The sequence below is a fragment of the Schistocerca serialis genome, chromosome 5, assembly GCF_023864345.2.
Source record: "Schistocerca serialis cubense isolate TAMUIC-IGC-003099 chromosome 5, iqSchSeri2.2, whole genome shotgun sequence".
Classification (NCBI taxonomy): Eukaryota; Metazoa; Arthropoda; class Insecta; order Orthoptera; family Acrididae; genus Schistocerca; species Schistocerca serialis.
In genome coordinates, this window is record NC_064642.1 from 605,343,135 (window position 1) to 605,415,223 (window position 72,089).

Sequence of the window (72,089 nt, forward strand, 5' to 3'; positions counted from 1 at the left end):
CAAAATACATCATTAAAAACATAATAATACAGATAACATTTGTAGTACAGGCTTTACAAAAGAATAGAAATAAACATATACATCAGTGGAATTATGACATGAGTACATACATAAAGGATCACAATAACTTTTGAAACATCAACTTCACACATGAGCATTGAAACAGAACAGAATTGTAAACAACTTTACAAAGAAAATAACATATTATTAATGCAACTTATATTTGAGGATAACAGTATTCCTCCTCATAGTGAATATAGCTTAGTATTAGAAGAGAAAAAAATTCTATGAAACAGTACACAGAGACAGGAAGAAAACAAATACACAAGGGTACACAAACATATAGTGGGATAACACAAAAGGAAAGGACAGGGTTTGTTTCATTGCAGTATTTTGCAATCAAAACTTTCTTTGCTTCTTGGAGATCTCCCTTCATTCATCATTATTCCCAAAAGTCCTATCTAAGCCTGCCTTCTGTATTTCGTTCACATCCTCTGTCAAAAATAGTTTTTCTCTCTGCTTTCTGTATTCTGTTCACATCCTCTGTCAATAATAGTTTTTCTCCACTGTACAGTATCCTTTTTATTTTGCCAGACCATTTTCTGATAGCTTCTCAATGCATTTCTTATAAATTTATCGCAACTCATTCTCTTAGAGGCTACCCCCTCTTAAGCTAACTTAAATCTACTGAGCTCAGATGCTAAACTAAGGGACGAGGCCATGCAGCAGCACAAAACAATTAACACAAGCAGCAATGACAAAAAATACAGATTGGCAAAGCTAGCAGCAGCAAATATAAAAAAATATAAAACTTATCTCTATACATGACAAAGCTCAAGCAGAAAAGATATTACAGTAAAAACAACAATGCAGATAAGGGAAATGTATAATCACATCTTAATGTCTAAGTAATTAAAGTGGTGCACCACAAGAAGTTATTCTACCAAAAAGTTTCCAATTACTTGAAAAGAAAATTATGAATGCAGTTACTAGTTCCTTCTTATTGTTCTTTCCTTTCCAAGTGCTCCTTTTTTAAAGAATGTGGATCATAAAATAATTATTTAATAGATCTGTTGACAGAAAGTGTTCACATTAGCAAATGCATTTTATTTTATAAAAGCAATGCTGCAACACAGCTGGAAAACAGATGTCAAATGAAATAAGCAACTATGAAAAGCAAAGCATAAAAATATCATTCAGTAGTCATGTGACATTTCATAAGTTAGTAGCTCTCAACTCTCGTAGAAAGACGCTTGTCGTAATCAGGTGTGCAGATGTAAAAATATTTCCGAGGATAATGGCCTCCCCTTTTTTTTTTATTCTACCTGTGCCGCTGACAAGGGCTCGCAATAATGGCTTTTTCTCCAGGCGTCTGACACAGCTGGGTGCCCGCGACGCATTACGTGCAGGTGGTCACTTAACTTTCGTACGGAAATATTTACGACAGCAGTTTCTGCTACCGTGGCAGTCATATAAAAATATTTCACAGGTCAAGAATTAGCGTTGCAAATCTGTAGAAACAAAATCCTATAAATATAAGTGTCCAAATAAAATATTCGTCAGCATTGTGATACAGTCACGCATTTACGCACATTTCATAACTCTTAAAGTACGATTCTTGGTTTCCAACACCCTGTTTCACAAGTCAAGAGTCCCTACCCACTATTCATTACTCCTTACCTTATTACACATATACGTATCCATCGACACTCGTCAATATTTCGTCATTATAAATATGAAGCATAATCAAATAACTCATATAGCCTCAGCCTATTAATCATAAACATACCTCAGCAGCATAATACACATCGTCGTCGTAAAAATAACATCATAACACCTCAGTCAAATCTCAAAATCGTCGTAGCTTCCTCCAATAATTAAAAAAATTCTCTGCTCATGTCAAAAGTGTCAGCTGCCTCAAACGTACTTTAAAAATCATGAATCCATACCAAATACATCATTCAAAGCTCTCATAGTATCACAATGGTTCCAAAAAAATATGAACAGTTTACAAAGTACAGACAAAATACAGTTTCATAAGTGTGAAGTTATCCAACTGTATAATTGCGTAAACATGTGTCACTGATGTAGTAAAATAAATGTTTGTCTCTCTCAGTTAAATAATCAGATAGCTGTGTAATTTGTGTGTTAGAGAAATATGGTACCGATGTGTAAAGTTGTATAAGCAAATACCATATTAGCTAGGGTTCCTTGTGGTTGCCACACACATGGTACACAAAGTAGGCGTGTACCCCCCTGAGGATTAATGTAATTATACCCTCAGGTGTTACAGATTACACCAATGGAATGAAATGTATCACGGAAAACTTTCTTTGTAATTCAAAAATCTTTAAAAATAAATGTTTTAAGTATAAAATTAATCACTGAAATGCGTGTCCTGTAGCGCTAAATGTGCATATTGTTGTAGGACAATCTCTGTGAAAGTGTCGTAGTTATTTTCCTCCAAAAGCTAAGTTCTGCAGAAGCCAATGTACTTACCTCATGATAAACAAAAGTGAAATGCTTTGCGTAGAGATATCTTAGTTATTACGCTTATTGCCGTGATGAGGAAAGTACTGTGCTGTAACGTATTGTTGTGCTACGGAAAAGGCAGTCTCATTGTAGCTATACCACAAAAGTTACTACTAAAACCTGTTTTACTTTCCAGAATAATTCAGAAAAACTGTGCAGATATAAAACAGAAACACCGCAAAAGCAACATTGTAAATTGTCACTCATTAGTAGCGTCGTGATAAAAATCGTGTAGCTGTCACATAAACTAACCTCTGTGTCATCTGGTATCTCTCAGAAAGCACTTTAAATTCAGAATGTATTTTCAAATAAACCAAAATGTTGCATTAAAATCTCATTAGCAGTACTGGTAAATGTTCTAAGTATGTGAGCCTTATAGTCGTTACGTAATCGTGCAACAAACAAGCAAGAATGTACAAATACAACACTGTGTCGTCTGTTCACTATAACAATGCATTCGTAATTTCTGTTTAAATAAGTTCTCTAGGTTCTAGACTGGATATTTAACTTCAAACATTGTTACATGTTAACAGATTCTAAATCTGACAAAGCATACTAGTAACGTGAAGTCAAACGTTTTATGGCAAAGACAAAGTTAAAAAGCAGATTATCTGTCAATAAATGGTTTTACATGTGAAATGTGGTGTAAACCTTTACTCTTCATAGTACTCAGAGTTTGAACTTGAATGCAATTGTCAGGCGGTATACGTCGGTAAAGAATACTGGAATTTTTCTCAAGGTTAGCGTCTATGTTATTTTTCCCTGAGCCAGCGGCCGCACGCGGCTGCCTGCGGTGCGAGTCATTGTCTGTCCCTTTGTTGGCGCGCATCGTTATTGGGATTAGGAGACCTAACTTCCACAAATTCGCCTTGCCGAGAGGGCCCAGCTCTGTTTAAAGCTCGCCAGTTCTGATGGAATTCAGGTCTGTCGTTATGTCGGTAGTTTACATCGTTTCTTGTTTGTCGGTCATGTGGTGGAGAATTTCTCCCTGAATCGTAACTCTGCGCCGAACTGTTGCTTCTGAAGTTATTCTGCCTCCCTTGATAATAATTGTTTTTGTTCCCATATTGTCTGTTTCTATGGTAATCTCTGTCATATTCATTACTACGGAAATGCGATCTTTCTCTGAAACTATTACTACTCTGCCAACGCTTGTCATACGGGTGGTGTCTGTTTTGGTCACGATATGCGTTGTGAGAATAGCCTTGTCGTGTCCAGTTATTACTTCTTTCATCGCGGAATTGCGACGGATGTGACCTGTAATTGTTGTGTTCCTGTTTCCGCATTCCGCGATTGTCAGTGTCAATTTCCAATTCTTGTAACAGTCCCTGAAAAGCTTCAATGTCGTCTTTGCAACGTCCTGCCAAAATAATATGTCGTAAATGTTCAGGTAATTTGATTAAGCAAATGCGGATGAGTTCTGAGGGGCTGTATGGGTTTGACAGGTACTGATTCTTGTGCAACATGTCTTCAAAATATTTCACAAGACTGGAGAATTCAGATTGTTCGAAATGTTTCATCATTATGATACCATGTTTTACCCGGTCTTGTGTGGCTTGAGACCAATATGCTGAGAGGAAGGCATGGTAAAACTCTCCTTCACTGTGGCAATCGTGAATGACCGATCGCATTCTTACACCTGGTTCATTCTCTAAGTAGCCACACATAAATTCTAACCTGTGCTCCAATGACCAGTTGGGAGGGAAACAATGAGAGAATTGATGGAGCCATGCTTGTGGATGAATGTCGTTGCCAGAATTCTTAAATGTTTTGAATTTACGTGTAGTAATGAACAGCTTATAGTCAAAATCATCATGTCGGCGAGTCGCATGTCGGTCATTGTTACTTCGTTTCGGCGGTTCCATCTCAAAATTCGGTGTACCTTGCCAATTTCTTTCATAATTACCGAAATGCCCTGTGTTATTATTTTGTGGCTTTTGCGTATTTCTAAGTTCCTCTTCCCGTGTTGGAGCGCGAGTGTCTTCTGAAATACGTAATTCTTGTATTACCTGTGTCAGTTGATCTTGTACTTCCCGGATTTCTCTTTGGTGTTGCGTATCAATTTGATTCAGATTTTGTTTCAGTTTCCTAATTTGTTCGCTCTGTTCTGTGTCATTAAAGGCTACCGGTTTTGCGTCATTCAGATTATCATCTACCTTCGTAGATAAATTATTTAGCTGATCCGAAAGTTCAACTACTTTCTCTGATAATGAACACATTTCCTCAGTGTGTTTTTCTGAACCAAGTTTCAGAGTATCTACTGTGTCCTTTAAGTTTTCCTGAGTTTTTGCAAGTTGCGTAACCGAATCGGTAGATGCAACTGAGTCAATTTTAGCCCACAAGGTCTCATGATTTTCATGAACAATGGCTTGCAGTTCTTTTATGGCTGCTTCGTGATTCTGTAATGCATTTTCATGCCGCGAAAAAATAGGTTGAAAATGCTCACAAATTTGTGTTTTTACGTCACTACAGACTTTTTGACATTTCGATTCAATGTTATGTAACTCAGTGGTTAAATCTTCACGTGTTTGTTCAAGTGTAGTGTCTAACTTTTGAAGATTTTGTTCCATTGTGTCTAACTTTTTGAGATTTTGTTCCACTGTGTCTAACTTTTGAAGCTTTTGCTGTGTCTGTCCCATTTGTTGTATTAATTGTAATAACAATGCATTGGTGTCTGAAACATGTTCCTCAGTGCTTTTCGGCAGTGAATTTACACCGGAAACATTCACATTTTGACAAGCAGAAAATGTGTCTTGACTTATTCGAGAAAACGGTGAGGATCCAAAACCTGAATCTACAGTATTTGCGAGATCGTGTCGTGTCATTTCGGCTTCCTGAGGCGAGCTATTGCCGACAGGTCGATCGATAATGCTTCCCTCTTCACTAATTGTTTCACTGTCTACGCCATTGTTTGACGCCCGCTCCATTTCCCTGTGCACAGTTACCAAATTACTACTTTGAACATTAGTAAATTCATTACTCGGCGGCGCTGATAAGCTACGCTCGTCATCACTATTATTTCTCAGTTTAGTTTGGAGCCTAGTGTTACGTTTTTCACACGCCATTATTGTCACAGTATTTCACACGACAACACAGAAAAACACAATTTGAAGATCAAAAATAAGAGAACACATTAACATAACACTGAAAATAATATCTAGTTAATTGCAAGCGCAGCTGCGAAATACTTGGTGCAAATCTACATGCATGCCACAACTGTTTTACTATACAACAATTAAAGGCTACAACTACAAAGGAGATTCTCTCTACAATTACGCGCTAGCAGTAAACAACATCTACACTAATTACACAAACTACAAGAAAAATCAGAAGATTCCAGTGAGGTATCCTAGGCTAAGGGTCGACATATGAAACATCCCCTTTGAACAACTATACAGGACTGTACTTAACCTAACACACAATATTTTGTTAGCGCAACGCAATCTGACTTTCAAAATTCCCTACAAAAGAATGGCCCTGACTAGCATTAAACTATACCTTTCACAAATCACTTACCTCACAAAATCTTCGCTGCTCAAGCTACTGCAATACAGCGAGCGCCACTACTGCCAGCTAAATAAAAGATTCAAACTACTGAAGGCACTAACTACTGATAGGGATAGTTAGCAAATGAAAGATATTAATAGAGAACAAACAATGTATTTACCTTGATATCATCATATATAAATATACCAGTTCATGAAAAATTACAAAACTCCGCCATCTCTCTCCCCACATCCACCACTGCTGGCGGCTCACCTCCAACTGCGCAACGCTACGCGCTGTTCACATCCAGCTGCCGCTGCCCAACACTACAATGGCAGACAACAATGCAAACTAGCCACAGACTGCACACAGCACAGCCAGTGATTGTCATACAGAGGTGGCGTTACCAATAAAAAACCTAAACAGCCCACTTACATAGAGAAAACATAAACAGCCTACTTACATAGAGAAAACATAAACAGCCTACTTACAAATCTAGTGGAAATCTACAGCCTGATTTAAGTTTATCCGTGCACAACTTTCCACCGTTAAAACCGAAGACTGATTCTACGCTATCTGCTCCCCACGCCAAAGCCTCAGGTGCTGCAACGTAAGCGACATTGTACGCAAGATAAGATGTTCCCAATTTGACCTCCCCCGTGTTACCCTCTACTGCGTCAGATATCTCTCTTGATGACACGTATTACGTATTGGCTTCCCGTCCTTCTTTGGAGTCTATGGGGATGGTGGATTGGGTCGTTAGTTCTGCGTCTGGCATGGATCTCATGGAGCCGCGTCAGGAATGGGTGTGTCTGATCCGTCCCCTTCGCCACCCTCCCCCCTCCCCTCGCCGCATCCATCCAGGTATTGCAGTCTGACGAAGAGCGACTGCTTTTTGTCTCCTTGTGTACCGCCATCGACGGCATTCCGGTTACGCAACCTTCTGAATCTTGTACTGCAGGAGTCGCCCCTGATTGTTTCATTACTGTCGCCTGCTGCGCCTGTTGTTCCGTCACTGTCATGCTGGATGATCCCACTGCGGAGCGGGTTACTGTTCTTAGTCCAGCACGGACAGATGCTGTGCTTGATCCCCCTACTCCTCTGGCTGCTGATGCGATTTTCACTCACGCCCGGCGTACACAGCGTGTCCTACCGGATCGCGCTCTCTCTTGCAAGGAATCATGGCGTGAAGGCTCTGCACGACGTGGGATTAGTCGCTCTCCGTCGGACTCGGCAATGGATTGATGGTCGGCATGTGGCATTGATACACTTTTCTCCCACTTTGGTAGACACTACCTTGATACTTTTAGTGGCAATCATATTGGATTTGAGTTCAGTCTCGTTGCTCTCCGTCAGTTTTTTTATGGTTCTAGAGCAGATATTATACTATTACAATAAGTACAGGGTTATTACAAATGATTGAAGCGATTTCACAGCTCTACAATAACTTTATTATTTGAGATATTTTCACAATGCTTTGTACACACACATACAAAACCTCAAAAAGTTTTTTTAGGCATTCACAAATGTTCGATATGTGTCCCTTTAGTGATTCGGCAGACATCAAGCCGATAATCAAGTTCCTCCCACACTCGGCGCAGCATGTCCCCATCAATGAGTTCGAAAGCATCGTTGATGCGAGCTCGCAGTTCTGGCACGTTTCTTGGTAGAGGAGGTTTAAACACTGAATCTTTCACATAAGCCCACAGAAAGAAATCGCATGGGGTTAAGTCGGGAGAGCGTGGAGGCCATGACATGAATTGCTAATCATGATCTCCACCACGACCGATCCATCGGTTTTCCATCGGGTGTCAGGGCTTGTAGCAATTGTAAACGGTAAGGCTTCTGCTTTAGCCTTTTCCGTAAGATTTTCCAAACCGTCGGCTGTGGTACGTTTAGCTCTCTGCTTGCTTTGTTCGCCTACTTCCGCGGGCTACGCGTGAAACTTGCCCGCACGCGTTCAACCGTTTCTTCGCTCACTGCAGGCCGACCCGTTGATTTCCCCTTACAGAGGCATCCAGAAGCTTTAAACTGCGCATACCATCGACGAATGGCGTTAGCAGTTGGTGGATCTTTGTTGAACTTCATCCTGAAGTGTCGTTGCATTGTTATGACTGACTGATGTGAGTGCATTTCAAGCACGACATACGTTTTCTCGGCTCCTGTCGCCATTTTGTTTCACTGCGCTCTCGAGCGCTCTGGCGGCAGAAACCTGAAGTGCGGCTTCAGCCGAACAAAACTTTATGAGTTTTTCTACGTATCTGTAGTGTGTCGTGACCATATGTCAATGAATGGAGCTACAGTGAATTTATGAAATCGCTTCAATCATTTGTAATAGCCCTGTATTGTGTACCACCTTTTCTCTCCCCTGGTTTCAGACCTTTTTTAATGTAGCACATGAAGATTCGATGGGTACTAATCTATTTTATCATGACGGTATTCCCATCACTGACATTGAAGTTGTCGATTCTGACTGCGGAATTAACAGCCATATTTTTCACCTTAGCCTGTTTCTGCTTTATGCACAATATAGCACGGATAAAACGGTGCTTAAATGGTTAAAATGGCTCTAAGCACTAGGGGACATAAAATCTGAGGTCATCAGTCCCGTAGACTTATAATTACTTAAACCTAACTGACCTAAGGACATCAAACACAACCATGCCCGAGGCAGGATTCGAACCTGCAACCGTAGCAGCAGCGCGGTTCCGGACTGAAGCGCCTAGAACAGTTCGGCCACAGCGGCCGGAAAAACGGTGCTGCTCTCGAAATTTTACAGAGAAGAACTCCACTATCTTTCGAGTGACAGTCCTCGGAACCTTCCTATGTGCTGCGACTTCAACTGCGATTGCACCCCCTTGATCAGTCGTTTTTAATTTTAGCCGTTATCTCCATCAATTGGTTCGTATGAGGCATTTGAGGGATGATTTGGAACTTAAATTTACAACGTTGGTGAAATTCACGTTTTTTACTTAGATTCCTGGTAGTAGATTTGACAGATTTTATTTTCCCCATATTTTGTGTCATCAGATTCTTGCAGTCAACGTAATTCCTGCGCCATTCACTGATCACTGTGCTGTTGCAGCGACTATGAACCTTGTCCGACAACCCGTCAAATACTGTGACGCTTGGTGCTTGCTCAATGTTTCCTATCTTGCTGATGAGTCCGTTGATGCTGTGACTGGTACTGAGTGGGAGTTTTGCCTCCGTTCGGTAGAGGGTCTCGATCCTTATTAGGATGATGGTCTGAGTATGCAACGCAGTGAACCCTCAAAGCTCTGATATGTTCTTGTGCTGCTAGGGCGAGAGACTTTCGGAGCACGCATAGTTTTATTATACTGTTCTTCGTGAATTACACTACTGGCCATTAAAATTGCTACACCACGAAGATGACGTGGTACAGACTCTAAATTTAACCGACAGGAAGAAGATGCTGTGATATGCAAATGATTAGCTTTTCAGAGCATTCACACAAGGTTGGCGCCGGTGGCGACACCTACAGTGCGCTGACATGAGGAAAGTTTCCAACCGATTTCTCATACACAAGCAGCAGTTGACCGGCGTTGCCTGGTGAAACGTTGTTGTGATGCCTCGTGTAAGGAGAAGAAATGCGTGCTATCACGTTTCCGACTTTGATAAACGTCGGACTGTAGCCTATCGCGATTGCGGTTTATTGTATCGCGACATTGCTGCTCGCGTTGGTCGAGATCCAATGACTGTTAGCAGAATATGGAATCGGTGCGTTCAGGAGGGTAATACGGAAGGCCGTGCTGGATCCCAATGGCCTCGTATCACTAGCGGTCGAGATGACAGGCATCTTATCCGCATGGCTGTAACGGATCGTGCAGTCACGCCTCGATCCTTGAGTCAACAGATGGGGACGTTTGCAAGACAACAACCATCTGCACGAACAGTTCGACGACGTTTGCAGCAGCATGGACTATCAGCTCGGAGACCATGGCTGCAGTTACCCTTGATGCTGTCTGTACCTCAGACAGGAGCGCCTTGGATGGTGTACTCAACGACGAACCTGGGTGCACGAATGGAAAACGTCTTCTTTTCGGATGAATCTAGGTTCTGTTTACAGCGTCATGATGGTCGCATCCGTGTTTGGCGACATCACGGTGAACGCACATTGGAAGCGTGTATTCGTCATCGCTATACTGGCGTATCACCCGGTGTGATGGTATGGGGTGCCATTGGTTACACGTCTCGGTCACCTCTTGTTCGCATTGACGGCACTTTGAACAGTGGACGTTACATTTCAGTTGTGTTACGACCCATGTCTCTACCCTTCATTCGACCCCTGCGAAACCCTACATTTCAGCTGGATAATGCACGACTGCATGTTGCAGGTCCTGTACGGGCCTTTCTGGATACTGAAAATGTTCGACTGCTGCCCTGGCCAGCACGTTCTCCATATCTCTCACCAATTGTAAACGTCTGGTCAATGGCGGCCGAGCAACTGGCTCGTCACAATACGCCAGTCACTACTCTTGATGAACTGTGGTATCGTGTTGAAGCTGCATGGGCAACTGTACCTGTACACGCCATCCAAGCTCTGTTTGACTCAATGCCCAGGCGTATCAAGGCCTTTATTATGGCCAGAGGTGGTTGTTCTGGGTGCTGATTTCTCAGGATCTATGCACCCAAACTGCGTGAAAATCTATGCACCCAAACTGCGTTAAAATGTAATCACATGTCAGTTCTAGTATAATATATTTGTCCAATGAAAACCCGTTTATCATCTGCATTTCTTCTTGGTGTAGCAATTTTAATGGCCAGTAGTGTATATGCACGAGCACATGATGCCCTTCTGAGGTTCGGCGGATCAAGGCCAAGTCGCTGCTGATTATGAAGCAATAGGTGAAGTGTACACCACGTTGTCTCGTTAACAAGGAACTGACATGCTTGTATTACCCGCTTCACCACCACTCTCGTCGTTGTCGCTCCCTCATTGCGTCTCTCACTGCACGTGATGGCCGTCAATTGACTTCTCAAGGTGAAGTGACTTAAGCCTTACGGGAATACTAAGCGCAGTTATATGTAGCGGCAGACACCGTGGGCTCCCTTCCGAAGCCAATTTTGCGACCCTCTTGTATCCTAGCAAGTTATTCATTTGTATCATAGGTGCAGTAAAGTAGGGAGCCTTGAGTGCCTCCGGTTCAGTTGCTGCGGCAGATTCATTCGTTCTTTTCTCTTTTTGTTCCTTAGTTAGAACGTAGCTGTTGTATCTACATCAGGTATAGGACTGTTGACATTTTTAAAAATAACTGGAATCCGATATATGGAAATTTAAAAGAATTTCGTTATCGGCCTTCGATATATCGAAAAAAGCGTCAGTATATGAAAGTACTAGCTTTACATTGTAAATACAATGCCGGTTTTAGAACTGCATATTTACGTATGGATTTATTATTAGACATTGTGTACGAGCTAGCAGCCTCCTTAGAGCAAGAATTGAAAGGAAAACGATGCAGGTTCGTGCCTGAGGATAACCAATTAGTTAAAAATGGTAACTGCATGTAAGTGGCCCAATGAAAGATGTCCGATCGGCCGCTTGTTCAGTTTCGTCACATGTCGGATTAGTTCAGAACAGTTGATGTAGGCTTCCCTGTCTTTTCATTACTGCAAACGTTAGCGACCCAACAGTAGCAGTGTCAAAATTGTGTGGTGAAGTTAAACGTTGCAGCTTTTGTCAGCAGTTCCTTACGCCGATTACGTTAGCATTTCCTCTGACACGTCCACCCCCCCCCCCCCCCCCTCCCTCCCATCCAAGGACCAGTGTAGTCATTTAGATTTTTGTTCACCATTTTCAGCAACAGTTTTGAAGACTGGAAATATGAAGAAATAGCACGCTATTTGCGTTAAAAATTGTTTTTAACGCAACTCGTGTAGTCTACTACTTCGTCACATAGGAAATTTCGTTATTCCATTCACGCCGCCAGCCCTCCGGCACCCTCCCCAGTGCAATCGGACCTTTTCTTTGTGCCACTACTTGCTCCACACAAAGAGAAAGACTCGATGTGGACGTGATGAAAGCTTAAAAAGTAGTAAGCCTCCTTTATACAGTGAAAGTAAAATTGTGCTCTACTACAATTTCAAAAGAACAACTGCAAGTATTAGATTGCAGGTTACTCTCACTTCTGATACGGTGTCATGCTCCTTGATGTTCTTAGGGAAGATGATCTTTATTACTTGGTTACGATATGACTTCATTCATATGATGAAATGGTTGGCAGTAGTTAACGCTCTTGCTTGTGTGCTCCAGTGATGGAATATCGTTAAGCTTTACCTGCGCTCAAAGGAAGAGGGTGCTGATTTAAACGACTGCAGTAAAAGAGTACTGCGGCAGAGGATAGCATTTTTTCTGCAGAACCTGGGCGAACTGGCTCTGGCTGCGGAATCAACTTGTTTTCCGTACCAGGACTTCTTTACCAAGTCGAAAACTAATTCAGTGATGTGATTAATCGCTCATTTTGTACATTTTGTTTTAGGCTGGGGGAAGGGAGATGAGGTTTCGACGTTTCAGCAGTACCTGCTTGCTGCATATTGGGACACCTCGCAATTGCCCCGATATCAGAACAATTTTGCTAACATGCTAAACCTAACGGTTACCAAACAGCGTGATGGTTAAGATGGTCAGCGGGTGTGACCCTTAAGTGATCGATGTCTCCAGGCACCCTGTCGGGGTAAGTGATCCTTATCATTTATCGTTTCTGTCTTTGGAAAACTCCTTCTTTGACTGCGTTCTTTTATAAATAGAAAGAAAATTTTGTTAGCGTTGAGGCTCTGTGGTCGGTGGATCGCTGGATAGCGTTCCGCTCTTTCTTTTATTCTCTTTCTCTCTCTCTCTCTCTCTCTCTCTTTCTCTCTCTCTCTCTCTCTCTCTTTCTCTCTCTCTAATTCATCTGCCCTACCTATTGGTTTTATGCAACACACAACACCCTAGAAAACCAAGTAAGAGGTTCTCATATTAAAACTGCCTGGCAGCTGAAAACTGTGTCCCGAGTTCGAGTCTCGGTCCGGCACACACTTTTAATCTGCCAGCAAGTTTCATATCAGGGAACACTCCGCTGCAGAGTGAAAATCTCATTCCAGGTTCTCATATTGTCTCACTCACTATGCGCAAACTATTAGTCCTATGTAATAAATGAACATGGCCTTTTTTTTTACGAAGTTTAACGCGCAGAAATTTTATATTCGGATACGTTTTCGCCTGTGATCGTAGTTTTCCAATTACTAAAGGAAAACGTCCAAAATTGGCCTTCAAACGCCTTTTTCTCGACTAACACAGAAACTGTGCCCTCCAATGAAAACGTATCCCAGTATAGATAGGGCAGCTGAATCACGCTGCATATACGTTTCTTTTTCTTTTCTGAACATCCGTATGTATGGCAGATCCGTGCGGCTCAGCTGTCCTCGAATTCCCTGGGTCTGTCTGTCCTTCGTTTGGTTCTGAGGTGTTCTTGTTCTGGTGGAGGCGCTCAGCTGGCTGCGGCAGCTCGATTTCAGTGATGGTAGCTGCGAGTGGTCGCTGTGGGCAGTACGGCGGGCGGAGTGATAGATGCAGAGCAGTGGTGTGGAGTGGCTCTGGCCGGACGGAAGTGACAGCGTGAGTTTGGACGCGACCGCCAGAGATGACAGGAGATGGCCCCATCGTTCTTCAGAATGAGAGGGTCACAGGTGTTTGCGTTCGGTTCAACTGAATCACCGTCCGTCCCGGACGCTTTTCCACTTTTCAGTGACCTCCTTTAACTTCTGTTATAGTTACGAATTATGACTGATGGCTTAGTTTCTTATCTGAATTCCTGAAAGAATGAGATTGAACTGTGAGGCCTTCCTTGTATTTGGTTTATATTCATTCATTTAATATTAAGGCCCACTCGGTGTTCTACTCTAGATACTTGCTAACGTATTTGGGGAAATGCGTGTGTATCACTAATCACACTCGTGAATTGTGCAAGTTGACCTAACTTGGGCGGCTGTTGGCTCTCATTTTTGCCCCTTCGAAAATCTCTTGAGTTTTTCTGGGTCTCTGTAACATCTATCTTACGATTTGGTTTGATACAGCAGCGTGGAGTTGCAGGCTTTGGTTTCCGCCCGTTGCCTTTTGAGCTCCTAATAGCTCGGTACTTCCATATTGCCTGTTGTGTCACAAAGGCACTGTGCTCTACCGCACCGGAATAACGTTTTCCTCCCGCTTGTGTTTACTGAACACTTCTCCGCTAGTGGTATGAAACTGACCGTGAACACGCGCCTTAGTGTGAGGGCGACGCCTTGTGGAAGACGGTACCGGTCTGACGGAATGGAAGGACGCCAGAACCTGCGTCAGCCGAGGGCCAACGCCTCAGCAAACGAGTCGCCCAATCAAGAGTTACATACAGCAATTATATGTAATTGAAAGCTTGCCTTGAAGAGGTATTTTGGGCGTGTCTCCCAAATGGTTTTTTTTTTTAGTGATTAATACTTTAAGAATTTTTCTGTAATTTCGTTAACTGAAAGAAATTGTAAGATTTTTTTGAGCATGTTGAAATCATTTTGACTTTAATAATTTAAAGCAATCAAACATAATTCGAAGCTTGCCTTCAAATTATATGTTGGGGGTGTCTCTTAAATGGTTGTCTTTCTTAAATGGTCAGCACCTTTTTTTAAAAAATCCTGTTGCTTTTAACTGAGGGAAAGGTGTTAGTTAGGATGTTTAACACTTCTCTTCTGGGCGATTGTGAATATCTCTCAAGCGCTTGAGTTAGGCTGTGAGTTATGCTACGTGCTTTTTGTTTAAATTATATTTCTTAAAACGCTAGGAATATCTTTCTAATTGAAATATTTTGGGTTTTGTTTGAATAAAGTGTGTGAACTGAAGGGTGAAAGATGTTTTCCCTGAAACTTGTCTATCTGTTCCACGTTCCTTTGAGCTTGTTTCTAAAACCGCTATTACGTCGTTTGGCCATGCCAATGGCATTTGAGAAATATTGTGGTGAAGTAGGAGAGAAAAAAGCGGTAAAGTGAAGAAAAATATGTATTCAGTGTATATGACTACCGTGTGGAAAACAGGGGTTAAAAATATAAAATAAAAGAAGTGGTAAAGTGCAAACCTGCAGATCTTAAGGTTCCGGGATCGAATCCTAGCCAGACACCGGAATTTTTCGTTGTACCTATAAGCTAGCTTTCATCTCTCAGTGACGTGAAATAATGCCAGTAAGTGCACGTTGTTTAGATTCCACATCAGGCTCTATACCCCTTTCAATGGTAACATCACTGGGGTAGGTTAAGTGCGCGCAACTCGTCGATGTGGCGTCCAACTGCAGTAAATGCAAACAGGCAATTGAAAGTCCCTTTTGAAGGACTCTCATACGAATTTACTTTGCTTTAGGTACACAACCGTTGTGGTTTGTAGACTCGTAATTCGGATAATATTAATGTAAGAGGATGTATTTTGTCTTCGAGGTCTCTATGACGTTATTTTTCAACAAAATAAGGTAACATCACAGGTTTCCCGTGCCGTCCTGATCTACCACTGTATAGAGGTTGCTCGGCTGAAGTCGCGACGAGCACAATATCCGGATCTCCCACTTGAAAGACTTGCACACCACCATCCTTATCTGCTCTGTGCGGTTGCCCTGAAAAGCTAAGTATTTGCATGTTCAAGCGACACAGGCACCATGGCTTGACGTACATCATTGAAGAACAATAGCACAGTCCAACAGCATATCTAGCTGCGTTAGTATCGTTGTTGCTCTCACATGCACTCTGTGTACTGAGTATCATACCCTGTACACTCCCAAATAACGTGCAAATGTAGTCATTTATTCTTCCTACTATTAGATATAGGACTAATAGCTAGAATCCTTCATGATGTCAGTTTTAATGTGCGATTGGGTGTTACTAGAAATCTCGTCCTACTGTTAGGTTTAGGACTAATAACTAGAATCCTTCATAATGTCAGTTTTAATGTGCAATTGTGTGTTACCAGAAATCTTGCTACATCGTCAGATATAGTACAAAATTCGCAATCAGTATTGTTTTCCCAGCGGAAACCGTTTGATCTGTAACAATTGCCGAATGCAGAAGACAACAATATCGAGAGTTCTTATAATTTTACTAGGATGATGTATATGCTTAGGTACACGAACAACTAGTCTCTCGACAGCAATACACAGTCGTCTCTAGATGTCACCTTTCCTCCAGTACAATTCTGAACGTTACTGGTTTGGCTGGTTGTCACCTGTGTGTGCTTCCAGTGTTTACCTGGGTCAATAGAAGCACGCGTTTGCCGACCACTGGCTGATTAGGCGCGTCTTCAGAAACCGGTCGCCTCTCCCTCAAGTAGCGAGAAGTCGTAGTGACAGTGGCAGTGAAGCATGACCTAGGCAATGCAGAGAAATAGTTTACTAACACGAGTCAGTTGAAGTAAAACACCTCTGTCATTTCACAAGACACATTCAGACTGTTATGATTTTCGTCTTTTTTTTTTCATTTCTTACTTTCAAAACTCTGCATTGTAGGGCACCAACAACTCATTCTGAGCTCAGTATCTCACTCATTAGAGACGATTACTGACTTTGTGGTGTCACCGCCAGACACCACACTTGCTAGGTGGTAGCCTTTAAATCGGCCGCGGTCCGGTAGTATACGTCGGACCCGCGTGTCGCCACTATCAGTGATTGCAGCCCGAGCGCCGCCACACGGCAGGTCTAGAGAGACGTCCTAGCACTCGCCACAGTTGTACAGCCGACTTTGCTAGCGATGGTTCACTGCCAAATTACGCACTCATTTGCCGAGACGATAGATAGCATAGCCTTCAGCTACGTCATTTGCTACGACCTAGCAAGGCGCCATTAGCATTTGCTATTTATCTTGTGATGCATGTACCGTCAGACCGATGTTCACCAATTATGGATTAAAGTTAAGTATTCCAGCAGCTATGTACCTTTTTTGCTAGACTCAATTCCTTTAACTGTTCCAGACCTCACGCCAGCCTACGTGAGCTTAAACGCGTGCCTTTCGGCTACCCGTCACAGTGGATTGGCTGTCTTGTCAGTCCACAACAGATTTACTTTTTAGGAAAGCAAATGGGAATCTTGTGTAAACGAATTGAGAACCAGGTGGCAACGCCAGTACCGGAATCACAAATGGTAGTATCTGTAGTGCTACAGTATGAAATAATGTGTGCGTATTACGTGTAAACCTCTGCATTGATCGATATTGGGAATTGAGTGGAAAGAGTAGCACTAATTTCTTACACTGTTAAGTAACTTCTTTGGGAAATGGTATTGTACACTAATGATAAACAGGTCAAGGTTATACCATTCTTACCAGTGTGTCCTCTTATTCTCGGAGGATGGGGACTCTGATCTGAATGCTACCATAGTGTCTTACGTTTCCCTCGGTTTCTCTAAATTACTTCAGGCAAATATGTGGAAGGTTGCTGATATAAGACCACAGCCCTCTGTAGGCCTCAACCATCCCAAACCAGAGATGTACTTCTGTAAATGACTGAAGAGCTGACTTAAGATTTTTGTTCTTAAATTGTAACTATATGACTTGTAGAATATAATTGTAAAAGTATTCCATTGACGAATAAAACTAATGCTACTACTACTAAAACTAACCTGGAAGAGTAAGACAGGAAGTTGGGCGTGCCGCTTTCCAAGGAATCGTTCCAGTATTTGTACATCTGTATCTACATTCACATAGATACTCCGCAAGCCACAGTACGGTGCGTAGCGGACGATACCCTGTACCACTATCTGTGATTTCCTTTGCTGCTCGATTTGCAAACAGAGGGAGGGAAAAGCTACTGTCTATATGCCACTGCATGAGCCCTAATTTCCAATATCTTTTCTTCATGATCCTTACTAGCAATGGACGTAGGCGGTAGTAGAATCTTTCGGCAGTCACCTTCAAACGCCAGGTCTCTAAATTTTCTAAATAGTGTTTCTCGAAAAGAGCTTCGCCTTCCCTACAGGGATTCCCATTTGAGTTCCAGAAGCACCTCCATAACACCTATGTGTGTTCGAACCTACCGGTAACAAACCTAGCAGCCCATCTTTGAATTCCTTCGATGTCCCCCCTCAATCCGACCTGGTACGGATCCCAGACACTCGAGCAGTACTCAAGAATAGGTCGGACCAGAATTCCATACGCGGTCTCCTTTGCAGGTGAACCACGCTTTCCTAAAATTCTCTCGATAAACCTAAGTCGGCCTTTCTACTTCCCTACCACAGTTATCACATGCTTGTTCCACCTCATATCGCATTGCAACATTACTACCAAATATTTGAATGGCTTGACTGTGTTAAGAGGGACAGTATTGATACTGTATCCAAACATTAAAGGTTTGATCTTCCTGCTCATCCGCATTAACTTACATTTATCCACATTTAGGGCTAGATGCCATTCATCACACCAAGTAGAAATTTTGTCTAAATCGCCTTGTACCTTCCTACAGTCACTCGACTTCGACCCTTAACGTACCAAAAACAGCATCAGCAGCAAACTACCGCAGATTCCTGCCCACCCTGTCCACCATATCATTTATTTGTAGAGAGAACAACAGCTGTCCCATCACACTTCCCTGGGGCACACCTAACGAAACTGTTGTCTCTGATGAACACTCGCCATCGTGGGCAACTTTCTGGGTTCTATTATTTAAGAAGTCTTCGAGGCACTTAGATACCTGAGCAGTTATCCTACATGTTTGTACTTTCGTTAACAGCCTGCAATGAGGCCCCGTGTCAAATGCTTTCCGGTAATCTAGAAATATGAAAACTGCTTGTTGTCCTGCACCCGTAGATCTCAGTATATCATGTGAGAAATGGACAAGCTGAATTTCGTACGAGCGATACGCAACTGGTGCTGTAGCACCCAATCTTTTCAGACATGTGAAAGAACCCAGTAGCATTCCATTGATGTAATTTCAGTGTATCAACACACATTCACTATGCCATCTTTGCTGTCTCACACTTATTATTGCCTTACTGAAGGAGCATTCAGTCGTATGCCGCTGTTTCTGCATCAGTTTGAGTACACGGGTAAATAGTTACTTCATGACTTCTAACTTTATGTGTATACTGAACTACAAGCTATCGATTACCTATGACTAAGATCTCTGTAGCGGATAATTATACGTATTGCTCTGATCTCACTAGAAGTCTCTTCAGTGAGTAGAGATATGTCAGTTGCAGATTATGAGAAGTGTTATCATTTCTATGATCAATTAGTGATGCAACACCGGAATTTTTTTAAACATGTGGTTAAGGCCCAGTAGCGTTCCATTGATGTAATTCAGAGTATTAGCACACAATCACCATGTCTTCTTTGGTGCCCCACACCTACTGTAAGAGGTTGACGCTCTCTGTTTTTATTAATCGATGACGTTACCTGTTGCTAAATTTGTACAACGGCCTTGGTAATAACTGCTGATAAAGAAAAATCTGTTGAATACGTCATTGGAAATCCACAATGAGATAGGCAACTTCCGCCGTCATTGGTATGACATTTGTTTCTATAGTGATTCATATATTGTCACCGTCTTAGTAAATGTCATTCTAAACAAAACCCTGTTAAAAGTATTAATAATTTCTATGTATTTTTCAAGTTTTTCTTTGCATTCCTGACACATTATTCTTCGTGGCTTGGATATGGAGAGTACACTTTCACGAAAGTGAAAAAATGAATATATGTGTCAGTAATAAGTAAATTATTTAATGCCTTGAAATGGATAGATGAGAAGTAATATTGTAACAAATTCTTCTTTCCTATATGTGATATTAATCTACCTATCAATTAATCATTCATTACTGGGCACACATTATGCTCTAAACTTTGAAATCGTAGGAGTCAGTGAAATATAATTAATTGTCTTCAAGTTTGCGAACCTGATTTACTTCTTAAATGAATTTTTGCCATGGATTGTCTACATTCATGGTTTTACAGTACATCTTTAGTTGATAAACGTGGAATAATTAAATAAGGCAATCGATCTTTAAACAAACATTGAAAAAGTATTCTACTAAGAGATGGTCAGAAACAGAATTTTTCTGAACAGTGCATTAAGATTATTCAATTTCTTTCTACATTACTGTGCAACCCATTATTTCCCAGTGTAACACCACGTTGGAACCAAGATGTTACACTGATAGCAGGTCAAGATGTCTTTGATTGTAACAACACATGGAAATAAGGAGCACCTCAATCAAGTTAAATGAATTAAAACTGTAAACACTCAAAAATGCGGAGTAAATCTCAGTTTATTGGTATTTCCAATATACAGTCAATGAAGATGCACGCATGGTCGTCACCGTCGTAAGCCAGAAAGTCTGTTATGCTGAGATGCTCCTTGCCGGAGCCAGTCTGACTCCTTCTCAGTAGTAGTCGTGGTGGTGCCAGTGGTGTGGGTGGTGCCAGTGGTGTGGGTGGTGCCAGTGGTGGTGGTGTCCGTATCCGTAGCCACCACTCCATCCCCAGTGCGGGTCAGCCACCGGGCTCGCCTGCAGCGTCGCGAAACACAGCGCCAGCGCCAGCAGCACAGCCGAGACCACCTGTTGGAGAACAAGGGGCTCCTGTCAGCTTCGGAGGTTACAACACAAGCAGAACCCGGTATCGCAACCAGATAATGCGCCTTGTTGCAGTTACGTTTCCAAGGTAGGGAACGAAACAAAAGTAATGACTGTTTTAAGAAAAACTGCCATTTTTAATATTTCATTCTAATCTCAGCTGGAACTTAACACAGTCTCTTTAGTTACTTGATTTTAATGTAAGCTTTCGTTTCTGTATTCTATTTAATTTTTCTTTTGCTATCGCTTACGGACGAACTTGAGCCAGCGCATATCTCTGCTGCTGAGAGATTTTGACTCGCCACAAAATAAATGAACTTTTCGATGCTCACTCTTGTGCTGGCAGCAGTCGAAACGAGCCCGCGAACGAGAGAAGTGCCCTGGCATTTTGTATCTGTTTTCGCTTAATACATACGGTTAGTTTAATGAACTTACGTTGCCTACATTATTTGCGCAATACCTTTAATAGCACTGTCTCGTTTCAAGCTCAGATGATTTAAAGCTGAAAAGAAATATTGGGTACCTAATCATGAGATCTGAGTTTGATACCTACAGCTATTTTTACTGTATCAGACTTTCAATGTCCCACACAAAATATTAAACAAACGTTTTTTTTTTCTTCCTGCTAACAAACCTACGCATAGAGTCATCTCTTACTCGCCTGAAGGGATAAGGATTTGAAACGCCTCAGTCTCGTTTGACGGCACGTGGTAGATTTTGATATATGAGAAAGCTACAATCCACACTCTATTTAACTATGATCGAATATGTACTACTACTGCCCTGAAAAAATGGAAGTGCTTTTTCTTTTCATCATGTACGACTTTTCTGTTCCATCTCTGAAACATGTTACAGCTCACTTGCAAAGTGGAAAGTAGCTGAACATCGCATTACTTTGCACTTTCCCACTGGAATGCAAAGTCGTTGCTGAAACAATTGTAATGGAAACTTTATTCACTTACACACAGACACAAAATAAGTCAATGTGTGAACGGGTTTCAAGTGTAATTCTATCTCTCCTATCCTTAGTTACAAAACCCAAAATTAATAATACTACAATTTTCAGAGAGTACTGTGTAGTGAAGCACAAATAAGTTAGGTCGAAAACGTGACAGAACTTTGTTTGATTTGTCTTCTATCGCTCTGGTGGATTAAAAGCGACCTGCACAATGCCTCTACACCCAATTTACTGTTACAGTTATGTTATTCAGAAAGAAAATTGTACTGGAAATAAAGCGGCATCTTGCGTTTAATTAATGAGACGTGTCCAGGAAGTAAGTTCCTTTCAGTAATAAAGGCAAAAGGAATAAAGATACAAAATAATTCTTTATTTGATGAAGAACACACAAAGCAGAAAGTAACTTCCCACATACTTCCCACAATTTTGTAGACATTTGTCACAGAGTGGCACAAGATTTTGTATACCTTCCTCACAGCTCCTTGCCGATTGTGTTGCCAACCGTGTGTTAACATGTTATTTGAGGATGTCTGTGCTGTTCGTCGCTGTTGAATTTCTGAGACCAAGGAACGTTTTCAGGTGGAAAATGAGATGGCAGTTGTTATGGGCGAGGACAGGTCTGTATGGAAGTGGGATCGGACATTCTCATGAAGCAAAACAATACCATTTATGGGCTTCCTGTCGCGCTTATTCTGTACTGCGGAAGGCAAGCTCATAAGCGTCCCACGGCAAATATTTACACAGATTATCTCAACTCGCGGTTAAAAAAAATTAACAGTTGAATATCTCATCTATCCCGAAAGACTGTACATTTTTTTAGATGTCAAGATTTGTTTGGATTTGCCCTTTATTGGTGACGCAGTGTGCCTCCATTCCATTGAATGTTGTATCGACCAAGGGTTTTCGATAAGCGAACGAAGTATCATCCCAAGGCATTATCTTCCTCAGAAATTCACTATCGTCTTCGTTGTCACGTGCCAAAAAGTCAGGTGCACTGTCTAGACAGGACTGACTGCGGACCTTTGGTACAGAGCAGAGTGGAGGGTCTGAATCAGAGGCTGAGACGGTTCTGCGACAGTGTGGGCTGCAGATTCCTCGACTTGCGCCATAGGGTGGTGGGGTTTCGGGTTCCGCTGGGTAGGTCAGGAGTCCACTACACGCAACAAGCGGCTACACGGATAGCAGGGGTTGTGTGGCGTGGGCTGGGCGGTTTTTTTTGGGTTAGATGGCCTTGGGCAAGTACAGAAAGGGCAACAGCCTCAACGGGTGCGGGTCAAAGTCAGGACATGCGGGGACCAAGCAGCAATCGGTATTGTAATTGTAAACTGTCGTAGCTGCGTTGGTAAAGTACCGGAACTTCCAGCGCTGATAGAAAGCACTGAAGCTGAAATCGTTACACTACGGTCGCAGGTTCGAATCCTGCCTCGGGCATGGATGTGTGTGATGTCCTTAGGTTAGTTAGGTTTAAGTAGTTCTCAGTTCTAGGGGACTGATGTCAACAGCTGTTCAGCCCCGTAGTACTGAGAGCCATTTGAACCATTTTTTGAAATCGTTATAGGTACAGAAAGCTGGCTGAAGCCAGAGATAAATTCTGCCGAAATTTTTACAAAGGTACAGACGGTGTTTAGAAAGGATAGATTGCATGCAACTGGTGGTGGAGTGTTCGTCGCTGTTAGTAGTAGTTTATCCTGTAGTGAAGTAGAAGTGAATAGTTCCGGTGAATTATTATGGGTGGAGGTTACACTCAACAACCGAGCTAGGTTAATAATTGGCTCCTTTTACCGACCTCCGGACTCAGCAGCATTAGTGGCAGAACAACTGAGAGAAAATTTGGAACACATTTCACATAAATTTTCTCAGCATGTTATAGTCTTAGGTGGAGATTTCAATTTACCAGATATAGACTGGGACACTCAGATGTTTAGGACGGGTGGTAGGGACAGAGCATCGAGTGACATTATATTGAGTGCACTATCCGAAAATTATCTCGAGCAATTAAACAGAGAACCGACTCGTGGAGATAACATCTTGGACCTACTGATAACAAACAGACCCGAACTTCTCGACTCTGTATATGCAGAACAGGGAATCAGTGATCATAAGGCCGTTGCAGCATCCCTGAATATGGAAGTTAAGAGGAATATAAAAAAAAAGGGAGGAAGATTTATCTGTTTAGCAAGAGTAATAGAAGGCAGATTTCAGACTACCTAACACATCAAAACGAAAATTTCTGTTCCGATACTGACAATGTTGAGTGTTTATGGAAAAAGTTCAAGGCAATCGTAAAATGCGTTTTAGACAGGTACGTGCCGAGTAAAACTGTGATGGACGGGAAAAACCCACCGTGGTACAACAACAAAGTTAGGAAACTACTGTGAAAGCAAAGAGAGCTTCACTCCAAGTTTAAACGCAGCCAAAACCTCTCAGACAAAAAGAAGCTAAACGATGTCAAAGTTAGCGTAAGGAGGGCTATGCGTGAAGCGTTCAGTGAATTCGAAAGTAAAATTCTATGTACCGACTTGACAGAAAATCCTAGGTAGTTCTGGTCTTACGTTAAATCAGTAAGTGGCTCGAAACAGCATATCCAGACACTCCGGGATGATGATGGCGTTGAAACCGAGGATGACACGCGTAAAGCTGAAATACTAAACACCTTTTTCCAAAGCTGTTTCACAGAGGAAGACCGCACTGCAGTTCCTTCTCTAAATCCTCGCACAAACGAAAAAATGGCTGACATCGAAATAAGTGTCCAAGGAATAGAAAAGCAAGTGGAATCACTCAACAGAGGAAAGACCACTGGACCTGACGGGATACCAATTCGATTCTACGCAGAGTACGCGAAAGAACTTGCCCCCCTTCTAACAGCCGTGTAACGCAAGTCTCTAGAGGAACGGAAGGTTCCAAATGATTGGAAAAGAGCACAGGTAGTCCCAGTCTTCAAGAAGGGTTGTCGAGCAGATGCGCAAAACTATAGACCTATATCTCTGACGTCGATCTGTTGTAGAATTTTAGAACATGTTTTTTGCTCGAGTATCATGTCGTTTTTGGAAACCCAGAATCTACTATGTAGGAATCAACATGGATTCCGGAAACAACGATCGTGTGAGATCCAACTCGCTTTATTTGTTCATGAGACCCAGAAAATATTAGATACAGGCTCCCAGGTAGATGCTATTTTTCTTGACTTCCGGAAGGCGTTCGATACAGTTCCGCACTGTCGCCTGATAAACAAAGTAAGAGCCTACGGAATACCAGACCAGCTGTGTGGCTGGATTGAAGAGTTTTTAGCAAACAGAACACAGCATGTTGTTACCAATGGAGAGACGTCTACAGACGTTAAAGTAACCTCTGGCGTGCCACAGGGGAGTGTTATGGGACCATTGCTTTTCACAATATATATAAATGACCTAGTAGATAGTGTCGGAAGTTCCATGCGGCTTTTCGCGGATGATGCTGTAGTATACAGAGAAGTTGCAGCATTAGAAAATTGTAGCGAAATGCAGGAAGATCTGCAGCGGATAGGCACTTGGCGCAGGGAGTGGCAACTGACCCTTAACATAGACAAATGTAATGTATTGCGAATACATAGAAAGAAGGATCCTTTATTGTATGATTATATGATAGCGGAACAAAGACTGGTAGCAGTTACTTCTGTAAAATATCTGGGAGTGTGCGTACGGAACGATTTGAAGTGGAATGATCATATAAAATTAATTGTTGGTAAGGCGGGTACCAGGTTGAGATTCATTGGGAGAGTGCTTAGAAAATGTAGTCCATCAACAAAGGAGGTGGCTTACAAAACACTCGTTCGACCTATACTTGAGTATTGCTCATCAGTGTGGGATCCGTACCAGATCGGGTTGACGGAGGAGATAGAGAAGATCCAAAGAAGAACGGCGCGTTTCGTCACAGGGTTATTTGGTAACCGTGATAGCGTTACGGAGATGTTTAACAAACTCAAGTGGCAGACTCTGCAAGAGAGGCGCTCTGCATCGCGGTGTAGCTTGCTCGCCAGGTTTCGAGAGGGTGCGTTTCTGGATGAGGTATCGAATATATTGCTTCCCCCTACTTATACCTCCCGAAGAGATCACGAATGTAAAATTAGAGAGATTAGAGCGCGCACGGAGGCTTTCAGACAGACGTTCTTCCCGCGAACCATACGCGACTGGAACAGGAAAGGGAGGTAATGACAGTGGCACGTAAAGTGCCCTCCGCCACACACCGTTGGGTGGCTTGGGGAGTATAAATGTAGATGTAGATGTAGATACTATTTTTGTGAAGCATATAGCTTCATTTGACTGTTTTTACTGCTGCTCTATAAGAGGTTTTGGCTCCAAACAAGCCAACAGTTTTCAAAAACTCAGTTCCTCAGAGGAAATTCCATGAACGTATCTTGAATTCACGGAAAGATCTTACAAAGATTGGATTCTCTTGACTTACGATTCTTCTTCCCTTCACGCTTTCTTGAACTGTCCGAATCAGTACTTCATTATCCAAAACAGGACCTCCACTTCGTTTGTAGTTGTGAATTTGATCATGCCATTCATTGAACTGTCAAGTCTCATCGCCTTACAACTGACACTCATTGCAATTTCTTCGTAAGCCTCGCAGATCTATCGATCAATGGTGACTGGTTTAGCGTCCTTGGTTCATAAACAGTCACTGTAAAATCACGTAGATTTGTAGTTCAAGCAAGACTTCAATATATGCTGTTCATGGTCGTCGCCACGTGTAAGAAAAAAGGTGTGGGATTCTCTGATTTAGCCAAATAGCCGACTACACACTGTCGCCACACTTTTAATTTCCACGTGTGTTACCTATGTGTCACAGCAAATCTGTGTGGCTGCAAGAGGTACCTGAAACACAATGCATCCTCTTCTTAATGCTTCCCTTTAACAAACAGATCCCGTTTAAAGAGCAAGCAGAACAAGGCAGCGGTTGGAGCGCCAAGATGAGAGGGGTGCCACTGGAACCAAAGCGCAAGATCTGCATACAGTGCCGTATCACAGGTATCAGCAAAAACTGGCATTGGTGAAAGTTTACGAGGAAAAGAAACGGGTGGGAGGGAGGCGAGGCGCTAATTATAAGTCGCTTGTGTGGAAAAATACTCTCAAATAGATCCTGTTGACGGATTAGTAGTTTCATTGTTGTAGATGTATGTGTGAAAAAACAGCATCTCGTAAACTAACGACGATTTCCAAGTGCATTGAATGTCGACCTCCAAACACCTGTGCTCACAGGAAAAAGCGACTGTGTGAAAACGGAAACGGAAAAACCTTGGCGTTGCTGGACATGCATTACGCGAAGTTCACTTTGTAATTTGCGTCAGTAATGTTTGACTTAAATTACTCGGTGAACATAACAATTGAACCGTACTGTTTTTGTGAGTATATACTTCTCTTCATCTGTGGAGAAAATATTGCTTTTGTATGAAAGGTAGTAATTCCTCTTCGGAACAGCCTCGTCTGCCGAAACATGGCGTCCACCTCTCTATAAACTGTAGTAGTCAGAGGACGACGCATGAAAGCTATACAGCATACTGAAGGGTCAAGATGAAAATGGGGAAGACTCAGCATTAAAGCAACTTGGCAGTATATTGTCTGTGGAGATTTAACGCTTAGAAAGAAGGAACATCGATGTTCCGTTGATGATGCGGTCCAAGAAGGAATTCGACTGCGTCATTTTGTTGGGACCTTGAGCGATTTAGGCAAAGCGAGGGACATCTAAAGCGGGAGCAATCTTCCTGGTAGACTACAGCTGTTCACCGGTCAGGAATTCGAAGCTGACACATGTGCCTGTCACGAGTAAATGCTGTACCTACTGAACTATGTAGGTACCACTAATACATCATCACAGCTTTACCTCCATTACTGGTTCTTTTCTGCATTTCCACTGCTGTCATGTTTCAAATCAACGCACGCTCCACTGCAGAGTAAAAATTCCTTTTAGAAACAATCCTCTGGGTTACCTCTAAGCATTTTCTCCGCAATATCCCTTGGTCCAGGAGTGCTAGTCCTATTAGGTATACAGAAGAACTTCTAAAAGACTGGAAACAAGGAGAACGGTATTGCCGGAAATAATGCTGTGAGGGCGGGTCCTGACTAATGCACTGTTAGCTAAACCTATAGAGCATTTGCCCATAAAAGTCAAAGGTACAAGGGTCGAGTCTCGACCCACCACACAGTTTTAACTTGCCACTGAGTTCCACATCGGCACACGCTCCGCTGCAGAGTAAAAATGCCATTCTACTCAATGTGGAAGGTTGGACTGGGATTTTAAACGCTTTTCTCTTGAGTGCGAATCGAGTATCTATACATCTGCGCCACCTCGTTCGATTCCAAACGGCTGGAAAAAATTATCATGGGGCAGAACCCGCCGTTGCGATTAGTATCTACTGAAAATGGGTGACTTACAGATTGATTATATATGAAGTGGTACTGGACGCCCAAGTTTCATGAAAGAACGCGGGCGATTTGCGACGCTACGGACAGAAACGTGTAACGCTTGGGGTGATCACCTGTTTTCCTGCACTTAGACACAAGCAGGTCTCATAACCTGGTCAGTCGTACGTACGCACTTGTTAAGCAAATGACGTTGTAGAACGTTTGCAGCTAGCACGGCAATATCATAACTAAAGTGAAAAAAAAAACAACGACAAATTATCTGGTCAGATGCACAACGCTTTCAGCTGTATGTCCAACACTGCAGTATGAAGATAAGTCATCTTGGACAATGTTTACCAAAGCTCTAACATTGGAATCCGTCGGTTGTTGTGTATTTATTTTAAACGTTTCTAGATTCGCAGATGTGGTTATTGGACAGTCCGTAGCAAAATGTGCATTTCGACAATGCTGTTACTAATCTGTTGGAACATTCTGAAGAAACTATCTTTTCTTTGAGATTTATTTACATTAACTTACAGCACTGTAATTAAGTAGCTGTGATGACCACTTTTGTTTTGTGTCCTGGCAGGAGCGAACCCAAGAGCCGAGTGAATGGATTGGAGAGTGGGTAGATGGAGGCGAAAAAAATCAATTTTACGCTACATGGCAGAATAATTTTGAGATTTAACAAACGGTTCAGGGAAAACTTGCTAGTATATAATGACAGTATCCATTATATGATCCCTCGTCCTCCACCTTGGTACTGAAATGATGAGTCTGTTAGCCGGCCGTTGTGACCGAGCGGTTCTAGGCGCTTCAGTCTGAAACCGCGCGACCGCTACGGTCGAAGGTTCGAATCCTGCCTCGGGCATGGATGTGTGTGATGTCCTTAGGTTTGTTAGATTTAAGTAGTTCTAAGTTCCAGGGAACTGATGACTTCAGATGTTAGGTCCCGTAGTGCTCATAGCCATTTGAACCATTTTTGATGCGTCTGTTTGTACCACGAGTAGGAGGCGAGTTCGGGCTGTGAAGATAATGTTTTTATAGAACAGTGGTGAGAAGGTGATTAGACAGTGTCCTCGTTGGTGTCTTGGTACCCAAAGTCAGTGAATACCAATTCTGTTCAACGCATCCTTGAAGTCTTCAAAGGTACCTCATATGTAGCAAGCTACCTACACCTAGAGCAACTACTTGTATTTTGCATAGAAATATTACATTCTCTACACTTGAACATGAAGAAACTTTAGCATGATAGAATAAAACACCTAAGATAAACCAGAAGTTTAATCTAACGATCCATTCTTGTGGCTCGCGACCTGCTGGAAGCCAATGTATTTCAGGCATCTTGTCGCGTACTGTCTTAAAGCAACAGTTTCGTGTAAATAAGCGTGATGAGACTAGGGCAGAATGATCTGCTTGGTTAGTTTACGATTCATCCGGTCTTTGTTACCAATATCATTAGCCTACTGTTTCTACCTATGCGAGAAATAAATTGACAGAAAAGGAGAATCGCAAGAATTTACTTTTGACACCGTGCATCTGATTCCAAATGCAAACAAGAAAAGAATATAACAACTATAAGCAGCATGACATAGTGAGCTGGTGGTCTGCACGATTGCGGTGGAGCGCCTCTGTGGCAAAGATTACGCGGAGTCACGTGACAGGTGGGGCAAGTGATGTGTGCCGAGAGCAGGCGTGAAGTTCAAGACAGGCAGCCGAAAGCGTCAGGACAATTCCGACTGTGGTGACAGAGTTGTGAATCAGTAGCCGTCGATGGCTGAAGTAGTGTCTAGAGCGCTGTGGTAGCTCTTGGAGAAAGCGACGTTAATTCGGGACAGTAGGACAATACGGTGGTTACGAAGCACTGTGGCTGCGGGCGTCTTACTTATTCTACTCGTAGTTTGTGTTGCAGCTAGTTGCTTGTCGAATGGAGTGCTAACGTCCGCGGACGAGAGCAGTTTCACAGGAACACTTTACGGCAGGCTGCTAAGCATGACTGTGTTCACGTGGAATTGAAGACCTGGCAGCTTTCGCCGAGCAATACTATGGTGGACAGAGGCAAGCGACCCTTTTTGCATGATGTTTGTCGGGTCACTCCTTAAGTGACGCATGTTTTTGTGATGCGGCCCTGAGTGGATTCTCCATTTCTACGGTACGTACTTGCAGAACATAACTGACTTTTAACCCTAGAGGCCCGCCAATTTTTGTAACGTCAGTAGGCGCGCAGCCCTCTTTGTACACATGCAAGTAATACACTCCTGGAAATGGAAAAAAGAACACATTGACACCGGTGTGTCAGACCCACCATACTTGCTCCGGACACTGCGAGAGGGCTGTACAAGCAATGATCACACGCACGGCACAGCGGACACACCAGGAACCGCGGTGTTGGCCGTCGAATGGCGCTAGCTGCGCAGCATTTGTGCACCGCCGCCGTCAGTGTCAGCCAGTTTGCCGTGGCATACGGAGCTCCATCGCACTCTTTAACACTGGTAGCATGCCGCGACAGCGTGGACGTGAACCGTATGTGCAGTTGACGGACTTTGAGCGAGGGCGTATAGTGGGCATGCGGGAGGACGGGTGGACGTACCGCCGAATTGCTCAACACGTGGGGCGTGAGGTCTCCACAGTACATCGATGTTGTCGCCAGTGGTCGGCGGAAGGTGCACGTGCCCGTCGACCTGGGACCGGACCGCAGCGACGCACGGATGCACGCCAAGACCGTAGGATCCTACGCAGTGCCATAGGGGACTGCACCGCCACTTCCCAGCAAATTAGGGACACTGTTGCTCCTGGGGTATCGGCGAGGACCATTCGCAACCGTCTCCATGAAGCTGGGCTATGGTCCCGCACACCGTTAGGCCGTCTTCCGCTCACGCCCCAACATCGTGTAGCCCGCCTCCAGTGGTGTCGCGACAGGCGTGAATGGAGGGACGAATGGAGACGTGTAGTCTTCAGCGATGAGAGTCGCTTCTGCCTTGGTGCCAATGATGGTCGTATGCGTGTTTGGCGCCGTGCAGGTGAGCGCCACAATCAGGACTGCATACGACCGAGGCACACAGGGCCAGCACCCGGCATCATGGTGTGGGGAGCGATCTCCTACACTGGCCGTACACCACTGGTGATCGTCGAGGGGATACTGAATAGTGCACGGTACATCCAAACCGTGATCGAACCCATCGTTCTACCATTCCTAGACCGGCAAGGGAACTTGCTGTTCCAACAGGACAATGCACGTCCGCATGTATCCCGTGCCACCCAACGTGCTCTAGAAGGTGTAAGTCAACTACCCTGGCCAGCAAGATCTCCGGATCTGTCCCCCATTGAGCATGTTTGGGACTGGATGAAGCGTCGTCTCACGCGGTCTGCACGTCCAGCACGAACGCTGGTCCAACTGAGGCGCCAGGTGGAAATGGCATGGCAAGCCGTTCCACAGGACTACATCCAGCATCTCTACGATCGTCTCCATGGGAGAATAGCAGCCTGCATTGCTGCGAAAGGTGGATATACACTGTACTAGTGCCGAAATTGTGCATGCTCTGTTGCCTGTGTCTATGTGCCTGTGGTTCTGTCAGTGTGATCATGTGATGTATCTGACCCCAGGAATGTGTCAATAAAGTTTCCCCTTCCTGGGACAATGAATTCACGGTGTTCTTATTTCAATTTCCAGGAGTGTAGCTGTCTTTATGTTACAAGGGTACACATATATGGGCAAAATCACACTTTAATCTTAGTTTAATTAAACAACAATCAAATGTACTTACATTGTAATCGCTATATCACTGTTTAATGAAACAATAATAAAATAAACCTTGCATTATATCTCTCTATTGCCGCAATACCCCACAGTAATTATCCACTAGAAATACTGAACGACGCAGTTGCAGCACATCCCTGCCAGCCGCTTATTTGATTACTAAAGATCACATTGATAGCTGCCTTATCGTGGGATTTGGCTACTAGCTCGGAATCTGAGTCATTTTCTTGCACGTATCGTAAATTTTTTCTCACTTTGCTTGTGGTTTATTTTATATTACTTCTGCTCATTTGGACGTATCACAACACAACCTGTTACTGTGTTAAATGAAGAAGCAATGAAGGAATAGTTACCAGTTCGCAAATATACAACAACATTGGAACAGTACAAAGCACCGTTACTTGCGACTGGTGCACTCTAAACACAACCGTGCTCGCTCGAGGGTTAATGAATGTTGTGAGGCACAGCGCAAGTCTGTGCTTAAGGTTGATGCCGCCTCGTCAGATTAAAAATAGATACCAATTACCTCTGCTTGTTTCAAGACTGAATTCCTAACTGTGCCCTCTTTTGAGGTGCGCTATAAATTGCGTTGAGCTACCGCAGCAAGAGCTGGTTGCCTAACAGTTTTTTTTTTTTTTTTAATAGATGTTGGGTGCACTGTGTTTCAGTTCTTCGTGTTTCAGGGTACGATCCCCATTTGAGAAAATGGCAATGTGTTCACAAGTATAAAGGGGACGACAATCAACTCAGCTCAGTTGTTATGAATAAGTAACGGAAACAGGAAACTGCCCAGTTATATTCTCACAGGCTTACTTGGAGGGTTTATAAAGAACAGTTGCTGTGGATTTGGCAGATCTCTTTGACTTGTAGTGTACTATATCTTTAGTATTTATGAAAGTTGTCATTCTCCCTTCCAAGTTTTCTTGTTCCTTGGGAATGAATTTATGAAGTAGGTTTGTTTCATATTTGATAAAGTTTTATGCATTAAGTTGCTACAATTTATTTGATGATTCGATGTGTTTCGTCAATGTATTCAAAAGCTGAAAATTCTCTAAGCTCTACTGAGATACTTGAGACATTTTAAATGGGTTATTCTGATGACTTATTTTACTGTTATCAATTTTCGGGACACAGGTTAGCATCTGTAAGATTATATCGACTATATTGTCAGAAGTTTCTTTTCTTGTTCTGAAAACTTTATTTATGTTAAACTGAGTAACTATTGAATTTGAGGGAAAGAATTAAAACCGATTTTGATGTGACGCTTGTGCTAATGTAATTGAGACTGAAAATTACTCAACATGATGTGCAAAAATTTGGAGGGTGGTTACATCTAAAGAAAAAATTAATTTTTTTAATACATTTGAAAATAACTGTGTGCACTTTGGTTGTATATCTGTCCCCTTTCCCAATCATTCCAAGGGAAATAGGGCGAGATGTCAGTAATGCTACAACAGCTACAGTCACTTCTCTCATCAGCAAGAGCATCAATTTTTGATTGACTTCTGACAGAGCAGAACGTAACAGGACATTACTATGCCTTGACTTTTACGTCTAACAGTCACTGTTGGACAGAGCACATCGTAAAAAAAAACCAACTCAACAATAACTGTCGTCTTTGCCTTATAGTAGAGCACGATAGTTCGAGTATCCAATAATCCGAGACTCTTCTTTTTTTTTTTTTAAAAAAAGTCATTTGTACCTGACTGCAAGACTTTTTTAAAAGAAAGGGGACTGCCATGCAAAGCAATTTTGCACATCCAAGTGCAGGAGAACTGCAGTGCGACGGTATCCGCGCCTTGTGTTTCCCACCAAACGTTACCTGCCTCATTCAGCCCATGGATCAGGGCGTTCTGGAATGTCTAAACAAAAAAGAAGAACGACAGCGACTGCTACAGTCAGTCCTGCATTCCGAAGACAACGAAAGCATTGTAAGAGTTTTGAAAAAAGTGACTTTGAAGGGTCTCGTGTACTGGATTAGCGAAACTTGGAGCGAAATAAAGTCAGACACAATTTCTAAGTCATAGAAAAAAATTCTACAGGAAAGTATGCCAGACACAGAAACTGAAAATTTAGCAGATGAGGATGATCAAACCATTGTGTAATTTAATCAAAAGATCGCCAGGCTGTGAAGAGGCGGAAGAGGTGGAAGTAGGCGAGTGGTTAAATTCGGACGAACAGTTGGAAGTGAGAGACTCTTCTATAACTGACACGGTTAACATTCCATCGCAGTGTGAGAGTGACGAGGATGACGAGGCAGAGGCTGCACCGATGATGAGTCACACCGATGGCTACGCTGCTCTCGAGTCCGCCATATGCTACGTGGAACAACAGCCTGAGGCGACACCAACTGCCCTACTGCTCCTGAGACAGTGGCGTGACATTGCCGCGAGGAAACGTTGCAGCTTCGCCAAACAAAAGACACTTCACTATTACTTGTCTAAATAAATAATTATTGTTATTCTGCCAATGCAATGCATGTGTAAATACTTTTATTTTAATAAAGTTCCTATTTTGAACTGTATTACTTACAGTATCATAATATTTCGTTTTCCCATTTAAATTTCGATAGTCCGAGTTTTCGATAGTTCGAGGTGGTTCCGGTCCCGTTCACCTCGAACTATCGAGACTCTACTGTATTACAAAACTATTTCTGTAGATTTTGGAAATTTAGTGAATTTGGTGACATGTGTAACATATTTTCCTCTCTCTCAGCTTCAAACGCTTATTGTACAAACATTTGAAGTTACTGACAACTCATTGCACTGAATGAAGGTCAAGTCTTAATCCCCATTATGTTGAATGTCATCTCATTATTCTGAGATACTTTTCCTTGTAAGTATTGCTTGTTAGACGGATGAAATATGTGTGTGAATTATTTTTTTATGACTATCCTCCTTAAAATGATACGAGAAAGATACATTACACTTTTTTTGTGGTTCAGAGATATATTTACTTATGTCATACTCTTCTCTTAACTGCTGACCATCTAACTTTAGTCCTCATCTCTACTTCTGTGGCTTTATTTGTTTACAGCTTTCGTTGTCCAAGAGAAGTACCCTTTTTTTTAATGAATACTGGAAAACCGTATGCGAAATGCATCCTTGTTCTCGTACTGAATAATTAAGTTATGAAAAATGCTTGTTTTGAATATTTTGTTGTCATTGTGTTAGTTTTGTCTTGGTCTCTGAAAAGTACTGCTCTTTATCATCATCAAGAATGATTATGAACTTCATATAACCCCATTGTATTCTCACATTCGAGAAATTTGTTGTTTAGCCACAGACGGAAGATTGTTAGTCCAACGTTCTCCAACTCCAAAAATAAACGTCTTGGCTGATTCTGTAAGACTCACGAATATTAAATCACCTGCAAGTCACTGAAAATCAGTATATTAGACATGACTTTGTACTTATCTACTTTATTCGTTAGTTAATAACTGCCTCCCTATTTATACACACAACGGTTTTTCAGTTAGATAAAAGTTGGCTTGGACGTGATTGAAAATAATAAAATAATATTGGAATGTAGTAAAAGCAATAGATAAGTTGTGTAGTATCTACCGAGGCAAATAAAAGTTTCAAATGTATAACAGTGCATTTATTTCATCTGAAGCACTGGGTAAGAAAAATCATGCAGGAAATATTTGACTTGACGCTAGAAGATTGCTGACATTTATGTAGGAAGATGTAGCTCAAGAAGCCTGTACGCGTATACTGTGGTAACAGCGTTAGTTATAGTTATCTAGTCCTGCTCTCGTTCTGCGAATCATTGAGAGCAACGGGACAGGCACTTCGAAACCGCAAACGTGATGTAAGCACAACCGGTCTACGGTGTTGTCCCAGAGACCGGTTCTTCGACGGGGAGAGGTCAGTGTTCTTAATTCCGCAGCAGAAATCGATCTGACTACAGTTCGAAAAGATATCGAGAAACCAAACTGTATTTTCGTGTCTGCAGGACGTTCTCCGTATTTGAATGTAGCCCATTTGATACAACAAAAAAAGAAATATTAATTATTATGACGCAAGGTAGAAATGTTTCGCGAAGTCTAATAAAGAAGATCGCACTCATAAGGATGAGAGGTGTTATAAATATCTACAGTGATACATAATGCATGGATGCTGCTCGTGCCTCGCAAAATTTGAAGAGATTAAAGGTTTCTGACAAATAATCTGCTTCAGATTACCTCTTCGCATAGCGAAAGGCGCACACAGTCTTGCGCACAGGCTGTTAACATGATCTTCAGCTCCTTAGAGGTACATACGACACCGAAAATTTTAAACCAACAAGTAGCTATCATTCGTGTTAATTTTAAATATCAGGATAAATCATACAATGAAGACCCAAACAAACTGATACACCTAACTAATATCGTCTAGGGCCGCGGCGAGCACGCAAAAGTGCCGCAGCACGACGTGGCATGGACTCGACTTGTATCTGTAGTAGCTCTGGAGGGAATTGACACCATGAATCCTCCGGGCTGTCCATAAATCCCTAAGAGCATGACGCTCTTCTAAACAGCACTTTGCAAGACATTTCAGATATGCTCAATAATGTTCGTGTCCGGTAAGTTCAGTGGCCAGCGGAATTGTTTAAACTTTTTGATAATAATTCTTACTGTAAACACGCCCACTCTTGACCTAGAAATGCGATAAGGAACAGGAGCAGATATTACATAGAAATAATAATAAATATTTCTCTCGAATTCCTAGTTTTCGATGCCTCTAGGCTGACTAGTGGCAGTCATAACGATGCACCTCTATTTGAAGAGAACTCTGTAGAACTTTTTCAATACTGTTATTAAGAAATATAACTCCCCCTAGTAATAGAGAAATAAATAAATTCAGGTTAACTCAAAATCCTACGAAATCGAGGCAGACCTACATTTGGCACCAAAAGTAAACAAGAAGAGGGATAAAGGCTGGTGTGGTCTCGAGAATCACAGCCAGTACGGAATAGACTGTGGTACTAAAACGTCGGGTAAGGTCCCTGCGGTCGCTTAGCCACTCAGCAAGCAAATGCTACTCCCACGTCAACGAGAAAGCCACGTAGCCATTGGGCAATGTATTCTCTCATTAGGAGGGTAGCAGATGAGAGAGGGTGAAAGGCCAGTTCCCCGCTCGTTAACTGTGACGTTTCGGCTAACGAGGAAATTCAATCAGAAAATGCAGACGGCTCAGGAGACCGTAGAGTAGCAGCTACGTTACCTGAAAATACACTAGCACGAGACTGGTGCCCTGTTATGGGGAAAGAAGCAGCTCATTCAGAAAACGAAAGGAACTAGCCGGATAGATGTACCTGATAACAACATGGGCAACGAGCAAAGGACACGCATACTATAAACAATGACCTTGAACGTCAGGGGTATCAGTCATGAACAGCCACATATAATAAGTGTGGTGAAGTAATTACACTGGTGGTCTCAGAAACGAAGAAGGAAACAAAAGGCTCAGAAGACAGGAGAGCACATCTTCTTCTATTCTGGGGGATAAAAGAATAAGAGATCTGTGTCTGGGGAAGCTATACTATTACATAAGAGTTTACAGCCAAGGGTCTTATAAGGATACTGTTTGATCAGTTATACAATAATAACTTTAAATATCAAAACAGCACGTTCGCATTGCAACATCATTGCAGCAGATGCACCAACAGTGGAAAAAAGAATAAACAGAGGTGTTTAGTAACCAACTGCTGGATGTAGGGAAAAATGACTATTTGATGATATCTGCTTGAAAACGACAGTTAATAACAGAACTGTACCTCCTATCACTGGGCCACATGTGGAGCAAACTCTGAACTCGAATGGACGCCAGCTGATCGAATTCTGCACACGGAGTTGTTGAAGAATTACTAAGGCTTACCATAGACATAAAGATATAAGTACCATTAGAACGGGGAAAGCGGTGTATTACAGACTAGTGTATCTAGAAGAGTCGAGGCTGATAATAATCATTTTTACAGGGGATTATGATTAAAAAATGGTTCAAATGGCTCTGAGCACTATGGGACTTAACATCTGTGGTCATCAGTCCCCTACAACTTAGAACTACTTAAACCTAACTAACCTAAGGACATCACACACATCCATGCCCGAGGCAGGATTCGAACCCGCGACCGTAGTAGTCGCGCGGTTCCGGACTGAGCGCCTGAACCGCTAGACCACTACGGCTGGCGATTATGATTAAGCTTGCTGTGAACTTTCTATGAAAAAACGAACAAGTCAGGGAAATAACAGCCCAATTTTTAAATGTGAGCTATCAGAAAAATCTGTTATCAGATGGGAATGGAGAATTATGTCAAACGCAGGGCAAGAATACATAACACGGCTGGAATGAGGTACAAAATTATAATTAAGGAAGCACTTGAGACACAGACACGACGAAAACCAAACCAGCTGTGACTATGGAATGACGAACTCAGGCAAACTCTAATGGAAAACAGGAAAGTATTTCTGACTTGGACTAACTCGAAGAAATCGTACAGTAAGAACAACAAAGAGCGATACTTCGCAAATTTACCGGGCAAGAAAACAGAGGTAGGTGGGAAAGAACTGTTAAAACAGAAGAATATGATGTAATTGGAACTAAACGGTTTGGATTGAAAGTATTCGAAAACTTACATCCAAAAATCAATGACGAAGCAAATCGCAGGAAGAGAAGGTTTATAGTCTTAAAGCAACTGTAAGTCAAGTAATATGAGACTTGCTATACAGACGCTGTGTATTGTTGGAAAATACAATGAAATCAGATTAAAAGAATTAGAAGTTAGAATGTGAAGGCTGCAGGCGGAGATGAAATAAATCTGGAACTTCTAAAATACGTCAGTATGCAATAGAAAGAGAGATTTGTGCAGTTGCTGAATGAGATTTGGCGCTTGGGGAAAAATCCTGTGGAGTGGATGGTAGTAAGTACGTATTATAAGTATATAAGAGAAATGAGATAACAAATGATCAGATAGTAGGGTGTGTTTATTATTTAAAATAATGCTGTTTTTGAAAACTAATCACGTATCATTAAAGGGAACCTCCAGCGATTAGCAGAAACATTTTTACTACAGGAGAAATGCGGTTGTCGTAAACGCAGGTCCTAAGCGCAAGCAGCGTTGATTTAAAGTGGTTGATAGAAAACAGAAGATACTTCAACAAGAAACAGTTTCTGCTCTTCCCAGATCACGCGAAGGCCCACGATAAGGTACGAAGTTTGAAATGATGAGGAATAGAGGAACACTAGCTGACTACAATGTACTTCTAAATTTTTAAATTTCTTTAAGTCATTATATGTTAACACTGAAGTTATTATAAACGAAGAGTCATTGGCTGTAAACCAGAGACTAAAATATGGGTACCGTCTCTCACCAATTCTTTTTGTATATTTATCGATAAAATTTTAGAAGAATGGAAGTGTAGAAGCCCAAAGACAATGGGCCTAAAAAGAATTAAATTTACTAACGCTGTTTTATCTGCAGACGACCCGGTTCTCCTAATAGAGAGTGAAAGCACTTTTCAAGAAAATGTTCTTAAACTATATAATCTTTTTCGAACTTATCGTGTGGTTGTGTCTGTAAATAAAAGGAAACTACCGACGTTCGAAGAGAAACATGCAAGAAGAACAAACTAATATTGATAAAGAATAAGATAATAGAACAGGTAAATTCATTCAAATATCTCGGGACAGATACATCAGTACATAAATTAATTTAGATATGGTTCAAAATATAGAGCAATATAACGCTGTAAATATTTGTATAAGCAGGTAGCTTGCCAGAACTATGAGCAAAACAGATAACACTAAGAACGCACAACGTACTGGCTTAGTCTGCTTTAATTGTGGTAGTGAAAACTGAATCCTAACAAAAGGAGAGCTACGAACAATTGAAGCCTTGATATGAGGTTTCTGTGGTCACTTCTTGGATTTATATTAACAGATAGAAAGGGAACTGAAGACCTAAGACACTAACTAGAAATGAAAAGAACTTTGACAGAAGGAGGTTAAAAAAGAAGTATGACTAAATGAAAAGGATAACATTTAAGCGTCTGCCACGACAATCATTACATTTTAACCAAAGTGGAAGACGGGGTGTGGGATGACCAGTGAAGAGATGCAACCAACAGTTCTGATAAATTCCTTTGGTTTCGGATCGGGTCAACATCCAATCTTTGAAATAAAAATTAAAAAAATTAAAAAATCAGCAAAAAGTTGTTCTAGTAAAACTGCCTTCTCGTGATGATATGGTTACTAGACACTCAGTGAAGTAAGAGTTCACATCACAGAGTGAAAAAGCAAGAAAACCAATACTTTTGTCGAGAATATGCGTCGAGTTTTCATAAGTAAAGCGCACATGAGAGATAACATGAATATTGTGAGGACACAGAAGAAAAGTGACGTCCAATAAAGATGTCTGGTGTAAGAGACGAAACGCCTCCAGTAATTTAAATAAGAACTCTGCAGCACGAAAATGACGATTTATTTACAAACTAATCAAAATGTACATTGACTATGTCCCAGAAAAGCATTGAGTTTTGTTATACAGTTGCCGTGATTCCAAAGGAAGCAATCTGTAACGTAAAACTGAATGAAAACTCTCTTTTACTCGTACTATACGATACCGCTCAGAATTACACGAATATCCGGAATATATGTTAATATTTGCGAAACTGTTACGAGATGATATAATTCGGAAACAATCTTGGTTGAAAATGTCTCACGTTAAGAGAACAGTGGGCAGTAAAAGCTCACCAGCTGCTTGTTCATCTCGCCGAAGTCACTGTGTTCTCGAACGCCAACCGCAACGGAAGTGTCTGACCGCTGCCGACCTACCCATCCAAATATACTGGCAGCTCTTGAGGAAACAATAAATTAGGTACAAGCGAGAGTAACGGTCATTAAGCTAGTGGGAAAACACTGCACACGCACGCAGCTTCACTTTCTATCATCAGGCCCTCCCGACTGACGGACGTTGATGACGTTTCGACCCAACGCCCTACGGCAAGCTGTTACTTCCGCAAACTAAAGAAAACGTATAGTTTGAAATATATCTCCCTCTCATGCATTGCACATGAAATTTTTCCTTGACATTCTGGAAAACATGTTAGCTATGGTTGGAAAACAGTTTTCTTTTGTATGTTAATATTTTCGTGTGTTTAAAGGTTTGTTTAACATTGTTCTCCAAATCCCACAAGCAAATTCTTATATTACTATTGTTTAAAATTACTCTCACCTCAATGGACGGAACGAAAGTCAAATAGTTATGATTAACTGCTTCATTGCTTGTTGATCCTTAAGCAGCAGAAATGCGTTGTTGCAAAGTACTCCTGCAGCAGTATTATGTACTAGCAAAGCTAGCAGTGTTTCGAATTTGCTAAATACGTATTGGAATTGAGTGTACGTCATAATCTCCGTTTTCCTCCCCCTCGCCCGTCTCCTCTCTCTTCTTGTCCACCTCCTCCTGCCCCTTTCTTTGTCCAGCCTATCCTCCTCCTTCCCCCTCTCTCTGTCGTCCTCCTGCTCCCTCCCCCACCTCCTGTTTCTCCCTCTCTATGTTCATTTCCTTTCCCTTCTCTCTGTCCAGCTCCTCTTCCCCCATCTCACTGACTTTTAGCTCTGTTTATTGGTGTCTACATCTACATCTACATGATTACTCTGCAATTCGCATTTAAGTGCTTGGCATAGGGTTCATCGAACCACAATCATACTATCTCTCTACCATTCCACTCCCGAACAGCGCGCGGGAAAAACGAACATCTAAATCTTCCTGTTCGAGCTCTGATTTCTCTTATTTTATTTTGATGATCATTCCTACCTATGTAGGTTGGGCTCAACAAAATATTTTGGCATTCGGAAGAGAAAGTTGGTGACTGAAATTTCGTAAATAGATCTCGTCGCGACGAAAAACGTCTTTGCTTTAATGACTTCCATCCCAACTCGCGTATCATATCTGCCACACTCTCTCCCCTGTTACGTGATAATACAAAACAAGCTGCTCTTTTTTGCACGCTTTCTATGTCCTCCATCAATCCCACCTGGTAAGGATCCCACACCGCGCAGCAATATTCTAACAGAGGACGAACGAGTGTAGTGTAAGCTGTCTCTTTAGTGGACGAACGAGTGTAGTGTAAGCTGTCTCTTTAGTGGACTTATTGTACACTCCTGGAAATGGAAAAAAGAAAACATTGACACCGGTGTGTCAGACCCACCATACTTGCTCCGGACACTGCGAGAGGGCTGTACAAGCAATGATCACACGCACGGCACAGCGGACACACCAGGAACCGCGGTGTTGGCCGTCGAATGGCGCTAGCTGCGCAGCATTTGTGCACCGCCGCCGTCAATGTCAGCCAGTTTGCCGTGGCATACGGAGCTCCATCGCAGTCTTTAACACTGGTAGCATGCCGCGACAGCGTGGACGTGAACCGTATGTACAGTTGACGGACTTTGAGCGAGGGCGTATAGTGGGCATGCGGGAGGCCGGGTGGACGTACCGCCGAATTGCTCAACACGTGGGGCGTGAGGTCTCCACAGTACATCGATGTTGACGCCAGTGGTCGGCGGAAGGTCCACGTGCCCGTCGACCTGGGACCGGACCGCAGCGACGCACGGATGCATGCCAAGACCGTAGGATCCTACGCAGTGCCGTAGGGGACCGCACCGCCACTTCCCAGCAAATTAGGGCACTGTTGCTCCTGGGGTATCGGCGAGGACCATTCGCAACGTCTCCATAAAGCTGGGCTACGGTCCCGCACACCGTTAGGCCGTCTTCCGCTCACGCCCCAACATCGTGCAGCCCGCCTCCAGTGGTGTCGCGACAGGCGTGAATGGAGGGACGAATGGAGACGTGCCGTCTTCAGCGATGAGAGTCGCTTCTGCCTTGGTGCCAATGATGGTCGTATGCGTGTTTGGCGCCGTGCAGATGAGCGCCACAATCAGGACTGCATACGACCGAGGCACACAGGGCCAACACCCGGCATCATGGTGTGGGGAGCGATCTCTTACACTGGCCGTACACCACTGGTGATCGTCGAGGGGACACTGAATAGTGCACGGTACATCCAAACCGTGATCGAACCCATCGTTCTACCATTCCTAGACCGCATGATTTTAATCTACCAACAGGTATGATTACAAAGTTCCGTACGATTCAGGTTCCACAGTAATACTCTAATCATAAGCCGATGACCCATAAACATAACTTTACTGTTTTCTACGAGGTAGCAAAATAAACTGAGCCGTGGCGAGCTGGCGCCAGTCTTATTCTGTTCATGCATCGTTGAGATCGATTGTGGTTGAGGTAAACTATCTTTGCTTTTCGCGTGTCTTATCTTGCAGCTTGGCAGGCGAAGCGAGTGGGTTGTTAGCCTTCGACGAGTAACCCTCGAGATCTCGTGACATTCATGGGGAGGCGAGTGTCAACGGCTGCCGAACGAGCGGAATGATAGTTACACATTGTGGTGTGAAAGTGGTTGACCGTTTTGCCGGCATGGACAGCTTGGAGATACAAGTTTTGTGACTTCACTGGGAACAAAATTTGAAGGGATGCGGTGAAGCTGTGGAATCCGCTCCCTCGTATTGTGTACCTGATATGGAGTAAGTTGTCGTAATTGTTTGTTCACCGACGCACACAGAGATTTTGAACTTTATTATTATGGCGAGACTTTCATAGTCGAACCTTAAGACGGTGTGGAAGGGTTCAATTGGCCTAGTGAAATGGTGGTTGTTATTTGAAAATTTTCTCAGAAGTTTTACTAGTGCTTTGTGTCTCTTGCAATCAAATGATTTTCTGTTGCCGTTTTTAAACCCTGCACTCTATTAATACAGTTGTTCATGTGTAGGTGAGTCAAAGGTTCTGCCGAGCGTTTGTCTGTTTCAGAGTTATTGCAATGTCTTTGTGATTCGGGCAGAAACTTTTGACTGTGCCAGTGCCTTGGCGGGGAGTGAAACGTCATCCGAGGTCTAGGCCTGGCAGTATTGAATAACCTGGCCACTACCGGAGTTGCCGTCCGCTATGGCCAAGAGTTTCTAGGCGCTTCACTCCGGAAGTCTGTGATGTCCTTAGTTTATTTAGGTTTAAGTAGTTCTACGTCTAGGGGACTGATAACTTCAGATGTTAAGTCCCATAGTGCTTAGAGCCATTTATTTGAACTACCGGAGTTGTTCACATATCGCCTTCCAAAGTTTAGTATTTGTCTTTCTTCCGTCAAGGCGGGTTAAGCTGGTAGATACATATATTGTATGTAACCCGTTTGTATATGAATTTGTTTTCTTAAATATTAGGGACTGGCAACCGATTAAACCGTAAACTGCATAGCATCTGCTGAGTTCCTCGTGCAGCTTTTCCTAGTAATTTTTTATTGACACGTATGAGCACATGAACATTCATTTTTTAAAGATCATTGTGTCTGTTGTAGTTTCTTTATTTAAATCGTTCTATCATGTTGTGTAATGGCATCTTAGCTTGACACTATTGTTCAAGTTTTATTAAGTCACCCCTTACCTGTAATTGTTTTCATTACATCTAGTTTGAGGGAAGTCCTATATGTGGAGTTTGAAGTTCTCAAGTTTGTCAGTAACCCTGTTTTCTTAATTTGAAATTGTTTGCTAGAGTACTAAGTACGTTGGGTTTGTAACTGTATTTGAAAATTTTTATCTAGTGGCTCGTCCACAATTTGTAATTGCCAATTTTTTACAGGGGTAATGTCAATAAACTGTCTTAATTATAAATTGACTACCAACCGTGATTCCATCCCGCTTCCCCTTTTATGGTATTTAAGATATGGTGAGTAAGAGTGGTACGATTAAGGAATTCACGTATCATAAACCATGGCAGACGGAGCAAGGAGGACATAAAATGCAGACTATCACTGGCAAAGAGAGTATTCCTGGCCAAGAGACATGTACTAGTATCAAACACAGGTTTTAATTCGAGGAACAAATTTATGGGAATGTACGTTTGGAGTACAGCATTGTATGGTAGTGATACATGGACTGTGGGAAAGCCGGAAAGGAAGAGAATCGAAGCGTTTGAAATGCGATACTAAAGAAGAATGTTGAAAATTAGGTGGAATTGATAAGTTAAGGAATGAGGAGGTTCTCCAGAGAATCGTAGAGGAAAGGAATATATCGGAAACACTGAGAAGAAGAAGAAGGGACAGGATAGTAGGGCTTCTGTTAAGATATCACTGAATAACTTTCATGGCGCTGGAGAGATCTGTAGACGGCAAAATGTGTAGAGGACGACAGAGCCTGGAATACATCCAGCAAATAGTTGATAGCGTAGTTTGCAAATGCTATTTTGCATTGAAGAATTATAACCGGCAGTAAAGATAAAACAGAACAGCATATTGTTTATGCAAATTTTGTTTTATATTATATATGATGAGTAAGGGTATCTATAGGATGAACAATTTGTCTGATGGTTTGGATGCCCTGATATTGTATTTGTAATTGACTGTGAGAAAGAAAAATAAACCACATAGTTCCACAGCACAGCATTCTCGCAGTCCTTTTTGACAAAAAGTTGTTACAGTTTTGTCTAAAGAAGTAAAGATAGCCTCTGTGTGTGAATCTTCATTGAAGTACTTATAGTGTACAAATTTGAAATAAATCGACAATAAACTATTCGAGATTTTTGCCAAGAACATAACTCTGTTTAAGTAGAGGATGTATATACAGCTACATCAGTTCCATAAAATTTTTTGTCAATTGACCGTGGTTTCGAATGCACTAGCGGATTCGAATCCATGGTCAACTGACCAACAATTTTGTGGCCCCGATATAGCTGTAAATACATCCTGTAATTAAATAGCGTACGGTTGCTGGATCACAGCCAATAAAAATGTTTAAAATTTCAATTTGTTTGTTTTATACGATAGATAGATATTCAGCAATCACAGGCCCTGCAGACCACGCGCTACTTCTACAAACTGCCTCCATTCCTTCCTGTCTTGTGCCCGGTTCTTGCAGGTGTCTTCAGTTCCCAGGGCTGCTAGGTCCTTCGCCAGGTCGTCCATCCAGCGTTGCCTTGGTCGTCCAATGGGTCGTTTGGTGTTTGGTTTCCCTGCTAGTGCCATCTTCGCCTATCTTCCATCTGGCATACTGGCTACATTCCTCGTTTTTCCTCCTCCTCCTCCGTTCTCCGTTATCTAAAACTGATCCGCATATCTTCATCATTACTCTTCTTTCAGATATTAATAGTATTCCCCTTTCTCGCTTAGTCATGCTCCATGATTCTGAACCGCACATTACCGCTGGGCATATCACTGTGTTGTAGATTTTCATCTCAGTGTTCACTGAGCTAGATTTAAATCTTAGCGTCTCTCTGAGGGAACGCATGCATTTCATTCCCACTGCTATTCTTTCCTTGATGTCTATTTTCACGTTGATGTCCGTGGTAAACGAAGATCCCAAGTATCTCAACTGGTGTACTCTCTTGAACATCTATCTCAAGAAAATCTTCCTGCTCTTGTCTTCTTCCTAATTGCAGGAACTCTGTTTTGTCTTGGTTCACTTTGAGCCCTACTTTCTGTGCATAACTGTCCATTTTCTGGTACACGTCTTTCAGCTCATACTTTGACTCACTTAGTAGTACTATGTCATCTGAATATGCGAGACAATTAAAGTTACCGTCCATCTCTACTCCATCGCACTCCTGTGGCCTATACTCTTTTATTACTCTCTATAAGATGAAATTGAACAGAACTTATGAGAGAGCATCCGCTTGTCTGAGGCATGTCTCAATCTCGAATGTTTTTGATGTGGCTCCTCGGAAACGTACTGCTGCCTTTGACCCTTCCATACAAGCTTGCACCATTCTCACTAGCTTCTCAGGGATTCTGAAGTCACGCATTTCTTTGTATAAGCTATTGCTGTGGATGCTGTCATATGCACATTGAAAATCGACAAACAGGCTGGAGATATGTTTATCATATTCCCAGTGGTTTTCAAACAATTGTCTTAGTGCGAAAATGTGATCTGTTGTCGATCGGTTTTGTACTTCTGAATGTTGTTCTCTATGAATGGTTGCAATTTTCTGAGGTTATTGATGCACAGCACCTTATACCTTATATTCAACAAGCTGATTCAGGCCGTCCAAAAATTGTATTAGATTATTGTGTGAAAAGTTTAAGTAAAACGGTCAAGAAACTTACGAAAGATTTTCTAATAATATTTGTTCCTTACATAATGTATACATATTTTTATACAGTAGATCTTTAAAAATGTATTCTCTGTCGGTCCGAATCTTTATTGGCGTATTGTGTAAAAACTGAAAGTAAATCGGTGAAGAAATTTTTGAGATCTTTTACAAACAACGTATCCCCTTCATGTAGTATATACATATAATTGTATAGAACATTGCATTTTTAGAATACTGTGTACAAATTTGAAGTAATAGGTCAAAATTTTTTCGAAATTCTTAGAAAAAAACCTATCGCCTTTATAGAGTATATAGATTTATGTACTACATACTCGTATGTCTGCCAGGACGTTTATTAGAATCACGTGCAAAAATCTGAAGTTAATCGGAGAAGAATTACTCCAGATTTCTGGGAACAATTTTACACTACGACCATTCTTTATATAATAGTATAGATTATTGCAATATTTCTACAAGCGGTACTTTTCGTTTTTTGGTTTATCTGACGGATTGTGACGATGGCTGTAGCTGAAACGTGTTAAGGTGTACGTAATTAAAATGGAAACTAGATGCGCTTCCAGTATTGATGTTGAACGCTTGTCTGGAAGCTTTAACATATCCATATTGAACTTCGTCACTTTCTACATTTTCTGGTTTCCAATTTCAGTGGCCAACACTGTGTTAACAGGATTTCAAATCATAATCAGACAGTGAATGCGGGAGACACGAATATTTTGATTTCTTACCGACATTAGAGAAAAAAAAAACCAATTTCATCGCTCTCTAACAGCTAGTGTCTTATGTAAACTCAATTCTTACCTATGGAGTTCTTTTCTGGGAATCAAATGCAAAAATGTGAACACAGCTTCCAAACTTTAGAATACTTCGATAAGAATAGCAACCAAGAACACAAATCGTGCTCATGTTAGGGATCTCTTCATAATCTTGGAGATTTTAACTACAGCATCTGAAAAAAGTTACCGGTTTTTTGCCCATGTCTAACATAACTTTATGTATTGAAAATATGTCTCGGTGTATGGCTGTCCAACAAGAGGCAACGGATAAGGACATGACTAAAACCTATTTGTTTAAAAGGCAGTTATAATTTATCTGTTAAGTGATATATTCTATACAGCGATGGATTGTATTGACAACACGGACTTGGTGTTTTCTATCACAAATAGATAGTAGTAGCAACAATAGTAATAATAATGATTTTTCTAACATAGGTAAATAGTAATAGCAATAATAATAATAATAATACATATATGGAATTTCACTGAATACTTTGGTGCACATCAATGATTTTTTCCTTCCTTCTTGTTTTCTGAAAAGCTTTAGTCCCAAAGTTCTACTACATGTGATACAAAGATATCAAGACATTGTCCTCTTTCTGAGCTCATTCACCATGGCGGCAGGCTGACACAATTTTTGGGTTTTCGATAATTTATATTTCTATGACGTTCCAGATATTGTGTCTCCTTTAGTGAAGCTGATTCTAAACCCTTATGCAAAAAAACATTAAAAATATTCATTTTTTTCTCATGTATTCTGCTGTTTTCTGGATGTCAGTATGATGTTTTTCAAGGTGGACTTTAAGTTTTGATTTTAGCGAAGGTGGAAAATAAATGTTTTACAAACCTGGAAATTAGTTGTTGAGGACTAACCCTAGTACAAATCATCATTACCTGTAAGTTATAATTCTCTACCAGTTAGTCAGTTTTGCACCCACAGCATGGTGTTCTTCATGGCCTTGACACGATGTGCACGTTTTAGTGAAGATGGCACATAAAGAATGTAACAATAATGTGTTATTCAACTAATAAGAAACTGTGAGTGAATTGGTAAAGAATTTGTATTAATACATATCGTTCTTTCCTGTACGCGATAATAATTTCTCTGTCAATCAGTCACTGCTCCCACAATATGCTGTTAACGTCGAAACAGATGAAACTCTCTACAGGAGGAATTAACTTTGAAACAGGAGCAATTCGTGTAGCATGATCATCTGTGCGTTCTTCACAATAGAATGTTGGTGTATTTATAAATAATTGTTATAATGGAACAATATTGATTTGGAAGGACTTTTGATGTAGAAAGAACAATTTCTTTGCTTCTTTTGAAGTCTGAGAACATCATTTACTGCATTCAGTTTTTTACATAGATTAATTTAAATTGTATTACTTACAGAGTATTGTCAACTGATAAAAGAAAACAAACTAATTACCTTAAGGCAATCAGTTGTTAAATAAACAAAGACGAGTGTGTCCCTGTAACAAATTTTGGCAGCAATGTGAATTATATCATTTCAAGAGTTCATCAATTTGTCATCAACAGGTGCGTTATGTGAAACGGAAATTTAGTGAACATTACAATGAGATCAATCCATTTACTTTTACATTTTTTCGTATCAAATTTTTCTTAATGGGGCACCGAAATTGCATTTCACTTGGTACACACTGAATGTAGAACATTAACTATATGAGTGTAACAGGGCTTGGAAACAATAAGCCACTTTAATATTTAGAATTAATTGACTTAAAACATTGTTAATGAGAATCCTTTGGATTAAAACAGTCAATAAATACTCAAATATACATCCTGATTCACAGTTCATAATAATCTTCGCCACAGTGCTAAAGAAAATGCACACAGGCACATAATGCTGCTGAGCCTACAAGTCTGTTATGCAGGAAGAACCGAGAAGTCAGTGTAACTCCTTCTCAGTAGTAGTGTGGGTGGTGCCAATGGTGTGGGTGGTGCCAGTGGTGTGGGTGGTGCCAGTGGTGGTGGTAGTGATGTCCATATCCGTAGCCCTGACCACCACCCCAATGGTGATGATGCGGGTCAGCTACTGGATTCGTCTTCAGCATCGTGAAACACAGCACCAGTGTCAGCAGCACAGCCAAGAACACCTGTTGGATAACGAGAGGATCCTGTTAGCTTTGGATGTTTTTGTGTAGAGCACCAGCAGAATCCAGAATTACAACCAGATGCAGTCAGAAAAAAATTACTTAATCCTACTGCGATATCGAAGATTTTGGAAAGGTTACATAGCTCTATATTGCTACTCGACGTTTTTCTGACGAAAATACCGTCAGGTGTATGAAATTTTAGTATATAAATTTCCTGGCTTTTTAAATATGAAGGATGAACCGTAAGCAGAAGCCAATTTTTTGTGAGATGAAACTACGCACTACTTTGAATAAGAACTTCCTTGTAACAAGTACACATTTTTTATTCGTTACAGAGATAAATTTTCGTTATGGCTGTTGGTATGTTACTTTCTACGGCTCTTTAATAGATTGTTGTCTTTTTTTGAAGCTATAATTGTTAAGCTGTTCTTGACTTTACATAAATTAATTCTTCCATAGTTAATGTGATTTGCTGGCAAACTGTCATGTATCATTTACAGGCATCCGAACGTATTTACAAAAAGTGAGCAGCAGTATTTCTGTTGTAGAGAAAACGGTAGACGATTCCCTATAACCATACTAAATAATATTTATTCCTGTTTTCACTAAAATTCGTGCTACTGATGCACTACCGAGTTCATCTGAACGTGCAAATGAACAGAGCGTAGATGAAGTAGAAGACACTATGCAATAGGCCTCCAAGAAGCACACTCAGAAGGCATATATTTATTAATGTACTGAGAGTTCCGGTTGTAAATAGTACCGCTGTCTTTAAACAACGCCGAGGAGATACACACGTAGCAAATGTTATAACAAAAGTTGACATTTCTAATACTTCATTCCATCTCCGACTGCGAGATTATACAGTTTCGAGGTTGTAATGAAGTATTCGAGGTTTCTTTTTCGTCCATGATTCTCTTTAGCAAAAATAAATATCTGCTGCACAGCCATTTTCACTTGTGACGAAACAAATGAAAATGTTCAGTGTTTTTCGTCTTACCCGAAATCCTTGTCTTCCTTCCATTTCCTTTCACTGTCCCGTACTATATGTAGACTGATCCTTAGCATTTCCATTTTCAGGTTTTTGTAGTTTTCCTATCACGTTAGGACTAATGTCTCTGATGATGTAGTCGTCGACGGGAAAGTATAAAACAATATTTCTTCCTTATCGGAGAGGAATATGTGTTATAATATTTATGTATTGTGTGACAATAAATTAAGAACGAACACCACATATTTCAGTGCAACATGTCATAAAAGTAACTAGAGCACCATTATTGTCAACTTTGGTTGCAATATAAGTTTCTAAAGAAAGAAACAGTGCTGCCAAAGGGAATCATCCCAAGCATTCAAATTGGTGGGTTGGAAGTAGAACGAAGATAACGTCTAAATATTAAAGTGGCATGACTGAAGAAAGGCAAAAATTTTTAAACTATCTGAATAATAATTTCTCCGGCTAAAATGCACGTACCACACCTAGAAGGGCGATAGAAAAGTGGAAATTAGGTAGAAATTATCACAAACAACCAATATTAGTATCGAATCTCTGGTTTTCGGTGTCACGAGGGTAACTTGTGCAATACTAAACATTTAGTAGTGCAAAAGCACTCCGAATAATCTTTGGCTATTATTATGCATAAATATGACTCTTCAGAAATATCAAGAAATAACTAAATAAGTAGCTTTGTTTGGCCTGACATTAAACTTAATAAACAAGTCCGTTATTAAAACTGCCTTCTGTTTATGAAATTGGTTACTGTCATACAATAAGTGAAGCGATCACCTATTACAAACACAACAAGGTAGGTAACACAAGAAAATTAATAATGTTGACAGCATTACGTGTAGAATGCAAGTAGATTAAGTGCAAGCGCGTCTTTCTACGCGAAAGCTAATGAAAATTGTCAGGGCTAGAAAAAAAACTGGCATCCCCTGAAGATTTACTTCATGTAAAAGACAGTATGCCTCTGGGAATTGAAACAACAACATTGTAGCACGAAAAGACTACATCAATTATGAGATAGAGACAACTGTTATTCCTTTGCTACGCAGTATCTGTCACTGAAAGAGGAATATTCTGTAATATAAAACAAAACGAAAACTGTTTCTACTACTATAAAAAGTATGTAAGTTAATAATTCGGAATCTGTTTCGAGGTTCTAAAAAGTCAGAATCAATTCTGGGTGAAAATACCTCCTATTAAGAGAATAATTGGGAGTGTGTGCTCACCAGATGCCTGTTCATATCGCCGCTGTGACTATGTTCTCGTACGCCAGCCGCAGCGGAATTGTCTGATCACAGCCGGCCCACCCTCCCAAATATATTGAGAACTCTTGAGGGAAGATTTAGGTAAGAGCGAGGGTAACAGTCGTTAGGAAAACACTGTGGGGCCACAGGTTTCCCTTTCTGACGTCACGCTCCCGTCACTGGCCCGCCTAGATGATGAGCGGAGACGACCCCATACGAGAAGCTGTTACTTAACGTAAACTAAAGGAAAAGTGTAGCACAAGTGTCTCGCCGAAACTTTGTATGTCAGCATCTTCTTTGAGACTCTGGAGAAAATGCATCTCAGTTTTCGTTTCGTAAATGTTGGGAATTATGGTGAACTTAATAGTATGCTGATCTTTCTTGTGATACTCCTTACGTCAAATGCGTTTGCTGAATACCAGTGCTATGAAAAAAGCCATCTTGGACGATTTGGATCTTTTTGTTGTTAACCTTAGCTTTACCTTTGAAAACTGTTGGTTTTCATTATTGTCTGAATTGAGGACCTGTTGAACGTCTGCTTCCCTTGTACTCTTTCATTCCACAAATGTGCTGCTTCCTTGCATATGTAAGAGTTACCGCAGTGATTTTTTTTTTTAATCAAATAACGTGTTTCGCACACTAATCAGCTGTTGGATTTAATGAATAGAAAAAGAGAATTGCATAGTCAAATTAGTCTTAAGTGATACCTGTCGTGGTCCACTGCTAATTTTCTTATACATTCAGTCCTGTGTTCAATCAGTATAACTACATGGCACGCTTTCTCAGCTTAGCTTTTGAACAATCTTCTTTTTTTTTAGATTTTTGTGGGAAATACTTCAATACTGTTCCACTGCTTGTTGAATATCAAATTGCAGATTTATGGGTAGTGCATATTTTTTTCTGCAGCACTGCTACTGCTGTCTTCATTACTTTTCATTCATAGAATTCGAGATCTTAGTCACATTATGTTTTCTTTGAAAAGGTAACCAACCAACTTTAAATGTAGAAGAGGAAAATGTAATTAGAAATTCGTCATTATTTGTGAAACGTGAACATAAACCTATTACATACAAACGGCAAGCAAGTGAGCTTCTTACCTCCTAAAGCAGCGACGCAGAGAACGTATAGTTGTCAACTGAATTACTTGACAGTATACGTGAAAATCATATTACTGGTAAATGTTTCAAACCTTGGCGCTAATTGCAATGGTGAAAGCACATATTTACTGAGAGTAATTAAATGTCAGTTGGCTCTACGAAAGGTGACGTACAAACATTTGGCAATTACATATGGCAATTATTTCAATAAAATAATCTGTTCATTCCCTCTTCTTCTGCCTATCTGCAATTAAATGCTACAACTAATTCAGTACAATGATCTGTTCATATCTTGCTCCACCCTCTCTCTGCGCATCCCTTCTTTCCTCCCCCCCCCCCCCCCCCCGCTGTCTGTATCCAACTCCTCCTCTCTCCTCTTTCTTTCGTCTCCATCTCCTCCTTCTCCCCCTCTCTGTGGCCACCTTCTCCTCCCCCGTTGCTGCCTATCCGGCTCCTGCTCTCCCCATCACTCCCCACGATGTCACCCTCATCCCAATCAGTGATGGCTCTTATCACGATAGTATTTCATTCGAGATTGTATCTGTGTGCGACATTTGGTTGAAATCGTCCCAGGGGTGTCACATGCATTTAATTTATTTAATACGTGTTTGTACACATAGTAAACCTGTCCGTAGCGGATTTCGCCTAGCAGATTCATTCTCACGCAGCTTAATAATTATGACGTCGTATCTCCTGAAATATGTGCTGTGTATTGATGTGGCTACCGTCTGCGGAATGTGCTGTGCCAATAATCGTGTACGTGTACGATCTGGCAGTTATTCATACATGTTAGTGGTTATGATGTAATACATCCATAACTATGTCTCTACAATGGTACATTCAGCGGCATGTGTAGAAATTGTCTGCAAAATGTGTTACAAGTAGAGTTAATGGTAAAGAACTAATAAATTATATTTTCAACATTTTGCGGCCCAGTCAGCAAATGTGTAAATATTAATTTTAAATTAACAACAGCCTCAGTTGCAATGTTTACCTAGATTTACCTAGGTTTCAGTTGGGATAACCCAATCTTCTTCAGAATAAAAGGAACTACGATTTGTCCATAATGGAAACGTTAAAAACTAAAAACTATAATACAGTAATATATCGTCAAAGTGCAATAACTTATCTGGGAAACAGCCTCGGCCCCACTTCGTGACCGCAAAAAATCGTGGTTCCTTTTATTCTGAAGAAGGTTAATTCTAGGTAAACATTGCAACTGAAGCTGTTGTTAATTTAAAATTAATAAATTGTAACGTCATAAATGATGCCCCAGTTTTTCACGCATCTCTGTATGGACGTTATACCCCCTAAAGTATGTGTCGTAGAATGATACATTTTTGTAGGTTAATTCAGCGGCATACATGGATACTTTCTTTGGAATGTGTTGCCAAGAGTGCTGGCAGTAAAGACGTAATAAATTAAAATGTGGCGCATGATGCAACAGTTTTTCACGCATTCCAGTGTTTATGACGCCAGAGTTCCTGAACTATGTGTCGTACAATGATATAAGTTTTCTGATATTTTCAGTGGTATTTGTGAATACTCTCTGTAAAACGTGTCACGAATACAATCAGTAGTAAAGAAGTAATAAATGAAAACGTCTTGTTACATAGAGAAGTTTTATTGCATGAATAGAGAAAATGAAGTAATCGAAAAAATTTGTTTTCCTTTCATCATTTTATAGGGGTCGTCAGTGGGAAATCTTTTGTAAAGGTTTGAAATTATCCGTAAGGTTTATTGTAAGTCTTCAGGTGCACTCATTCACAAATACAAGATGCCTAAAGTAGAGGTTATCGCTCGTCGTGGGCTAGACTGTTTTTTTTTTCCTTGCACGTTTCGTAGATAAGTGGTTGTTACCCCGACAGCGATGATTCACATACGGTAAGAGATATGTCTACCACGTTTGGTTGAAATCGGCCCAATGATGTACCAGGAGATGTGGAACTGTTCACACATACATATGCACATTCCTTTTTATAATATGTATGGATTCTTACTGGGATATAAACAAATATTTCTCTTATAATGCTAATTTCGTTGATAATCCAAGTTAGTACTACTGTGCATTGCTCCCGACTTCAAACATACGCATTTGTATTGCACCAAAATTTTCTTTCATTAAAATCGCAGATAATGACTTATTACGTTACGTACTCTATTTTTATCTGATATCCGTTTTTATCGTCTGCATGCACGGATTGCAGATATTTCTGTGGTTTCACACAGATGTTTTACATCTAATTTTATTTTACTTTCATTCACTACACATAACTTGATGTGAAAAACGACAACCTTGCTCGATAATGTTTATTTACACTCTCCCTAACAAAATATGTCTGTATGTTGTGCTGGTAGCGTTGCGAATTTACCTGCTTCTTAATGTTTCCATTTTATCTAGAAATTGTCTTATTTGCTCAGTGCTTTGCCATTTTTGACTACGTAATTTTAATTATGTTCATATCAACCGTTTTAACATGTGAGTGTAGTGAAGGAGTAATGCTGGATCCGATGATATAAATGGTGAGACGTAGTGGTGGAGGGAGGGGGAAGTTAAGGGCAAGTACCAGTTAACGAGCAGTAAATGTAAGTTCAGAGGAAGCGAAAATACGGCGGTGATGAGATAGAGAGGGCTGGGAAGACGTAGGGCCGCAAGAGAGGGAGAGAGGGAGAGGGAGAGGGACAGAGAGAGAGAGAGAGAGAGAGAGAGAGAGAGAGAGAGAGAGAGAGAGAGAGAACATAGAGGGAAGAAATGTTCACTATCCAATGTTCATTAACCCTTCAGGTGATATGTTCAGTGACATTGTATTGTGCCTGTTTTTCATTATTTACACTGTTTGTATAGCTGTTTGATATGTGTTAGCTCTGTGTATGTAGTAGTTTTCTTGGAAATACATGCTGAAACACATCTCGCCCAACATTGCAAATTTGAAGATAATACGACGATAAGAGAAATCAATCTGGCAACAAACGCTTACAAAAAAAAATTCACCTTCAGCAACTCTGTTTTCTCTTGGTGAAGGCAGCTTGTATTCTTGCACGAAACCATTAAACGACCTGAGGGTAGCCTAAATACTCATAACTTGCTACCTTTAGAATATGTAAGTGAAACAACAAAATGAGTAAAGTTAATTATTTTGAATTTTCTTAGGCATTTGGTGTCCCGGGGTGATGTTATATTTTTAATTATCACCTTGACAGAATAAAATGAGACAATTAATTTTTTTTGTTTGCAGGTGGGTGTTTGATGCCCGTGCACACATCGAAATAGCTTCACAGTACCACAGGTTCCGTTAGAGAAGCGGAAACAAAATTGCACTGCTCACAGGCGAAAAATTGTGTGTCAGTTTATTATCTGCATTTGGAAGGAAGACAGTGCAAGAATCCGTTGTGAGTTGGTTGATGTATATGACAACATTACAACTTATATGACAGTTGTTAGCGGGCACAGACGCTTCCAGCGTGAAGAAACTGATTAGAAGGACGAAGATCAAAATGGTACACCATCTCCCAGTGGATTACCGGGATTGGGAGAAGTGGAGGCTCTGACGCTCGAAGACCAGCCTATTACGCAGGAGCACTGATGGAAAAAGTGGAATAGGGCATTACGTATTATGCTATGAGATCAAGGCTCTGCTGTGTGCGGTTATAATATTTATTACTTTACCCCTATTTCGGCTTGATTGTCATCTTCATGTTAAATCAGGTGCTCTTGATATTCATATGACGTCCATGTCTCAATTCCCGTCACACGGCCGTGTATTTTTGCTCCTTTAATGATCTTGGAGCTACAGTAGGTGTTAAACTTTTGCTGACCGTTGTTTTGTGAAGTTGTCGAATTATGGTAATTTAGACGGAGTTCAGAATCCTTTCAGCTCTCAGGTAGTGTCATTATGCAACAAAATTTCATAATTCGACTTCTTCACAAATCACTGCTTCAGTAAAAGTAAAAGTTTAACACCTACGATAGCTCCACCAACATCAAATGAACAAATTTACATAGTAGTGTGATAGCAACTGAGACATCGATGACATATGGATATGAAGATCACCTGATATATCCTGAGGATGGACTCTGGTTCTGAGCACTATGGGACTTGACATCTATGGTCATCAGTCCCCTAGAACTTAGAACTGCTTGAAACTAACTAACATAAGGACATCACACAACACCCAGTCATCACGAGGCAGAGAACATCCCTGACCCCGCCGGGAATCGAACCCGGGAACCTGCGCGCGGGAAGCGAGAACGCTACCGCACGACCACGAGCTGCGGACTCCTGAGGATGGAGATCACGCCGATATAGGCCTATGGTAATAAACAATATAATCGAAGAGCGCTGCATCTTGATCTCATAGCATAATACATAGGGTGAGTCACCAACTGTTGCCACCTGGAATAACTTGGAAAGTATGAGAGTAGCTGAAACGTTTGTGGGACAAATGTTGCATGGGATAAAGGGGGCCATAATATGGCGTTGGTTTTCTGTTGCTAGGTGGGGTTGCGTCAGAGATATGGAGGTCAATTTTGTTTTTTAAATAGGTTGCTACAGTTTGTTACCCATTTTCTGGCAGCGGCTATCGAGACGAATCCAGTAATGTGTAACAGTAAGGTCTTTGAAAGTCAACGAAGGTCACAAAGGTGGCATGGACGTCCATTTACAGAAGGTGTTCCTAGTGACGACCATTGGTGTCAATGCAGTGCATGGATTGAGTGGTATTTCTTATAACATCGGCACTCCTCGAAGCACGTGCTCTGATAATTCTCTCTCGTATATCGTGTAAATAGTAAATACTCGCCTAGAACGGCGTATCCATCTAACGTGCCATTGACACACAAACACCATTCGACGGTTTCGCAAGACAACTCTAATAGGAACGGTACGACTAGTATCGTCGAATCAAGCGAATGTGAATCATGTATTCCTTCGAAGAACAAGTCTATATGCTTCTCATTTACGGAGAACTCCAACGACATTCAGTGACAGCTAGAGACTTATACGCTGAAAGATATCCTCAACGTACTCACACTACACGTCGTACATTTAAATATGTGTATGATAAACCGAGAACAACTGGACCTTTAATGAATCGGAATCATATACGACAAAGGATAGTTACTAACGAGGGCCGGTCGAAGTGGCCGTGGGGCTCTAGGCGCTGCAGTCAGGAACCACGACACCGCTACGGTCGCAGGTTCGAATCCTGCCTCGGGCATGGATGTGCGTGATGTCCTTAGTTTAGTTAGGTTTAACTAGTTCTAAGTTATAGGGGACTGATGACCACAGATGTTAAGTCCCATAGTGCTCAGAGCAATTTGAACCATTTTTTTACTAACGGAATTTCGTACTTTTGCCACTATGATTCGACATCCTTGTGTTAGTTCGCTTCAAATCGCAAGGTAGTCTGGCATGAGCCAGAGTAGTGTTGTTCGTGTTTTGCGTCCCCATAAATATCATCCTTACCATATCAGTCTACACCAAGGATTAACGGGTACGAATTGTATGCGTCGCATTGGATTCTGCCGATGGGCTCACTTACAGATTCAGGGCGATGACACATTTATTAATTTGATTTTATTTACTGACGAGGCTACATTCACGAACCATGGAAATGTTGATTTGCATAATATACATTATTGGGCAAACTGAAAATCCATGTCGGTTGCGGCAAGTTGCACAGAAAAACCGTGGTCGGTGAATGTATGGCGCGGGATTCTGGAGGACAGAGTTATAGGAACCTATTTCATCGAGGGAAATCTTCATGGTACGAAGCACACCACATTCCTGCAAGAAACATTAGATCTGTTATTGGAAGAAATACCTTTATGAGCAAGGAACAGAATGTGGTATCAACACGATGGGTGTCGAGCACATTTTTCGCTGATGGCTAGAAATGAGTTGTAGAGACAAGTCCCAAATAGTAGGACTGAACGCGGAGGAGATGTGTCGGGGCCGACTCATTTCCCACGCTTGACGCCTTTGAATTTTTTCTTATCGGGATTCGTAAAAGATATTGCTTATAAAGACGTTCCAACAACACTTGAAGATATGTGAGTGAGAGTTGTCAGAGCATGTGCTTCGATAGGTACCGATGTGTTAGGGAATACCACTCAATCCATGATAAAAAGATTGGAGCGCTGCATTGATACCTACTACATCACTTAGAACACCTTCTGTAAATACGACGCTGCGGGCCCAGATGAGTATAACTACTTACGAATCAGTTGTTCGCCATTTTTTTGTTCCACTAGCACTCACACCCATTCAACAAGCAGGCGGATCGAGGCAGGAGCGGAAATGCTGCAGCTGTGTCGGGCCAATCCAAATGACGTCTTCAGCTGCCTAGTCACCATGCATCGTGGACGAGTGACGGGTAGAAAACAAGACAAACAGAGGAAGCATTTGGATTTACGAGTACTACTGCTCAAAAAGGCTTTCAACAAAAGTGATGCTGCGTGACGTTTCTGGTACTGTTCTTATGTTCGACTGGATGGAGCGTGGAGGACATAACAAGCAGACTAGCACTGACAGAAATCTACTAGTATCAAACATAGGCCTTAATTCGAAGGTTTAAAATGAGATAGACTGTTAAGATAGAAAATGAAGACGTCCTCTGCAGAATCGGCTATAAAAGGAACTCATGGAAAACACTGTGAAGAAGGGGCAGAGTGATGGGACATCTGTGAAGACATCGGGGAATGACATTCGTGGTACCAGAGGAAGCTGTAGACGGTGTAAACTGTGGAGGAAGTCAGAGATTGGAACACATCCAGCAAATGACTGAGGACGTAGACTGCAAGTCCTATTCTGAGATGAAAAGTTGCTGTAATTCCATTTTGTGTAGGTGGAATGGGATTAGAACTGATCGAAACCTAGAAGGAAAAAGATCCAAACAGCCGTTATTTTCAGGCCCCTTTACTAATCGAGAAAATCATCAATCTGACAATAGAAATCGAATCTGTTATGTAACATACATTCTCATTATTTGAAATATATTACCGTAGATATGCGTTATTAAAAAGTATACAAATAGACATAAAAAATATCAAGACTGTGAGATAAATTCGTGACACACATCCTTCAGTCACTGAATTGTCATGTTCTTATTTAGTGTATTAATAAAAAATTCTTAAACAAAAGTCGGTACTAACATATTATTAAGAAATACAATAAAAACTACTACACGGTAGTAAAGGATATGTTAATGACTGCTGCATACTACAAGCAAATAAATGTAGTAATAGTAATAACAATGAGAATAATAATAATATCAATAATTTACGTTTTCGAACTGAGACCTGAATGCATGGTACTCATTTCTGGTGGTCTACCCTTTTTAGTGTTCTCCTATTCCTTCACTACTCAATTACACCATTGGACTCGTTTTACCATCTTCATCCCATTTTTGGGTTCATTATTTCGTTTTCTTGGTCTTTAGTATTTATACCATAAGACAGATTTTCCGTCTTCATGACATTTCGTTACAGTATGACCACTGTACGTGATAACGTTCCTTGTACGACATGAGTCAGCGTAATTTTAATGAAGGTTTTTCTGGGTAGTGCAAGATATTAGCTTCAGTTGTTCTTCGTAATATTATGTCACTACTGAATTTTGTTTAAGCGCATTGTATTGCTATAGTGAACAGGTACATGCCAATTCAGTGACTAATGTTTGAGTGTCTTCCTTTTTATTTTTGATATGTCTTTTTTAAAATTTTTACTAATGCATATGTAAGGTAAATTTATTTTAAATAATAACAATTGTAGTTTCATAACAGATTGTATTTCTGTTGCAATTTTGATTATTTCGTTAATGTGTACACGGGCCTGAAGATGGTGTCAGTGAGCAATCGAAACTGGTAGTTGAATAAAATAACAAAATGAAGTTATGGCTCTTGGTATCAATTTTCGTCAAGTCTGAGATGAAATGATTGGCACATGAGAGACTGGAGACCCATAAAAAAAGTTCGTGTGAGGCAAACCTTTACAGCAACACGCTATTGAAGTACATTACAGGAGACTGTCCAGCAATTGTCCTCGGAAGCTGCCCCAGCGGCCGTTTTTGCCCCTCTACAGACCAACTCATTAATCTCAGAACAAAGTTGGAAATGCAACTTATTTAGCTGTGAAATTTTGCCCCACCCCCCTTTTCTCTTTCCCATCCCTCCAAATAAATATCTACTGCGCCCAGTTGCTGCTTCCACTTGCGTCATCGTCGACTGTAAAAGTGCCAACTTCGGCAACCGATTTCTATGCTAAATCAACCATAGTGAGGGCAAATGTGTCGTTTTGAAAGGTGTGTACGTAGAGAACCTGATACCAAGGTTAATGGTGCAATTTTGTTTTTTGTGATTTTATTTAAAGCTTTATGACTGCCTCTCCTAAACAATAAGTAACGTTGCCTTTAAATTTTAAAAATTAAACGTAATTTTTGTATTTATGACTACACATTGCTTTGCCAGTGTAATAATTCGGAATTCAATAGCTCATGACTGGGTGACGTGGCAAAGACGTAAATTTCAAGATCCTCATTCGGTACGACGGCAGTTCAAGTCCCCAATGTGCCGTCCAGTATTCAGTGTTTTTTTCGCTAAATCCCGCAACAGTTTATCTTAAAGAAAAATGCGTTGCGCGCCCTCCGAGCCCGCTTCGATCTTACAATGGCCGGGCCCGAAGCCGTACTTAAGTGTAGGCTTCGTTCTTTATTGAGGATGTTGTGACAAATTGTTATGTCTATCGCTTCTTCAATTACGCTATTCCAGAAACTACGGGTCCGCAAGTAGAAGATGTCCCACGAATGCAATACGATCACTGTTTTCTAGCGCATGCTCGTCTACCACTGATTTATCGGTACATATCTGAGCGAAACTATGTATTCTCGGAGCTATTGTATCAACAGCAGTTATATGTTAAATGGAAGGTATATGAAGTTTTGAGACTTATTTTGATCTCGAGTGAAAAATTATTAACACATCATATTAGTGTGAGTTGTAAATGTAAATAAAGTACAACAAAATTCATGGCATTTCAAGTTACAAATGGTATGTAAAATTTATTTCTAAATTACGATGTTCAAGGGAAAACATTTTATGGATTTAAATTAGCTATTAAAACGTTGGTGAAGAAGTTTGTGAGGTAAACGTGGGAATGTATATGGTCAAACAACTTTTATACAGACATATTAACAACACGCACCACTGTTTAAGATTAGACTACTTTTTGAGTTTAGTTCTTACTTCACAAATCTCAGCAGACTTGGAGCGGGACATTAGGGTTCTCAACTGACACTGTTTGGAATTACCAGTTGCAACATTTTGCCTCAGGCAAAGGGGACGCCATGAAAACAGTTAATGTAATGCGTGCATTGAAGCTCTTTTTAATGTTATATTGGAATGATTGTCTGAGTATGTGTAAGTGTGTGTGTGTTTTCTTCCTCCTTTGTTTCATAGTACCTCTCTGTCATGGACAGTCCAGCTTTCTCAAGCCTCACTAGATTGGTATATCTGCGCAAACACATGTAGCAGGTAAAGGCGTCTGTATTCCGTATGCAAAGAAAGATTATACAGCAGAATTAAGAATCAGAAATTAAATCTGAGTGGTGCTTCTGTGATGCCCGTTTTATGCCTGGTGTAAGAATGAGAGGTGTCTAATGTAATTGACGGCATTCTTGTGCGGCGTGATCGTGACCTTCCGAGCTCGCAGTTAATCACTTCGTGATATCGATAGTCGCGTTGCTCAGCCTAACACAATTGTCATACGAATATGCGATCAACGAGTTCGGAGTGGCTATACTCCACACCACACAGTTTGTCAACGACCACTTGCGTTCAGGAGCTTCACATACTGTTCACTCGGCCGTGTAATCTCATACTGCAACACCATCTACATTCAGTCAGGAAAAGGATTTGTTTGCAGAAAGACAAACATCCTAATGCACAGTGTGACGGCGACTGGAGCACCAATGACCGACAACATGACGGTCGTTATATTGGCCGCCCTTCAGTTGGCAGCAAACACAAGTGCACTGACCATGGAGTGCCAAGCGACAACAATGGACACTGGAGTGGGCACTAGGTTGTCTTTCTAAACGAGAGCCGGTTCGTGTACAGCATCACGCTGAGCATATACAGGATCGAGACTACAGGGAGACGAACGAATGACGTCAGACTGCCCTTTTCATTGTCACACAGACCCAGCACGTAACATGACGCTATTGTATGCAACTGGGCACACAACAAGATCGCTTCTGGTTGGCGTAGCGTATAATTTGAACTGCCGCCTTTACGTTATGGAAGTGTAAATCCCAGTGAGTGTGAGATATCTTCGAGTCTCCAATAAGTTGGTTTTCAACAAGTTAAAGCAAGATCGTGTATTGCTGACTTCACTAACTTCCATACAATGTGGTTTTCGACTGCTGAGCTGAGGAAACATTCTCTAGGTCTCTCACTCATTGAGAACAACTCATCAACGGTTGCCCAGAGACCAGGACACTACCACTCGCCGCTATAGTTGGTAACCTCGGGTACAGAGAAGAAGCAAGATATGACGTACCCGCATCTGTCATCCAGGCTCAGTTGTACTTTATGTACAGCCATATTACAACGGACGTTCCATGAGTAATGCAACACCGTTTTCTGGAAGCAGGTTTGTTTTAAGCAGGATTCTAATACACTCTATTATCTTCCACTGTTCTATCTCCAAAACCCTGTTTTTCAATATAGTGTCCGCTTAATGCGACCGTCTTACACCACCTTATTTGAAAGGCTTGTACGGTTCCGTTTTACTGGTAGACGTCGGAGCCAACGTACTGCTGCATCAGTAACTTCCCCCTCATCCATGTACTGCTTCCCGTGGAGGGCATCCTTCATTTGGTCAAACAGGTGGCAGTTACTCTTTATGGTCTTCTGTTAGGCGGCGAAGAACCCAACAGGCGCACACACTTAAGTACCCCAACTGGTAGACGAGTGTGTCAGCAGTACCAGCAGAGACGTCCAGTTGTGCAGTGAGGTGTCTCACTGTGATACATCGATCGATCACCTCGAATGAGTGTGTCCGCACGTTCCAGCATTACAGGAGTTACAACTGTGTGCGGCATGCCGGCACGGGGGAGATCGCACAGGTTTGCGAGATTTTTGGCGACGTTGACAGACGCCTCGCCATCCTTTTGTTCACTACCAGGTCTCTGTAGACATTCTGCAAGCACCTATGAATAACTGCAGTACCTCATTTTCCACCAAAAGGAACTCAGTGACAGCTCTCTGCTTGGAACGCATATGAGTTACAGACGCTATTTTGAAGTTTACGTATAGCCCAGCCACTCAAAGGAATTTATGAAACTATAGCGGCTGAAGTGCGAATATTCCACGACGTACCATAACAAATTCAGCATTTTTTAAACCGTAATTGACTGGAAAAAATCTTGCATTACTTCTTGAGCGCCCATCGCAGAACCGTTTTTGCTGCCACTTAATTGCACAACCTTCACCTCCCCCTCCCTCCCCCCCTCACCAAAGGAAAGAAAAAGCACGTACAGATTTAACATTACTCCTATAACGCTGTATTATCATGTAAGTAGAGATTCGTCATTTGCTATCTTTCACAGGCTCCCAGTTGTAATGGTCAGTAGTATACTACGATGAAACTCACTATATCGACAGAAATGAGGGTAGAGAATTCACAATTCTAATACGACGACAGTTTCCAAATGTGAAAGACATGAATATTGTGATTTCTTACTATTTTCTACAACAATACGCACGTCGCTGGGTATTACTAACTATTAGCATAGCAACGTGCCGTCATACTTCGATGCTGCGTTCCTCCTACAGATTTCTGAAATGCAAATATAGTTTATCAAACTCTCTGCTGCCTGCTTAAGACGTTAATGTTTACGGATGGCAACAAATGTGGGCCGTGTTTACTGGGCTGCGGCGGATCGGATCCGTGGTCCACAACCAATCACCTCACTATTGAGTAACGAGGCGCCATTAGAATTAGGAGAACTTACACCTTCTGCTGAATTAAAAACACAGATATCTAAACTATGAAATTATTTGCGGAAGCTAACTAACCCAAATCCGAGCAAGAGGCAGGACTCGAACCTGCGACCGTAGCAGCTGCGCGGTTTCGGACTAAAGCGCCTAGAACTGATCGGCGACAGCGGCCGTTATAAGACAAGACTCTGTCTCAGTTGTTAGATTGGGTACTGCTGGTACAATGTCACGTTATTAAGATTTAAGTGAGTTTGAACTTGGGGTTATAGTTGGTGCACGAGCAATGGGACCCATGATCTCCAAGGTAGCGATGAAGCGTGGTTTTTCCTGTATTACCATTTCACGAGTGTACCGTGAATACCAAGATTGCCGGTAAAACATCAAATCTCCGACATCCCTACGGCTGGGAAAAGATCCTTCAAGAACGGGACCGACGAAGACTGACAATAATCGTGCAACGTGACAGAAGTGCAACCGTTCCGCAGATTGCTGTAGATTTCAATGCTGGGCCATCAACAAGTGTCAGTGTGCGAACCATTCAACGAAACATAATCGATACTCATCTACCCTTCCTGACTGCATGACACAAATCTTTACTCCTCTCCTGGACCCGTCTTCACCGACACTGGACTATTGACGACATTTGTAGAATTTTGGAACACGTATTACGTTCGAGAATAATGACTTTTCGGGAAACCAGAAATCTACTCTGTAGGAATCAGCATGGGTTTCGAAAAAGACGGTCGTGTGAAACCTAGCTCGCGCTATTCGTCCACGAGACTCAGAGGGCTATAGACACGGGTTCACAGGTAGATGCTGTGTTTCTTGACTTCCGTAAGGCGTTCGATACAGTTCCCCACAGTCGTTTAATGAACTAAGTATGAGCATATGGAGTATCAGACCAATTGTGTGACTGGATTGAAGAGTTCCTAGATAACGGAACGCAGCATGTCATTCTCAATGGAGAGAAGTCATCCGAAGTAAGAGTGATTTCATGTGTGCCGCAGGGGAGTGTCATAGGACCGTTGCTATTCAAAATATACGTAAATGACCTTGTAGATGACATCGGAAGTTCACTGCGGCTTTTTGCAGATGATGCTGTGGTGTATCGAGAGATTGTAACAATGGAAAATTGTACTGAAATGCAGGAGGATCTGCAGTGAATTGACGCATGGTGCAGGGAATGGCAATTGAATCTCAATGTAGACAAGTGTAATGTGCTGCGAATACATAGAAAGATCGATCCCTTATCATTTAGCTACAAAATAGCAGGTCAGCAACTGGAAGCAGTTAATTCCATAAATTATCTGGGAGTACGCATTAGGAGTGATTTCAAATGGAATGATCATATAAAGTTGATCGTCGGTAAAGCAGATGCCAGACTGAGATTCATTGGAAGAATCCTAAGGAAATGCAATCCGGAAGCAAAGGAAGAAGGTTACAGTACGCTTGTTCGCCCACTGCTTGAATACTGCTCAGCAGTGTGGGATCCGTACCAGATAGGGTTGATAGAAGAGATAGAGAAGATCCAACGGAGAGCAGCGCGCTTCGTTACAGGATCATTTAGTAATCACGAAAGCGCTACGGAGATGATAAATAAACTCCAGTGGAAGACTCTGTAGGAGAGACGCTCAGTAGCACGGTACGGGCCTGTGTTAAAGTTTCGAGAACATTCCTTCACCGAAGAGTCAAGCAGTATATTGCTCCCTCCTACCTATATCTCGCGAAGAGACCATGAGGATAAAATCAGAGAGATTAGAGCCCACGCAGAAGCATACCGACAATCCTTCATTCCACGAACAATACGAGACTGGAATAGAAGGGAGAACCGATAGAGGTACTCAGGGTACCCTCCGCCACACACCGTCAGGCGGCTTGCGGAGTATGGATGTAGATGTAGATAGAAACATGTTGCCTGGTCGAACGATTCTCGTTTCAAATTGTATCGAGCGGATGGACGTGTACAGGTGTGGAAACAACCTGATGAATCGATGGACCCTGCATGTCAACAAGATACTGTTCACGCTGGTGGAGGCTGTGTAATGGTGTGTGGCGTATGCAGTTGAAATCATATGGGTCGCCTGATACGACTCTGACAGGTGACACGTACGTAAGCATCTTGTCTGATCACCGGCATTGCTGGCCCTAGGCAATCGAATCCATGGTCAACTGACAAAAAATTTTGTGGACCTGATATGGCTGTATATACATACTGTAATTAAATAGCGTACGGTTGCTGAATCAGAGCCAATCAGAATGTTTAAAATTTCAACTTGTTTGTTTTATACAATACATAGATACATAGATATTCAGCAATTACAGGCTCTGCAGACCACGCGCTGCTTCTACAAACTGCCTCCATTCCTTCCTGTCTTGTGCCCGGTTCTTCCAGGTGTCTTCAATTCCCAGGGCCGTTAGGTCCTTCGCCAGGTCGTTCATTCAGCGCTGCCTTGGTCGTCCAATGGGGCGTTTGGTGTTTGGTTTCCCCGCTAGTGTCATCTTTGCCTGTCTTCCATCTGGCATACGGGCTACATGGCTCACCCATTGTATTCTTTTGCTCTATATCTTCTGTAGGATAGATGGTTGCCGCATCAGAAGGTAGATTTCCTCGTTTTTCCTCCTTCCCCATTCGTCGTTATCTAAAACTTAGTAGTGTTTTCATTTCTCGCTTAGTCATGCTCCATGTTTCTGAATAGTACATTACTGCTGAGCATATCACTGTGTTGTAGATTTTGATATTAGTGTTCACTGAGATAGATTTACAGCCGAGCGTCTCTCTGAGGGAATGCATGCATTTCATTCCCACTGCTATTCTTTCCTTGATGTCCATTTTTATGTTGATGTCCGTGGTAAACCGAGATCCGAAGTATTTGAACTGGTGTACTCTTTTGAACCTCTATCTCAAGAAATTCTTCCTGCTCTTGTCTTCTTCCTAATTGCATGAATTCTGTTTTGTCTCGGTTCACTTTGAGCTCTACCTTCTATGCATATTTCTCCATTTTCTGGTACATTTCTTTCAACTCCTACATTAACACACTTAACAGTAGTATGTCATGTGAATATGCGAGACAATTGAAGTTACCGTCCAGCTCTACTCCAGCCCACTCTTTTATTACTTTCTCTAAGATGACATGACAGAGAGCATCCCCTTATCTCAATGTCGAATGTTAGTGATGTGGCTCCTCGGAAACGTACTACTGCCTTTGAGCCTTCCATACAATCTTGCACCATTCTCACTAGCTTCATAGGGATTCTGAAGTCACACATTTCTTTGTATTAGCTACTCCTGTGGACGCTGTCATATGTATGTTGAAAATCGATGAACAGGCTGTAGACATCTTTATCATATTCCCAGTGTTTTTCAGACAACTGTCTTAGTGTGAAAATATAATCTAATGTCGATCGGTTTGGTAATCCTGTATGTTGTTCTCTATGAATGGTTGCTATTTTCTGAGGATAATGATGGACAGTACCTTCCTTATACGTTATATTGATCAAGCTGATACCGACCATCCAAATTTTATTAGAGTATTGTGTAAATATCTGAAGTAAATCGGTCAAGAACATTATCAAAGATTTGCTAATAATATTTCCTCTTTATGTAATGTACACAAATTTATATACAACAGATCTTTAAAGATGTATTCTATGTCCGTCTGCATCTTTATTGGCGTATTGTGTAAAAATTAAAAGTAAATCAGTGAAGAAATATCCCAGATCTTATACAAACAACGTCTCCCCTTCATATAGTATATACATATAATTGTATAAACATTAAATTTTTAGAATATTGTGTACAAATTTGAAGTAATAGGTCAAAAAATTTAAGAAGTTCTTACAAAAAACCGATCGCCTTTATAGAGTATATAGGTTTATCCTCTATATACTCGTGTGTCTGCCTGGACGTTTATTAGAATCACGTGCAAAAATCTTAAGTTAATCGGACGAGAATTATTCGAGATTTCTGGGAACAATTTTACTCTACGACTTTTCTTTATATAGTAGTATAGATTATTGCAATATTTCTACATGCAGTACTTTTCGTTTCTTGGTTTATGTGACAGATTGTCATGATGGCTGTAGCTGAAACGTGTTAAGGTGTGCGGGATTAAAGATTTATTATTAGTGTAGATAGATACGTGTTAAAATGAAGACTAGATGCACTTTCTATATTGATGTTGAACACATATGCGGAAGCATTAACATATCCATGTTCAACTTCGTCACTTTCTATATTTTGTGGTTTCCAATTTCAATGGCCAGCAGTGTGTTACCAGGATTCCAAATCATAATCTCAAACTAGTCTTTCTTCTGTGTACGATAACAGCTGCCGAATGCGGGAGACAAGAATATTTTGAGTTCTTACCGACATTAGAGTAAAAAAAAAAAAAAACAGATTCATAATTCTCTAACAGCTAGTATCTTAAGTAAACTCAGAGAGAGAACACAAATCGTCCTCACGGTAGGTATCGGTTCATAATATTGGATATTTTAACTACAGCATCTGCAAAAGGATACCAGTTTGTTACCCATGCCGTAACATAACTTTAAGTACTGAAAATATGTATCGGTGTATAGCTGTCAAACAAGAGGCAACGAATATGGACATTACTAAAATGTAGCTGTTTAGATAGACAGTTATAATTTGTCTGTTAAGTAATAAATTCTATACAGTGACGGATTGTATTGACAACAGGGACTTAAGAGTTTTCTAACACTAGTAAATAGTAATAGCAACAATAATAATAATGATTTTTCTAACATAGGTAATTAGTAATAGCAATAATAATAATAATAATACATGTCTGTCGTATCACGGAATACTTTGGTGCACATCAATGACTTTTTCCTTCCTTTTTGTTCTCTGAAAAGCCTTAGTCCCAATATTCTACTACATGTGATACAAAACTATCAAGATGTTGTCCTCTTTCTGAGCTCATCATCTGTTTCATCATGGAGGCAGGCTGACTCAGTTTTTGAGTTTTTTATAATTTATATTTCTATGATGTTCCAGATGTGTCTCTTTTAGTGAAGCTGATTCTAAGCCCTTGTGCAAAAAACATTGAAAATTTTCATTTTTCTCTCATGTATTCTGCAGTTTTCTAGATGTCAGCATAATGTTTTTTAAGGTGGGCTTTAAGTTTTAACTTTAGCGAAGGTGGAAAATAAATGTTTTACTAAACTGGAATTGAGTTGTTCAGGACTAGACCTAATACAAATCATCATTGCCTGTATGTTACAATTCTCTACCAATCAGTCAGTTTTCCTCCCACAGTATGGTGTTCTTCATGGCCTTCACATGATGTGCACCTTTTAGTAAAGAAGAATGTTCATAATAACATGTTATTCAAGTAATTAGAAACTGTGAGTGAGGCGATAAAGGAATTGTATTAATACATATCGTTCTTTCCTGTACGCAGTAATAATTTCTCAGTCAATCGGTTATTGCTCCCACAATATGGTGTTAACTTCAAAACAGATGAAACTCTCCATAGGAGGAATTAACTTTGAAACAGCAGCAATTCATGTAGCATGGTTGTCTGTGTGTTCTTCACAATTAAATGTTGGTGTATTCATAAATAAGTGTTATAATGGAACAATATTGATTTGAAAGTCCTTTTGATGTAGAAGGAAACAATTTCTTAGTTTCTATTGAAGTTTGAGAGCATCATTTATTGCATTCAATTTTTTTTATGTAGATTAATCTAAATTGAATTACTTACAGTGTATCCTGAACTGATAAACGAAAACAAACTAATTACCTTAAGGTAATCAGCTGTTAAATAAACAAAGACAAGTGTATCGCTGTAACAAATTTAGGCAGCAATGTGAATTATATCTTTTCAGGAATTCACCAATTTGTCATCAACAGGCACATTATGTGAAATGGAAATTTAGTGAACATTACATTGAGATCAATACATTTGTTTTTAGATTATTTCCTATCAAATTTTTCTTAATGTGGCATGGAAATAGCATTTGAGTTGCTACAAACTGAATGCAGAACAATAATTCTATGAGTGTAACTTGGCTTGGAAACAATAAGACACTTTAATCTTTAGATTTAATTGACTTAAAACATTGTTAATGAGAATCGTTTGGATTAAAACGGTCAATAAATACTCAAATACACATCCTGATTGCCAGTTTATTACTATTTTCACCACAGTGCCAAAGAAAATGCACACAGGCACAAAATGCTGCTAAGCCTACAAGTCTGTTATGCAGGAAGAACCAAGAAGCCAGAGTAACTCCTCCTCAGTAGTAGTGTGGGTGGTGCCAATGGTGTGGGTGGTGCCAGTGGTGTGGATGGTGCCAGTGGCGGTGGTGATGATGTCCATACCCATAGCTGTGACCACCACCCCAATGGTGATGACGCAGGTCAGCTACTGGATTCGCCTTTAGCATCGCGAAACACACCGCCAGTGTCAGCAGCACACCCGAGACCATCTGTTGGAGAACCAGAGGTTCCTGTCAGCTTTGGATGTTTTTGTGTTGAGCGCCAGCAGGATCCAGTATTACAACCAGATGCAGTCAGAAAAAATGACGTAATCGCACTGTGATATCGAAGATTTTGCAACGGTTACATAGCTCTATATTGGTACTCGACATTTTCCTAACGAGAATACCGTGAGGCGATTGAAATTTTAGTATATAAATTTCTTGGCTTTTTAAATATGCAGGATGCGTCAGGAGTAGAAGCAAATTTTTTATTAGATGAAACTACACACTAATTCGAATAAGAACTCTCTTGTAACATGCACATATTTTTTATTGATTACACAGGTAAGCTTTCGTTTTGGCTGTTGGTATCTTACTTTACATGGGTCTTTCATAGGTTGTCGTCTTTTTTTGAAGCTCTAGTTGTGAAGCTGTTCTTGACTTTACATAAATTAATTCTTCCATAGTTAATGTGATTTGCTGGCAAACTGCCCTGTATCATTTACAGGCATCCGAACGTATTTACAAAAAGTGAGCAGCAGTATTTCTATTGTAGAGAAAACGGTACACGATTCCCTACAACCATAAT